At 40.9% G+C, this 66,534-nt stretch overlaps 1 protein-coding gene across 2 annotated transcripts; it reads right to left on the bottom strand.

Annotated features, from left to right (window-relative positions):
- Nucleotides 1–15,391: 15,391 nt before the first annotated feature.
- SKIL (SKI like proto-oncogene) lies at nt 15,392–54,978 on the bottom strand. 2 transcript variants are annotated; one of them, XM_055381447.2, is made up of 7 exons: nt 54,685–54,978; nt 51,002–52,736; nt 30,857–30,950; nt 27,429–27,661; nt 21,757–21,998; nt 20,962–21,186; nt 15,392–19,967 (listed from the first exon to the last, which is right to left on the bottom strand). In XM_055381447.2, the coding sequence occupies exons 2-7, from the start codon at nt 52,101–52,103 to the stop codon at nt 19,809–19,811; spliced, it is 2,055 nt and encodes a 684-aa protein (XP_055237422.1). In that variant the 5' UTR covers nt 52,104–52,736; nt 54,685–54,978; the 3' UTR covers nt 15,392–19,808. The 2 variants fall into 2 exon arrangements, with proteins under 2 accessions (XP_055237422.1, XP_055237423.1); XM_055381448.2 differs by lacking the exon at nt 54,685–54,978 and adding an exon at nt 53,789–54,089.
- Between the last annotated feature and the right edge of the window lie 11,556 nt (nt 54,979–66,534).

Raw genomic sequence — 66,534 nt, 5'->3', positions numbered from 1 at the left:
TGTCTCTACTAAAAATACAAAAAATAGCTCGGTGTGATGGTGGGTGCCTGTAATCCCAGCTACTTGGGAGGCTGAGGCACCAGAATCATTTGAATCCAGGAGGCAGAGGTTGCAGTGAGCTAAGATCATGCCACTGCACTCCACCCTGGGCAACAGAGTGAGACTCTGGCTCCCAATAATAATAATAATCATAAAGAACAGGTGTTTGTCGGCCAGGCGCAGTGGTTCACACCTGTAATCCCAGCACTTTGGGAGGCTGAGGCGGGCGAATCATGAGGTCAGGAGTTCAAGGCCCAGCCTGGCCAACATGGTGAAACCCTGTCTCTACTAAAAATACAAAAAAATAGCTGGGCGTAGTGGGGAGCGTCTGTAAACCCAGCTACTCAGGAAGCTGAGGCAGGAGAATCACTTGAATCCGGGAGGTGGAGGTTGCAGTGAGCTGAGATCGCACCACTGCATTCCAGCCCAGGTGACAGAGTAAAACTCTGCCTCAAAAAAAGAAAAAAAAAAAAAAAGAACAGGTGTTTGCATTTAGCTACCTAGGACATGGAAACACAGAGCAATTTGTTGACTTTTAAGTCTTTTACTGAAAACATGAATAATAAAATGATCAAAACAATCATGTGTCCTCTTATTATTCATTCAATATATAATAAAAAATCACCAATCATGTTATCAATGCTACACTGTTCCATAAAAAACTGTCTACAAGAGAAGCCTGTGTCTCAATGACACCAATTGTTTTCTTTTTGTTTCTTATGTAAATAAAGATTCTATTTTATTAAATTATCCTGAATGAGGACATTGTTGGGCACCAAGATCCAAAGCAGACAACAGAGTAGAGTAGTAAGGGGAATAGGGTGGAATCCTGGCTCCATCACTAATTAGTTGTGTGATCTCGAGCAGGCTGTTTAACTTTTTTGTTTAGTAACTGCATTTAATAACTAATATTCTATTTCCTCACCAGAAAAATTGTGTTAACAATGGTAACTAGCTGGGCACAGTAGCTCATGTCTGTAATCCCAGTGCTTTGGGAGGCTGAGACAGGAAGATTGCTTGATGCCAGGAGTTTCAGACCAGCCTCAGCAACCTGTCTCTACAAAAATAAAAATAGCTACTAATAGTCCTTGCTACTGAGGAGGCTAAGGCAGGAGGATCACTTGAGCACACAAGTTGGAGGTTACAACGTGCTGTGATTGCATCACTGCGCCCCATGCTGGACAACAGATGGAGACTCTGTCTCAAAACAAAAAACAACAGTTACTATTTCATAATAGCTGTTCGAATGTTAGAATTAAATGTGTTCCTAAATGTACAATTATTGGAGTAGTGTCTAATACATAGTAAGTACTCAATAACTATTGGCTTCTATACCAAAAAATAATCAGTTGGTTGTAAACCTGTTTGTTTTTTGTTTGTTTGTTTGTGACAGGGTCTCCTTCTGTAGCCCAGGCTGGAGTGCAGTGGGGGGCTATCACGGCTCACTGCAGCCTTGACGCTCCCTGCCCACCAAGCTCAAGCGATCCTCCCACCTCATCCTCTTGAGCAGCTATGGCCATATGTGCCCACCACCATGGCCAGCTAATTTTTTTTATCATTTGTAGAGACAGGGTCTTACTATGTGGTCTCGAACTCCTGGCTTCAACTGATCTGTAAACACAATCTTAACCTTCATATTACAGAGCAGTGAAACTCAAAATGTTTCAAAATCTGATAACATATGAATAAGAACTTGAAAGGAAAGAAAATGTGATCTCACCTACAAGTACAGCATATGGCCCTTTAAACAGCTAAAATAATTCTAGCCATCCCTTCTCTTCACTGTCAAGATTTAACAACTGCATACAATTCCTTTTTCATTCTGATGATGGTATTTTTGCAGAAATTAGCTTGGCCACTGGAGGGCTCTTGCAGTCTCTCATTAGTTCTAGACAAATGATTTGATAAAAATTAACTTTACTGACAGACAAAGGATGAAGTTTACAAAATACCAATAGCACTGCTGACATGCCCCATTTCAAAAACAATTTGCAATATATAGCAAAAGGATTTAAAATATGTACATTCTTTGATCCAGCTTCTAAAAATGTATCTAATAAACTAATTATATTCAATTGTTTTTATTTACATTTCAATTAACTGTTCAATTTAGAAGTAAATTATATGTTATAAAATATGAATCTTGGCCATACACTGTGGCTCATACCTGTAATTCCAGTACTTTGGGAGGCCGAGGCAGGCAGATCACTTGAGGCCAGGAGTTCAAGACCAGCCTAGGCAACATAGAGAAACCCTGTCTACTAAAAATACAAAAATTAGCTGGGCGTGGTATCGTGGGCCTGTAGCCTCAGATAGTCCAGAGACTGAGGCAGAGAATCACTTGAACCCGGGAGGCGGAGGTTGCAGTGAGCAGAGATCGCACCACTGCACTCCAGCCTGGGCAAGAGAGCAAGATCATGTCTCAAAAAAAATAAATAAAATAAAACATGAATTTGAAAATACAAATTGCTAAATGTAATTCCAAAATATCTGTACAGTTGGAGATTGGTTTTTAAAATATATATAAATATATTTGAAAAATATACACTGAAATGTTAACAACTTTTTTGGGCAGTGAGATTGAGAGTTCTTCCTCTCTTTTGTTCTTTAGGCATTTTCCAGTTCTCCATAATGAACATGAATTCTTTTGATCATGAGTAAAAAAAAGTTTTAAATTTTAAAATTTAAAATATTTTAAGTATTTTTAAATATTCAGTATTATATAAGGATCTATAAAGAGTACGGGCATACCTCAGAGATAATGTGGGTTCAGTTCCAGATCACCACAATAAAGCAAATATCACAGCAAAGCAAGTCATGCAAATTATTTGGCTTCCCAGTACATGCAAAAGTTATGTTGACGCTATACTGTAATCTATTAAGTGTAGAATAGCAGTAAGACTTTTAAAAACGTACATACCAGCCAGGCACGGTGGCTCATGCCTGTAATCCCAGCACTTTGGGAGGCCGAGGCAGGCCAATCACAATGTCAGGAGTTCAAGACCAGCCTGGCCAATATGGTGAACCTCTGTCTCTGCTAAAAATATGAAAATTAGCTGGGCGTGGTGGCACACGCCTGTAGTCCCAGCTGCTTAGGAGGCTGAGGCAGGAGAATTGCTTGAACTCGGGAGGTGGAGCTTGCAGCGAGCAGAGACCGTGACACTGCACTCCAGCCTGAGCGACAGAGCGAGACTCCATCTCAAAAAAAAAAGAAAAGAAAAGAAAGAGAAAGAAAAATGTATATTCCTTAATTTTAAAATACTTTATTGCTTAAAAAAATGCTAATAATGATATGAACCTTCAGCAAGTCAGAATCTTTTTGGTGGTGCAGGGTCTTGCCTCCATGTTGATGTCTGCTGACTGATAAGGGTGGTGGTTGCTGAAGGTTGAGGTGGCTGTGGCAATTTCTTTTTTTCTTTTCTTTTTTTTTTTTTTTTTTTGAGACGGAGTTACACTCTTGTTGCCCAGGCTGGAGTGCAGTGGCGCCATCTTGGCTCACCACAACCTCCGCCTCCTGGGTTCAAGCAATTCTCCTGCCTCAGCCTCCCAAGTAGCTGGGATTACAGGCATGCACCACCACGCATGGCTAATTTTGTATTTTTAGAGGAGAAGGGGTTTCTCCATGTTGGTCAGGCTGGTCTCAAACTCCCGACCTCAGGTGATTTGCCTGCCTTGGCCTCCCAAAGTGCTGGGATTACGGGCATGAGCCACTGCACCCAGCCGGCAATTTCTTAAAATAAGAAAACAATGCCTGTAATCCCAGCACTTTAGGAGGCCAAGGCAGGCTGATCACCTGAGGTCGGGAGTTCGAGACCAGCCTGGCCAACATGGCAAAACCCTGTCTCTACTAAAAATACAAGAATTAGCCAGCGTGGTGGTGGGTGCCTGTAATCCCAGCTACTCGGGAGGCTGAGGCAAGAGGGGAATCACTTAAGCCTGGGAGGTGGAGGTTGCAGTAAGCCAAGATTGTACCACTGCACTCCAACCTGGATGACAAAGTGAGACTCTATCTCAAAAAAAAAAAAAAAAAAAAAAAAAGATTTCTCTGTAGCATGCGGTGCTATTTGATAGCATTTTACCTACAGTAAAACTTCTTTCAATGATATTCCCAGCATCTTCACCAGGAGTATATTCCATCTCAAGAAACCACTTTCTTTGTTCATCCATAAGAGCAACTCTGCATCTGTCCAAATTTTATCCTGTGATTGCAGCAATTCAGTCACATCTAATTCTAGTTCTTTTACTATTTTCACCACATCTGTGGTGACTACCTCCACTAAGGTTTTGAATCCCTCAAAGTCATGCAGGAGGGTTGGACTCTACTTCTTAACTTGTAAGTTTTGATATTTTGACCTCCTCCCATGAATCATGGGTGATCTTAACGTCATCTAAAATGATGAATCCTTTCCAGAGGTTTTGTGTTTATTTTGCCCAGATCCAACAGATGAATCACTATCCAAAGCAGCTATAACCTTACAAAATCTTTTTCTTAAATAATAAAACTTGAGGCCGGGCGCGGTGGCTCATGCCTGTAATCCCAGCACTTTGGGAGGCCAAGGCAGGTGGATCACGAGGTCAGGTGTTCAAGACCAGCCTGACCAATATGGTGAAACCCTGTCTCCACTAAAAATACAAAAATTAGCTGGGCATGGTGGTACATGCCTATAATCCCAGATACCTGGGAGACTGAAGCAGAAGAATTGCTTGAATCTGGGAGGCATAGGTTGCAGTGAGCCGAGATCACGCCACTGCACTCCAGCCTGGGTGACAGAGCGAGATGCCACCTCAAAAAATAATAAAACTTGAAAATCAGAATGACTCCTTGATTCATGGACTTCAGAATGTATGTTGTGTAAGCAGGCATGAAAACAACATTAATCTCCTTGTACATCTCCATCAGAGCTCTTGGGTGACCAGATACATTGTCAATGAGTAGTGATATTTTGAAAGAAACATTGTTTTCTGAGCAGTAAGTCTCAACACTGGGCTTAAAATATTTTGTAAATCATGCTGTAAACAGATGTGCTGTTATCCAGGCTTTGTTGTAGCATTATAGAGCACAGGCAGAGTAGATTTAGCATAGTTCTCAAGGATCCCGGGACTTTCAGAATGGTAAATAAGCAATGACTTTAACATAAAGTCAGCAGCTACATTCGCCCCTAAAGGGAGTCAGGCTGTCTTCTGAAGCTTTGAAACCAGGCATGGACTTCTCTCTAGCAATAAAAGTCCTAGATGGCATCTTCTTCTTCAGATAAGATAAGGTTGTTTCATCTATATTGAAAATCGGTTGTTTGGTATAGTCAGCTTTATCAATGATCATAGCTGGATCTTCTGGATAACTTGCTGCAGTTTCTGCATAGGTACTTACTGTTTCACCTTGCACTTTTATATTATGGAGATGGATTCTTTCCTTAAACCTTTGTGTGTTCACTAGAGTTGTACTTTTAATTTCCTTCAAAAACTTTTCATTTGCATTCACAGCTTGGCTAACTGTTTGGCACAAGAGGCCCAGCTTTCAGCGTATCATGCCATGTTGCAACATTCCTTCCTCACTAAGCTTAACCATTTTTAAGTTTTTATTTAAAATAAGAGAGTTATATATTTTATCATTTTTTTTTAATTTTTTTATTTTTTGAGATGCAGTCTCACTCTGTCACCCAGGCTGGAGTGCAATGATGCAATCTCAGCTCACTGCAACCTCCACCTCCCAGGTTCAAATGATTCTCCTGCCTCAGCCTCCTAAGTAGCTGGGTTTACAGGCACGCGCCACCATACCCGGCTAATTTTTGTGCAAAATGGCAGTAGTAAGTCTTTACCTGTCAATAATTACCTTGAATGTAAAGGATTTAAATTCCTCAATCAAAAGGCCTAGGGTAGTAAGGTGGGCTAGCTGTGGTGGCTCATGTCTGTAATCCCAGCACTTTGGAAGGCAGAGGCAGGTGGATTGCTTGAGTTCAGGAGTTCAAGACCAGCCTGGCCAACATGGTGAAACCCAATTTTTACTAAAAATACATGCTAGGCACAGTGGCTCACGCCTGTAATCCCAGCACTTTGGGAGGCCAAGGCAGGCAGATGATTTGAGGTCAGGAGTTCTAGACCAGCCTAGCCAACATGGTGAAACCCCACCCCTGCTAAAAATGCAAAAATTAGCCAGGTGTGGTGGCGCATGCCTGTAGTCCCAGCTACTCAGGAGGCTGAGGCAGGAAAATTGCTTGAACCTGGGAGGCGGAGGTTGTACTGAGCCGAGATGGCACCACTGCACTCCAGCCTAGGCAACAGAGCAAGATTCCATCTCAAAAAAAAAAAAAATTAACTATCTTTTCTGACCACAATGGTATGGAACTAGAAATAAATAATAGGAGGAATTTTGGAAAATTCTCGAATATGTGGAAATTAAACAACATGCTCCTGAACAACTGACGGGTCCAAGAAGAAATTAAAAGGAAAATTTTTAAAAATCTTGAGACAAATGAAAACGGAAATAAAATATACCAAGACTTACAGAATACAGCAAAAGCTGTCCTGAAATGGAAGTATATAGCAATAAACTACTACATTAAAAGGAAAGATTCCCAAAAAATCAACCTAATGTTACACCTTAGGGAACTAGAAAAAGAAAAAACTAAGTCCAAAGTCAGTAGAAGAAGGGAAATAATAAAGATAAGACCAGAACTAAATGAAATAGAGACTAGAAAAACAATGCAAAATATCTGTGAAACTCAGAGTTCTTTTTTTAAAAAGATAAAATTGACAAAACCTTAGATGAAGAAAAGAGAGAAAGCTGAAATAAAATAAATAAAAGAGATATTACCATTGATATAACATAAACGCAAAGGATGATATAAGACTACTATGAGCAAGTATTGAGTAGTTAAGTAGTACCCAGCAAATTGTACAACCTAGAGGAAATGGATAAATTCCTAGACACAAGCAACCTACCAAGATGAAATAAGCAAGAAAATTTGACATACCAATAACAAGTAGAGACTGAATCTTTTAAAAAACAAACAAACAAAAAGTCTCCCACCAAAGAAAAGCCCAGGACCTGATGGCTTCACTGCTGAATTCTTCCCAATATCTAAAAAACTAATACAGGTCAGGCATGGTGGCTTATGTTTGAAATTCCAGCACTTTGGGAAGCTGAGATGGGAGGATTCCTTGAGGCCAGGAGTTTGAGACAAGCCAGGGAAACACAGCAAGACTTTGTCTCTACAAGAAAAATTTTAAAAATTAGACAGGTGTGGTGGCACATTTCTGTGCTCCCAGCTACTCAGGAGGCTGAAGTGGGAGAACTGCTTGAGCCCAGGAGTTTGAGGTTACAATGAGCCATGATTGTGCCATTATACACCAGCCTGGGCAACAGAGAAAAACCCTGTCTCAAAAAATAAAAAATAAAGAACTAATAAGGCCGGGCGGGGTGGCTCATGCCTGTAATCCCAACACTTTGGGAGGCCGAGGTGGGGGGATCACCTGAGGTCAGGAGTTCAAGACCAGCCTGGCCAACGTGGTGAAACCCCATCTCTACTAAAAATACAAAAATTAGCCAGTATGGTGGCAGGTGCTTGTAATTCCAGCTACTTGGGAGGCTGAGGCAGGAGAATTGCTTGAACCCAGGAGGTGGAGCTTGCAGTGAGCCGAGATCGTGCCACTGCACTCTAGCCTGGGCAACAGAGTAAAACTCTGTCTCAAAAAAAAAAAAAAAAAGAGAGAGAGAGAGAGAACTAATATCAGTTCTTCTCAAACTCTTCCAAAAAAAAAAATTAAAGAAGGAAAACTTCCACACTCATTGTATGAGACCAGCATTAGCCTCATTACCCTGATACCAAAAGCAGAGGACACTACAAGAAAAGAAAATCACAGGCCAATATCTCTAATGAATATTGATGTAAAAATCCTCAACAAGGCTGGGTGCAGTGACTCATGCCTGTAATCCCAGCACTTTGGAATGCCAAGGTGGGCAGATCACTTGAGGCCAGGAGTTCGAGACCAGCCTGGCCAACATGGTGAAACCCTGTCTCTACTAAAAATACTAAAATTAGCTGGGCACGGTGGCTCACGTCTGTAATCCCAGCACTTTGGGAGGCTGAGGCAGGTGGGTCACCTGAGGTCAGGAGTTCGAGACCAGGCTGGCCAACATGGCGAAACCCCATCTCCACTAAAAATACAAAAAAAAAATTATCTGGGTGTGGTGGCAGGCGCCTGTAATCCCAGCTACTTAGGAGGCTGAGACAGGAGAATTGCTTGAACCCGGAAAGCAGAGGTTGCAGTGAGCCAAGATCGCGCCATTGCACTCCAGCCTGGGCCACGGAGCAAGACTCTGTCTCAAAAAAAAAAAAAAATTAGCCGGGTGTGGTGATCCACCCCTATTATCCCAGCTCCTCGGGAGGCTGAGGCATAAGACTCGCTTGAACCTGGGAGGTAGAGCTTGCAGTGAGCTGAGATCATGCCACTACACTCCAGCCCAAGTGACAAAGTGAGACTCTGTCTAAAAAATAAATAAATAAATAAATAGATCCTCAACAAAATACTAGCAAACCAAATTCAACAACACATTGAAAGGATCATTCACCATGAATAAGTGGGATTTATCCCTGGGTTGTAAGGATGATTTGACATACACAAATCAATAAATGTGCTTTTGTCACATTAACAGAATGAAGGACAAAAAACATAATTATCTCAATAAATGCAAAAAAGACATTTGACAAAATTCAACATATTTTCATGATTAAAAAACTCTTAACAAATTAGGTATAGAAATAATGTAACTGAACAAAACAAAAGCCATATACAAGCCCATAGCTAACATACTCAATGAAAACTTGAAAGCTTTTCTTCTATGATCAGGAACAAGATAAGGATGCCCACTCTCACCACTTCTATTCAGCACGGTACTGGAAGTCCTAACCAGAGCAAATAGGCAAAAGAAAAAATAAAAGGCATTCAAACTGGAAAGGAAGAAATTAAATTATCCCTCTTTGCAGATGACATGATTATAAGTGTATATTCATAATCATATATATATATATCACTAAAGACGCCACCAAAAAACTGCTAGAATAAATAAATTTAGTAAAGCTGTAGGATATAAAGTCAACATACCAAAATCAGCAGCCTTTCTATAAACTAACAACAAACTATCCAAAAAAGAAATTAAGGAAACAATCTCATTTACAATAGCTATAAAATAAAATAACTTAGAAATAAACTTAACTAAGGAGGTGAAAGACCTGTACACTGAAAACTATAAAACATTAATGAAAGAAATCGAAAACACAATAAAATGAAAAATTATCCCACATTCATGGATTGGAAGAATTAGTATTGATAAAATGTCCATACTACTGAAAGTGATCTATAGATTCAATGCAATCCCTATCAAAATTCCAATTACATTTTCCACAGAAAAGGAAAAAGAGTCCTAAAATTTGTATGGAGCCACAAAAGATGCCAAATAGCCAAAGCAGAAAGATGCTGGAGGCATCACACTACCTGACTTCAAAATCTACTACAAAGCTATGGTAATCAAAACAGCATGATACTGGCACAAAAACAAACACATAGATCAATGAAAGAGAACAGAGAGCCTAGAAATAAATCCATGAATTTATGGTCAATAATTTTCAACAAAAATGTTAAGAACACACAATGGGGAAAGGATAGTCTCTTCAATAAATGGTGCTTGCACAACTGGATATCCACATGCAGAAGAATGAAATTAGACCTTTATCTCACACTAATACAAAAATCAACTCAAAATGGACTAAAGGCTTGAATATAAGACTTAAGCCATAAAACTACTAGAACTCATAATGGAAAACTCCAGGACATTGGTCTGGGCTATGCTTTTTTGGATATGAACACAAAAGCACAGGCAACAAAAGCAAAAATAGACAAGTGAGATTATATCAAATGAAAAAGCTTCTGAACAGTCGAGGAAACCATCCGCAAAGTAACAAGCAACCTAGACTGAAAGAAAATATTTGCAGACCATACATTTAATAAATGATTAATGTCCAAAATACTCAAGAAACTCAAACAACTCAATAGCAAGAAAACAAATAATTTAATTTTTATTTATTTATTGTTTTTTTCGAGACAGAGTCTAGCTCTGTCACCCAGGCTAGAGTGCAGTGGTACAGTCTCAGCTCACTGCAACCTCTGCCTCCCGGGTTCAAGCAATTCTCCTGCCTCAGTCTTCCAAGTAGCCGGGACTACAGGCACGCACAACCATGCCCAGCTAATTTTTGTATTTTTAGTACAGACAGAGTTTCACTATATTGGCGAGGCTGGTCTTGAACTCCTGACCTCAAGTAATATGCCCAGCTCAGCCTCCCAAAGTGTTGGGATTACAGGCATGAGCCACTGAGCTTGGCCTATTTATTTATTATTTAGTTTTTTGAGACAGAGTCTCACTCTCTTGCTCATGTTGGAGTGCAGTGGTGTGATCATGGTTTCACTATAGTGTCGACCTCCCTGGGCTCAGGTGAGGGACTCTTTAGTAACTAGGACTATAGGTGCTTGCCAACATGCCTGGGCAATTTTGTGCATTTGTATTTTTTGTAGAGATGGGGTTTCACCATGTTGTCCAGGCTGGTCTTGAACTCCTGGGCTCAGGCGACCTGCCCACTCAGCCTCCCAAAGTGCTGGGATGACAGCATGAGCCACCATGTCTGGCCCAAATAATCTGATTTTTAAATGGGCAAAGGATCTAAAGATATTTATTAATAGAAGACATACACACCTGTTAGAATGGCTATTATCAAAAAGACAAAAGGTAAGTGTTAGGATGTGGAAGAAAAAAAAACTTGCATACAGTTGGTAGAAATGTAAATTAGTACAGTCATTATGGCCAACAGTATAGAGAGTCTTCAAAAAATTAAAAATAGAACACCATGTGATACAGATATCCCACTACTGGGTATATACCAAAAAAAATGAAATCAGTGTGTCAAAGAGTTATCTGTACTCCCATTCATTACAGCACTGATTTGCAATAGCCAAGATATGGACTCAACCAAAGTGTCCATCAATGGATGAATGGATAAAAAATATGTGGTGGCTGGGCACAGTGGTTCATACCTGTAATCCTAGCACTTTGGGAGGTCAAGGCAGGAGGACTGCTTGAGCTCAGGAGTTCAAGACCAACCTGGCCAACATAGGGAGACCCTGTCCCTACAAAAAAATTAAAAAATTAGTTGGGCATGGTTGCACATGCCTGTGGTCACAGCTGCTCCGGAGGCTGAGGTGGGAGGATGACTGGGGCCCAGGAAGTCAAGGTTGTAGTGAGCCAGCAGACCAAGACCCTGTATCAAAGAGAGAAAGAAAGAAAGAGAGAGAGAGACAGAGAGAGAGAAAGAAAAAGAAAGAGAAAGAAAGAAAGAAAGAAAGAAAGAAAAAGAAAGAAAGAAAGAAAGAAAGAAAAAAAGAGAAAGAAAGAGAGGGAGAGGAAGGGAGGGAGGGAGGGAGGAAGAAGAGAAAGAAGGAAGGAAGAAAAGAAAGAAAGAGAAAGAAGGAAAGAAAGAGAGAGCAAAAGAAAGAAGAAAGAGAGAGAAAGAAAGAACAAGAGAAAGAGAGAAAAGAAAAAAGGAAGGGAAGGAGGAGGGGGGAGGAGGAAGAGGGAGGGAAGGGGGAGGGAAGGGAAGGGAAGGGAAGAAAAGGGAAAGGAATGGAAAGAGAAAATGGGGTATATGTAGCATATGTACAAAATGGAATGTTATTCATTCTTGACAAAAGACAACCTGTTATTTTTCAACAACACGGATGAACCTGGAGCATATTATGGGGTGTTGTTGTTTTTCTTTTTAGAGACAGAGTCTTGCTCTGTCGCCCAGGCTGGAGTGCAATGGTGCGATCTCGGCTGACTGCAACTTCCATGGAGGATGTTATGTTAAGTGAAATCAGCCAGGCACAAAAAGACAAATACCATGTGATCTCACTTATATGTGGACTGTAAAAAAGTCAATCTCACAGTAAACTGGTGGTTACCAGAGCCTAGAGAGATTGGGGAGATGTTGGTCGAATAACACAAAATCTTAGTTAGGAGGAATAAGTTCAAGGACCTATGTTACATCGTGGTGACTACAGTTAATAACAATATATTATATACTTGAAAATTACTGACAGTAGATTTTGTGTCCTTACCACAAAATAATAAGAATGGCAGGTAATGCATATGTTAAATAGCTTGATTTAGCCATTCCATGTGTATACACATATCAAAACATGATGTTGTACACCATAAATGTATACGATTTTAATTTACCAATTAAAAGTAAAAATAAGGGCTGGGCGCGGTGGCTAACACCTGTAATCCCAGCACTTCGGGAGGCCGAGGTGGGCAGATCACGTGGTCAGGAGATCGAGACCATCCTGGCTAACACAGTGAAACCCCGTCTCTACTAAAAGTACAAAACATTAGCCGGGCCTGGTGGCACGCGCCTGTAATCCCAGCTACTTGGGAGGCTGAAGCAGGAGAATCGCTTGAACCTGGGAGGCAGAGGTTGCAGTGAGCCGAGATCATGCCACTACACTCCAGCCTGGGTGACAGTGCGAGCCTCCGTCTCAAAAAAAAAAAAAAAAAAGTAAAAATAAGCCATCGGCAGAATGGATTTTTAATCATGATCTAATGGCGGGGCATGGTGGCTCATAACTGTAATCCCAGCACTTTTTTTTTTTTTTTTTTTTTTTGAGACAGGGTCTCACTCTGTCACCCAGGCTGGAGTGCAGTGGCGTACAACGTCTGCCTCCCGGGTTCAAGCGATTCTCCTGCCTCAACCTCCCGAGTAGCTGGATGGTGAGTACAGGCATGCACCACCACACCTAGCTAATTGTTTTTGTATTTTTAGTAGAAATGGGGTTTCACCATGTTAGCCAGGCTGGTCTCGAACTCCTGGCCTCAAGTGATCCACCCAACTCGGCCTCCCAAAGTGCTGAGATTACAGGCATGAGCCACTGTGCCTAGCCTAATTCCAGCACTTTGGGAGGCCGAGGTGGACAGATCACCTGAAGTGAGGAGTTCGAGACCAGTCTGGCCAACATAATGAAACCGTCTCTACTAAAAATACAAAAAAATAGCTGGGTGTGGTGGTGTGCGCCTGTAATCCCAGCTACTTGGGAGGCTGAGGCAGGAGAAATCGTGTGAACCCAGGAGATGGAGGTTGCAGTGAGCCAAGATTGCGCCATTGCACTCCAGCCTGGGTGACAGTGCGGGACTCCATCTCAAAAAATATATAAAAATAAAAAATAAGGGATTAATATCCAGAATATATAAAGAATCCCTACAACTCAACAATAACAACAACAATTTTTTAAATGGGCAAAGGACTTGAATAGTTCTCCAAAAATACACAATGCACATGGTGCTCAACATCATCAGTCACTAGAGAAATGCAAATGAAATAACACTTCACACCCAATAGGATGGCTAATACTGGTAAAATGGAAAATAACATGTGTTGGCAAGGGTGTAGAGAAACTGTAACCATCATGCATTCCTGGTGCGGATGAAAAATGAAGCAGTCCTGTGGAAAACGTATGTGGTTCTTCAAAAAGTTAAATATAGAATCACCATATGATCCAACAATTCTACTCCTAGGTATGCATCCAAAAGAAGAGAAAGCAGGGACTTAAGTAGACAACTGTAAACCAATGTTCATAGCAGCATTATTTGCAATAGCTAAAAGGTGCAAACAACAAAATTGTCAATCAACAGATGAACAGAATGTAGTATAAACATGCAATGGAGTACTATTCAGCCATACAAACAAGTGAAATTCTGAGACATGAAACAACACGGATGTATGTTGAAAACATCATGATCAATGAAACAAGCTAGACATAAAGGACAAGTATTTTTATTCCACTTACATACCTAGAATAGGCAAATTCATAGAGACGGAAAGTAGAAAAAAAGTTATCAGGGGCTGGGGGAGAAGATATGCATTAGGGAGTTACTGTTTAACAGGTACAGAGCTTCTGTTTGGGATAATGAAAAAATGCTGAAAACAATGGTGATAGTTGCCTAACATTGTGACTATGTCATTGAATTGTACACTTAAAAACGGCTAAAATAGTAAATTGTTGTGCATATCTCATCACAAAAAAAATTTAATTACAACTTAAAGGGTACTATAAATAGACTCTAAGATAGTCCCTAATGATCCCTGCCTCCCAGTATTCAAACCCTATGTAAACTTGTCCTGTAATAAAACAAGACAAAAGTGAGTGTGTGACATACAGTCTGGGTCATAAAAAAATTGTGGCATGACGTTTTCTTCTGGATCACTCATTTGGGGTAAACTAGTCATGTCATGAACAGCTCCATGGACAGGTCCACATAGTGAGCACCTTGTCAGCAACCATGTAAGTGAGCTCGGAGGCAAATCCTTCAGTTCAATGCAGCTTTCAGACTTCAACCCTGGGTAACATCCTAAGTGCAACCTTACAAGAGCTCCTGAGCCGAAACAGCAAGCTAAATGTTCCTGGATTTTTTTTTAATTGCCCTTATTGATAACACCATGATATAATGTATAAGTAGCTTGGGGTTTTTTATTTTTAGAGACAAGGTCTCACTCAGCTCACTCTTACCCCAGGCTGGAGTGCAGTGGTGTGATTATGTAACAGCTCACCACAGCCTCAAACTGCTACTCCTGGGTTCAAGCGATCCTCCCACCCCAGGCTCCCAAAGCACTGGGATTACAGGTAAGAGCCAGTGTGCTTGGCCATCTCCTGGATTTCTGACATTGATAAATTTTGGGGTAATTTGTTATGCAGTAGATAACTTATACCAGGGATTCAGTAAGGATGGTGAAAAAAAATGTTAAAGCTGAAGTCTAAAAATCATTAAAGAAAATAATCACATAATGCTGGTATTTTCATCACCTGAAATATTGCATAAAATTTCCTGTTCTACAGTAAAACACATTTTTCAAGTTAGTGTGTAACGAATAATGTACTTTTTTTTTTTTTTTTGAGACAGTTTTCGCTCGTCACCCAGGCTGAAGTGCAATGGCACGATCCCGGCTCACTGCAACCTCTGCTTCCTGGGTTCAAGCGATTCTCCTGCCTCAGCCTCCCAAGTAGCTGGGATTACAAGCATAAGTCACCACGCCCAGCTAATTTTGTATTTTTAGTAGAGACAGCGTTTTCACCATGCTAGCCAGGCTGATCTCAAACTCCTTCACCTCAGGTGATCTGCCCGCCTTGGCCTCCCAAAGTGCTGGGATTACAGGCATGAGCCACTGCGCCCAGCCTACGAATAATAGACTTTAAAGGAACAAAGAAGAAAATGTCAATCTTAGGGAACGAGAAAGTTAAACTCACACACAATACTGAAATAACTTGAATCAAATTTAATTGGCATTAAAAGTTTTTATTTAGTATTTGATCCACAATCTATACAAGTTATTTACAAGGCATGAAAATGGAAAACAGCACAAAATACAATTGAGGTATAAGCTCAGAGCACAGTATGTCATGTTTCAATAAATATAATTCAAAATTTGTAAACTAGGTGACCAGATACATGAGTCTTATTTTTAGTAAAACCATATAAAATATTTATTTCACGTGAGGTAGAGGACAGTTTTCTGTGTCATGTAATGCAACCAACCACAGCAACTTTAACTATAAAACTGTACATCATTGGCAAAATTTTAAATTTAATTATGGTCAATGTAGCCAATTATTTGTTTCAACAGCTGCAGAACAGATATTTCATTTACTGCCTTCACAGATTAGAAATTCAAAAGTAATTTAAGACTACTATGTTGGCTTAAAATTATCAGGATAAACAAATACTTCTAACAGGATAGTAAAAACAAGTAAAATTTTATTTCTCATAAACTAATTCCTCAAAAGATGTCCTACATTTAGCAACTGTTTTCTAGGACATGTTTACTAGAACTACTTTAAGTATGCTGTGCTTTCTTTTCAAGTGAGGTATCTATATTGAGGAAAAAAATCTTATAAATTCCTTTTACATTAAACTAATGTAATACACTATTTTGTTTTCTGGGCTTAATTTTTAAATTTTTTTTTTACATTTGATCACTTTCTAATTCAAAAATTGTAGCACTACATAGGACATTTAATTCTATTACTAAATAGGCTCCAAATTACATTATATAGTTTAGAAACCATTTCAATGAAAGGATTTACAAAAAAAAAAAAACTGTCCTTTTAAATGAAATGCAATATAAAATACTAATACGCTTTTCTTCCAAAGGTGGAAATGCTTAAGTACCCTATACTAGAAAAAAAAAAAATTAGGCTGTTTATTCAATTCCACAATGTATAATACAGCAGTTTTATGTCCCTTATTGCTGACAGCTTCGATAAAAACTATTAACAAGTAGTTCCAAGCACAGAAATAGATGTACAGTATGAGCACGATTTTTCTTTATATTAATTTTTAATGTCCTATCATGTGGATTAAATGCATAAAGGGCAAATAAAAATGAGGAATCTTCCCTAAGTAATCAAAACATATGTCTTATTGAGAAGAAAATTTTAGAAGCTGATTAAAATCCTTCAGCACTAGCTTTGCAATTAATTCTGGAGAAATACGTTGACACATCTTATAGTACTTGAGTTTCCTTATAACTTTACCTTCCTTCAAACAGAAGCTACCTATGTGCAAATAAACTGGTTGTTCTGTCAGGACTTCTAAAAGATATGGATAACCAGCAAATATATACTTTATTTCACCTACTTTAATAGCTGCTTTACAATTCGCTATGTACAAATGATTTTATATCTTAACTGGTAATATATTAAATATGTTATAAAATTAGTTCAAGAAGCATAAAACACCCTAACTCTCATGAACACAGAAATTCAAGCAAAAGAATATGCTTAAACAAAAACTAAAGCACACAGCAAACGTAAATTGTTGGTCAGATCTTTTCATAGTGTTATAAGTTACATTTGTGAAATTTAGGGTAGTTGAAGAGCTTCCTCAGTAACAGCAAGAGGTTTTACATTTATTACCTTTATAGAGTAGGTACACTTTTCTCATAAAGTTTAGCCTACAGAAACTATCACCACCCAAATTAAACATCACCCAAGCTAATATTCTTTCTTCCTTCTAAAGATGAGCTAGCAAAACTTTTTATAGGTTGTCCCTTTAATGCAGCTTTTTAAAGTAAACATTTTTACATTTTTTCTAAAAAGAATTATTTTTTGAAGTCTGAGGAAAAATCTGCTTGCCTAGTGAATTTGGCACACAAAAAGTAACAACAAATCAAACTTTAAGCTAGCAACCAACACACAAAATAAGCATGCAAAGAATAGGATAAGTTTTATATGGATAAGATATTTTAGCCAACTCCACTTATAAGGTATTACAAAATCTCTATATTGTTTTCAAGCTATGTGGTGCAGTTTAAAGTTACTTTTAACAATAATACGTATATTTACAATTGACTTAAAAAACTATTTTCAAGGAAGTTAGACAGAAACCTATGGCACACCAACGCATCTTCTGGAAAATGAAGACGATACAATGTCATGTGGCAAGTTTTCAATATATGAAGGACTAGAAAAAATATTTCTTTACTCAATTCTGAATTACAAGTTCATAATAATTTAATGGTCTTTAAGCACTGCTTAAAATTTTCCAATAACATATTTCAAAGATTAAGCAATTTATTTTAGAAGTTTTGGGTTAAACAAATTATCATTTTCTAGGTAACATAAAGCAGAAAGGTTCCAAGTAAATTAGAAATATAAATGAAATTATAGGTGTTTGAGTTTGTCTTCCAAAAAGCTGAGCTGTGACACAAATAATTCAAAATTAAAATAAAACTATATCATAAATATCTGATTTTTCCTTCTCCAGATCTAAATAGATTGTATTGGGAGAATATGTCACTTTAAATATTTGTTTCTAAAAATTAGCCGGGAGTGGTGGCGGGTGCCTGTAGTCCCAGCTACTCGGGAGGCTGAGGCAGGAGAATGGCGTGTACCCAGGAGGCAGAGCTTGCAGTGAGCCGAGATTGCGCCACTGAACTCCAGCCTGGGAGACAGCGAGACTCTGTCTCAAAAAAAAAAAAAAAAAAATTGTTTCTACATGTCATTTTAATATTTGTTCCTCCTTGAGAAGATTCCAAGACTCAACAAATTAAATTAGTCTTAATATAGCAAAATTTAAATGGAAAATAGAAAACACACATTTAGGTTATACTCAATTTAGTAAATAAATTACATTTGGGGAAGTACAAAATTCTTTTTGGATATGTACTATTAAGCAAAATATGAAAATAACTGGTTAAATGACAACCTAGTGATTCTTTCTACACCATTAGATTATCTACCTTCTATGCTGGAAATAGAATATAACCTTAACCCTAGCTAATTTATTTTAAAATAAATATAGCTCTCTGAAGTAATTTCATACATAGTATCTTATAAGAGAACATGAAGAACATTTATTATCCCATAAAATCCATGGGGTAATAATGTCAATTAATGATAGTTTCAGGAAACTTCCTTTAAAAACAGATCTAAGAATTTTACCTAATGTATTTTGAGCCAAGAATTAACAAATATGAAATTTGCCATTAGAGAATGACAGACTTTTCTGTGCAAAAAAAAAGTGCAGAAGATGTTGTCCCTCCCGAAACTATGGAATTCCTTTACCTTCTAAAACTTATCTAAAAATCTTTTAGTAGCAGGTAACTAAACTGTCCTATATGCACCTATCATGTACTATCAGTTGACTGTAAATTCCTGATTTTGATATTAAGTAGTAAATGAAAATGGTCCATTCGTGCAAATTTTGGTAAGACAACATTTAAACATACAGAAGTCCAAAATAACCTTCAAGGTGTTTAACATTTTACAACTTAAAGGAAAACAAGTCCATTATATAAATTTTAGTAAGACTCATAACTACATGTAAAAACTGTACAGGAGGATTATGGATTGTATAGAAACTGATACACAACAGTGGTATCAGTTTTTCTCAAGAACATTAATATTTTCACACCACTATTAACAACATGAACAAAAGTTCAGAAATTATCACATTTTATTTTTGAAAAGTTGCTGCTTAAAAAAAAATCTAACTATAACCACATTTAAACTGAATAACAAATTACAACTGCTGCTTCTGTTTAGCAGCAGCGCATAACAACACATTCTTCTTCCCCACTGTGCTCATGGGGTATGCTATAACCTCAGTAAAATTCCTCCTAGGGTACACATTAAGAAGAAGAGAACTGGTGGAAATTCATTCCACAATCTGAACAAAGTAAAAGTAAATTTGGTGTATGTTAATGAGTACACTATATCAACTTAGAAAAATTGTGTTAATGAGAAAAGGGGAGATTCAACTCCTTGAGTAGCTCTATATACTTAAAATATAAAGCCACCATTGTATCTAAAATTGAGTCTGAAATATGGATAACAAAACTGACCACAGCTATTTTCCATCACATATTGCAGCTTTTAAAAAGTACACAATTGTTAATTTTTGCATTAGAAATATAAGCAGATTACCTACTAGTTGAAACCATATAGTATTGTTACTAAGCTGATTTTTTTAAAAAAGTACAAAGAAACATACATTTTCATTCATTTGGAAAATGTAAAAATTTAAGTACTAATATATAATCTCTTCACTTTCTCTGATCTACAAATGGATAGAATGCCTAGTTATCGTCATGCAGATAAATTCTTCAGAATTCAATTACCAAAGCAAGCAACAAACAAACAAACAAACAAAAAAAACCTTGTCAGTAATACACAGATGAATCTAACAGTTTCTATTCTTTAGCAGTCTTTGATGATTTCAGAATTTGCAGCTTTAGCTCTTTTATCATCATCTCTAACTTCTGTCTTGCTTCCCGTTCCTGTCTGAGTTCATCCTGGAGTTCTTGCCTATCGGCCTCAGCATGGTCCAATCTCTGCCTCAGTTCTGCCAACTATGTGATTTAAAAGGTGCTATCAATTTTAATTGTTTTGTTTTTCCATTTAATCCTCATATCATAGAAAATATCTATTTTCAAATTACTTTTTACAAAACGAACTATTTCATGTATACTAAATCCATTAAGTATCTAATACTATTAATTTGACATCTGACAGGACACTAAATTTAAGAAAACGCAAAGGAACAAGAGGAAGGAATACATCCAGCATGTTCATGTTCATTATGCCCTATACTTTACTATACCGCTCATCACAGCCTGCTCATGTTAGTTATTTGTTCGTGTTCCTTAAATTGTGAGATTCTATTAACAAAAGAGAATTGCTTATTTTTGCTCCAGTGCTTTTGAACATAACAGGCAACAGTTCCTGTTTGTTAATTTGTAGATTTGAAAGCTCATATACTACATTAAAATAATATACAATATTCAGAGGGCTAGAGATTAGCAATTTAGGTAACTAAACTGCAGTAACCCGATAAAAATTTAAACTAATAAAAGCAACAAACATCAAAATAATCATCTTGGACAATACAGCATAAAGCTATGTTTAACAGAATTATCTATTTTGAAATCTAGCTTAGTAAACTGAGCTTGACAAAAAGTAATTCCTTTATTAGAGAAGTAACGGTGGCCGGGTGCAGTGGCTCATGCTTGTAATCCCAGCATTTTGGGAGGCTGAGGTGGGCAGATCACGAGGTCAGGAGTTCAAGACCAGACTGACCAACATGGTGAAACCCCGTCTCTACTAAAAAATACAAAATTTAGCTGGGCATAGTGTCGCACGCCTGTAATCCCAGCTACAATCAGGAGGCTGAGGCAGGAAAATTGCTTGAACCCGGGAGGCAGAGGTTGTGGGGAGCTGAGATTGTGCCACTGCACTCCAGCCTGGGTGACAGAGCAGTCTCTGTCTCAAAAAAAAAAAGAGAGAGAAGTAACAGTTTCCATTTCCATGCTGAAAGGGCACCATTATACAAACAGTAATTCTTACCTGTCCTGCATATTCAGCCTCTTTGTCTTTTTCTAAATTTGAGTCACAGGTACATTTTTGCTTCATTATCTGCTCCAATTTTTTCTCTAAGTCTTTCTGTTCAACATAAAATTCTTCCATTCTTTGAGCATGTTCATTCTGCAAAGATTCAAGCTCTTTCTGTAAATTCTGCTGTTCTTCAGTGAGTTCCTTCATAGATTTTGAACTACTCAACATTTTTACTTCCTGTAATGTAAAGAATCACAATACAATTTTTACTTTATTTTCACCATGTTAAAATTTTCAGTTCTGGAAAATGTAGCACAGAAAATACCTAAAATTCAGCTATCATTATCAGTTCTATATAGAGGTAATTATTTTAAAAAACTATTTTCTCAAAAAATTTTAAAGTATATTAAAATTGCTTATCAGCGTAAAACAATAATCTTAAGTACATTTGTAGCATCTCATCTTGACTTTTCTTACTAAGAATATACAGGGGGGCTGGGCGCGGTGGCTCACACCTGTAATCCCAGCACTTTGGGAGGCCAAGGCTGGTGGATCACAAGGTCAAAAGTTCGAGCCTGGCCAACATGGAGAAACCCCATCTCTACTAAGAATACAAAATTTAGCCAGGCATGGTGGCACGTGCCTGTAATGCTAGCTACTCGGAAGGCTAAGGCAGAAGAATTGCTTGAAACCTGTGAGGTGGAGGTTGCAGTGAGCTGAGACTGCGCCACCACTCCAGCCTGGGCGACAGAGCAATATACAAAAGTATCTTTTCATAATGGACTATCATTTAGATAACAATTTTACCATCTGAAGTTGTTGCTTCTTTTGCAAAATCAAGTTTAGTTTTTCCTGTTGTTTTAAATAAGTTCTCATTACTTCTTCCATGATTTTTCCCTTATCATCCTCACAAATGACATCTTTCACAAGAAGCGGAGATGAAGCGGCAGCAACAAGGCCAATTCCCACTTTGTTTATGTCTCTGACTAAGTTGCAAGTGGCAGACTCAGATTTCCTTTTACTTGTAGAATTATTTGAGATTGATGCATCTTGGAGAGAAAAAAATCAAGTAACAAAGTATGAATATCACTCCATTAAAAAAATCACTAGAACAATCCATAAATGTAATTTTTTAAACATTTCATTTATACATTAGACCAAAACAAATAAAATAGGAATAAATTTAACAAAAGCAGTGCAAGTATAATGAAAACTACAAAACATCACTAAAAGAAATTTAAGACCTAAATACGTGGAAAAACATCCCAAATTCATGGATTGGAAGACTTAATATTGTTAAGACAGTAATAGTCTCCAAATTGATCTACTTATTCAGTGCAATCCCTATCAAAATCCCCACTGGATTTTTTGCAGAAATTGAAAAGCAGATTCTAAAATCCATATGGAAATGCAACAAACCCAAAATAGGCAAAATAATCTTGAAAAAGAATAATGAAGTTGAAAGACTCACAATTCCCAATTTCAAAGCTTACTACAAAGCTACAGAAATCAAGACTGTGTGACATGACTTAAAGATAGACATACAGATCAGTAGAACAGAATTCACAGTCCAGAAATTTAAAAAACTCATACTTTATAAGGCAATTGTTGTTGACAAAGGTGTCAAAGCAATTCAGTCAGGAAAGAATAATCTTTTCTGGCCAGGCGCGGTGGCTCACGCCTGTAATCCCAGCACTTTGGGAGGCCAAGAAGGGCGGATCACGACGTCAGGAGATCGAGACCATCCTGGCTAACATGGTGAAACCCTGTCTCTACTAAAAAATACAAAAAATTTGCCAGGCATGGTGGCAGGTGCCTGTAGTCCCAGCTACTCGGGAGGCTGAGGCAGGAGAATGGCGTGAACCCGGGAGGCGGAGCTTGCAGTGAGCCGAGATAGCGCCACTGCACTCCAGCCTGGGCAACAGAGCGAGACTCCGTCTCAAAAAAAAAAAGGAAATAATCTTTTCAACATACGGACAATTATATCCACATGCAAAAGAATAAGGTTGGACCTTATGCTGTATACAAAAATTAACTCTAAACTGATCAAAGACCTAAATGTAAGAGCTACAACCCTTAAACATAAATTTCTTGGCTGGATGTGGTGGCTCACGCCTATAATCCCAGCACTTTGGGAGGCCGAGGCAGGTGGATTACCTGAGGTCAGGAGTTCACCACCAGCCTGACCAACATGGTAAAACTCTGTCTCTACTAAAAATACAAAAAAAATTAGCCAGGCATGGTGGCGCGCACCTGTAATCCCAGCTACTCAGGAGGATGAGACAGAAAAATTGGTTGAACCCGGGAGGCGGAGGTTGCAGTGAGCTGAGATGGCACCACTGTACTCCAGCCTGGGCAACAGAGTGAGACTCTGTCTCAAAAATAAATAAATAAATAAATAAATAAATAAATAAATATTTCTTGGAATTGGGATTAGGCAATAGTTTCTTAGATATGATACCTAAAACAAGAAAAAAATAGATAAATTGGATGTAATAAACATTTAAAACTTTTGTGCTTCAAAGAACACTAACACGGCCAAGCACGGTGGCTCACACCAGTAATCCCAACACTTTGGGAGGCTGAGGCAGGTGGATTGCTTAAGCTCACGAGTTTGAGACCAGCCTCAATATGGCAAAATCCCAACTCCACCAAAAATACAAAAATTAGCCGAGCATGGTGGTACATCCCTGTAGTCCCAGCTACTTGGGAGGCTGAGGTGAAAGGATGGATTAAGCCCAGGAGGTAGAGGTTGCAGTGAGCCGAGATGGGGTGATACAGCCAGACTTTGTCTCAGGAAAAAAAAAAGAACACTAACAAGAAAGTAAAAAGAAAACACTATGGTAAATCAAATATCTGATAAGGATCTAGTATCCAGAATATATAAAGAACTCTTACAACTCAATAGTAAAACAACAACCTAGCATTAAAATAGCCAAAAGACCTGAATACACATTTCTCCAAAGATATGCAATGTCCAAGAAAAACATGAAAAGATACTCAATATCATCATTCACTGAGAAATTGCAAATTAAAACCATGAAATACCACTTCACAACCACTAGGATGGCTATATTCAAAAGACAAACAATAACAAGTGTTGACAAAGATACGCAAAATTTGAAACTTCCAAGCTACCACAGGAATGTAAAATGGTGCAACTGCTTTCGAAAAGTTTGGCAGTTCCTCAAAACATTAAACATAACTACCACATGACCTAGCAATTTCACTCCTAAATATATACCAAAAAAAATGAAAATATAGTTCCACACTTAAACTTCTACACAAGTATTTATAGCAGCATTATTCTTAATTGCCAAAAAGTAGACCCAATGCAAATGTCCACCAACTGACGAAGGAATAAACAAAATGTGGTATATTCACATAATGGAATCTTATCAGGCCATAAAAAGAAGTACTGGTACATGCAACAACACGGACTGTGAAAACATTATCTTTCATGAAAGAAGCATAAGCTTCTTGACCAGACATGAAAAGCCACATATTGTACAATTCCTTTTATATGAAATGTCCAGAGTAAGCAAATCCATAAAGATAGAAAATAGATTAGTGGTTGCCAGAGGCTTCGAGAAAGGGAGAATCAGGGAGTGACTCCTAATGGCTTATAGGGTTAATTTTTGGAGTGATGAAAACATTATGGGCCGAGGCAGGTGGATCACCTAAGGTCAGGAGTTCAAGATCAGCCTGACTAACATGGCGAAAACCCTGTCTCTTACTAATAACACAAAAAAATTAGCCAGGTGTGGTGACACACGCCTGTAATCCCAGCTACTCAGGAAGCTGAGGCAGGAGAATCGCTTGAACCCGGGAGGCAGAGCTTGCAGTGAGCCGAAATCACCCCACTGCACTCTAGCCTGGGCGACGAGTGAAACTCCATCTTAAAAAAAAAGAAAGAAAAGAAAACATTATGGAACTAAATTAGCTGTGATGGTTGCACAACTTTGTGAATGTATTAAAAACCACTGAATTGTAGGCTTTAAAAGGGTAAATTTTATGGTATATAAATTATCTCAATAATTTTTTAGAAGTCATTAGAATTAATTTAAGAAATAAAATACAATGTAAATATGGCATAATAGTCATTACTAATTTTTGTTTACCATATTTAAATCTGAAGAAAACTGAGTTTTAAAAATCTCAAAATTGGCCAGGCATGGTGGCTCACATCTGTAATCCCAATGCTTTAGGAGGCCAAGGCAGGAGGATCACTTGAGGCTAAGAGCTTAATGCCAGCCTGGGCAATACAGTGAAACCCTGTCTCTACAAAAAAATGAAAAAATGAGGCAGGCGCAGTGACACATGCCTGTAGTCCTAGCTACTAGGGAGGCTGAGGTGCAAGGACTATGAGCCTAACAATTTGAAGCTGCGGTGAGCTATGAATGCATCACTGTACTCCACCAGCCTAGAGCAACAGAGTGAGACTCTGTCTCTAAAAAAGAAAAACGAAACAAAAAACCCTCAAAATAAACGTATAGAAAACCCCTGGCCGGGCGCCATGGCTCACGCCTGTAATCCCAGCACTTTGGGAGGCCAAGGCAGGCGGATCACCTGAGGTCTGGAGTTCGAGACCAGACTGACCAACATGGAAAAACCCCGTGTCTACTAAAAATACAAAATTAGCTGGGCGTGGTGGTGCATGCCTGTAATCCCAGCTACTCAGGAGGCTGAGGCAGGAGAATCACTTGAACCTGGGAGGCGGAGATTGCAGTGAGCCGAGATCACACCATTGCACTCTAGCCTGGGCAACAAATACGAAACTCTGTCTCCAAAAAAACAAACAAACAAAGAAAAAAACAGAAAACCCCCACCCAAGAATCAGCCAGGCGTGGTGGCTCACGCCTGGAATCCCAGCACTTTGGTTGGGAGGCCGAGGCAGGTGGATCACCTGAGGTCAGGAGTTCAAGACCAGCCTGACCAACGTGGAGAAAACCCATCTCTACTAAAAATACAAAATTAGCGGGGTGTGGTGGCGCATGCCTGTAATCCCAGCTACTCAGGAGGCTGAGGCAGGAGAATCTGGGAGGCGGAGGTTGCAGTGAGCTGAGATCTCACCATTTTACTCCAGCCTGGGCAACAAGAGTGAAACTCCTCAAAAAAAAAAAAAAAGAAAGAAAAAAGAAAGAAAAGAAAACCCCCAAGAATCTCAATTCTCTATAAAAACTTAAATAAATAGAGGACCCTCCAACTGTTCCAATGCAGCTAAAGTAACTGTCACACTGCCTAATCACTAAGCAAAAGCTGTGCTGCTATATGGATGGTAACACAGGCAATATCTGCAGACATGTCTCATTTAATCCACAGTATTTTAAAAGGCACGGTAAGTAACCAGCTATTTTTCTTTTAAATGACCAGTCAATATTCCACATTTATGCTATATGCCTGGCCCCCAGAGCTTTCAATCCTTGCTTTATTCCATAACTAAGCTTCCTTGAGTTCTATACCTAACTACTCTTACTTACATAATACTTCTTATTATTAAATGGTGTCTCAGTTCATGGCAAATCAGAAAGAAAAATAAAGGTTGGGTGCAGTGGCTCACACCTGTAATCCCAACACTTTGAGAGGCCAAGGCAGGAGGATCACTTGAGCCCAGGAGTTCGAGACCAGCTTGAGCAACATACCAAGACCATCTCTACAAAAAAAAAAAAAATTTTTTTTTTTTATTAGCCAGGCACAGTGGTGTGCGCCTCTGGTCCCAGCTACTAGGGAGGGTGAGGTGGGAGGATCACTTGAGCCAAAAGGTTGAGGCTGCAGTGACCACGATCTCACCACTGCACTTCAGCCTAGGCGATAAAGACTCTGTCACAAAAAAACAAAAAAAAAGGAGGAAAGAAAAACAAGGATCTCCTGAAGACTGACAGCAAATAAAAGGTAAGAAAGGGGCCGGGCGCGGTGGCTCACGCCTGTAATCCCCGCACTTTGGGAGGCCGAGGCGGGCGGATCACGAGGTCAGGAGATCGAGACCATCCTGGCTAACATGGTGAAACCCCGTCTCTACTAAAAATACAAAAAATTAGCCGGGCGTCGTGGCGGGCGCCTGTAGTCCCAGCTACTCAGGAGGCTGAGGCAGGAGAATGGCGTGAACCTGGGAGGCAGAGCTTGCAGTGAGCTGAGATGGCGCCACTGCACTCCAGCCTGGGCGACAGAGCCAGACTCCGTCTCAAAAAAAAAAAAAAAAAAAAAAAAGGTAAGAAAGGAAAAAAATTCAGACAAAAATAACTTGCAGTCTGAGGCCAGGTAGCCTGTATCTATCTCAGTCTCCTGAGCTATCACCACGCTAGAAAAGTATAGCAACTGAGATTGAAATAAATCACCCAGAGTTTTGAAGGGTAGCATTTTTAAAGGTAAAAGCTCCAACTATCTGAAAATTTAGCTTAAACAAAAAGCCTGTTTGAAAATGCTGAATAAATGTGTTCATTAGATATTTAATTTTAGAAAGATAATCTCTGAATACTTACCTAAACGGCTACATAATTCTCTACTTGTTTTTAAATCCATTTTCTCCTGTTCCTCAAGTGAGACATCTGGATAAGACACTGTTTTTTGAAGTTTACCACTACTGTGAGCCTTCTCTGACTGTCTTGATATGGACTTACTTGCCTCTGTCTTTGTGAGCTCTTTAGACTGGGATACAGCAGAAGTAAGCGACACATTTGGGGCAACCACTTTATCACACATGTATAAGTAGTAGCTGAAAACAAGTAAAAGCAAAACAAGACATATATTACATATTACGATTAAGTAAAAATCAAATATGTAACTTGCATTTCTGTGGTTAAACTTTTTTTTTTTTTAACCAAAACAGACAATATTACAACTCAGAAAATAAAGGTCACAGTAAAGAATTCTTAGGAAAAAAATCAACACTTTAGGCATTACAAACATAATTATAAGAGATTTTTTGTTAGTTTGCAAGTAACCCAGGCTGGAGCGTAGTGGTATGATCATGGCTCACTGTAACCTCTAACTCCTGGGTTCAAGCAATCTTCCTGCCTCAGCATCCCAGGTAGCTGGGACCACACATACCCGTTTTTTTTTTAGAGATAGGGTCTTGCTATGCTGCCAAGTTGGTCTTGAACTCCTGGGCTCAAGTGATACCCTCCCACCTCCAACTCCCAAAGTACTAGGATTACAGGCATAAGCAACCATAACCAGCTTGCAAGTAATTTCGGGGTTTTTTTTGGCAAGTAATTTCTAAGCACTAAAAAGATACACAGAAGGAAAATCACAGGCTCTTCTCCTTCCCTCAAAACCACCTGAGAATTAAAAGCATTAAGGACTTTATACAGCTGTGTAACAACTCTGAGCAGGTAAGTTTTACTCCAGAAAAAGAATAATCTATAACTACTTTGGAGGACTTTATCTTGCCCACCACCCTTCCAAAGCAGGGAATCTTGGCTCTTTGCTTTGGTGAGGCTGCTTCAGTGGCAGACTGCAAGGCTATGTCCTGACTCACAGGAGGCTCAATGAGGAGCTCCCAGGGCTCTTCTTATATACCTCAGAGAGAGAGCTCTGAATGTCACCCAGCTACTGAGCAGTTCTTGTATCAAACCCCACTGAGCAATCTTCTTGAAATACTTCACTACTTCCTACTCATTTGATAAAATGGCAATAATAAATTATGCAAAACTAAGATAGAAGAGATTACCAATTTTGACCAAAACTCACATAAAATTGCCCAGTAGACTCATCTGAGAAGCTCATGGGACAAATTTCAGCTAGATATTTAAGTACCATATTTGTAACTATATTCTGAGTAACACTTAGCAAAAAGATGTAACCATTTAAGACCTGACACTCTATCCCCTGAACTCCAGACAATCTCCTCTTACATTTCATTTTCTTTGTACAAGACATCTATATTGTTCCCCTTTGTTAATAACACACATTTTTGAGCCAAAATCTCAGTTTTCTGACAGGACAAGAAAATTGACAGGTTTAATAGTGCTCAAAAGACTTACTGCAAATACAACAGGTAAAGTAGTGATTGTACAAATGTAAATAAGACTCAGTCTCCTTATCACCATACTTGGAGGGAATACAGATTTACACTAGTAGAAAAAAATCTAGGACTTAACAACAAAAAACTTACAATCTAGGGTGAACATTTATTGAAACAGTAAAACTCTGATTTTGAGAAGTATGGTTATTAAGAATGCTCTTAGTTTCAAAAGAATTTCTTTTTAAAATATCAAAGTTGCAGGCCGGGTGCAGTGACTCATACCTGTAATCCCAGCACTTTGGGAGGCTGATGGCAGGTGGATCACTTGAGGTCAGGAGTTCGAGACCAGCCTGGCCAACATGGTGAAACCTCGTCTCTTCTAAAAATACAAAAATTAGCTGGGCGTAGCGGCGGGTGCCTGTAATCCCAGCTACTCAGGAGGCTGAGGCAGGAGAAATGCTTGAACCCGGGAGGCGGAGGTTGCAGTGAGCCGAGATCGTACCATTGCACTCCAGCCTGGGCAACAGAGCGAGACTCCGTCTCAAAAAAAAAAAAAAAAAAAAAATTGAAGTTGCGGCTAGGGGCGGTGGCTCACGCCTGTAATCCTAGCAGCACTTTGGGAGGCCAAGGCTGGCAGATCACCTGAGGTCAGGAGTTCAAAACCAGCCTGGCCAACATGGTGAAACCCCGTCTCTAATAAAAATACAAAAAAATTAGCCAGGAGTGGCAGCTGGCGCTCAGGCTCAGCTACAGGATGCCATGGCAAGAGAACTGCTTGAACCTGGGAGGCAGAGGTTGCAGTGAGCCAAGATCCTGCCACTGCATTCCAGTCTGGGTAACACAGTGAGACTTTGTCTCAAAAAAAAAAAAAATCAAAGTTGCACACCAAACTCTTGAAGAGTTGGTTTACCTCTTGAAGAAAAGTAAGAAATTAAAGGAGAACTTCCATTTTTTACTTGAGGGCAAAAAGAAAATGACCTATTTCTAGAAAACACATAGAAACACATAGTAAAGGTTATTTCAAATATTCAGTGCAATTTACAATTCATTTCATTTCAGATTCTTTCTTTGAAATTTTTTCTAATAAGAGTAACTAAATACAATTCACCTACCATTTCCCTATAATGATAAATAGAAACAAAAAATACATTAAATACCAATGTACTTATTTAAAAATAATTTTGAATTTTCTTTTTTTCTTTTTTTTTGAGACAGTTTCGCTCTGTCGCCTAGGCTGGAGTGCAATGGCGCGATCTCAGCTCACTGCAAGCTCCGCCTCCCAGGTTCAAGCAATTCTCCTGCCTCAGCCTCCCGAGTAGCTGGGACTACAGGTGCCCGCCACCAGGCCCGGCTAATTTTTTTGCATTTTTAGTAGAGACAGGGTTTCACTGTGTTAGCCAGAATGGTCTCGATCTCCTGACCTCATGATCCACCACCTCGGCCTCCCAAAGTGCTGGGATTACAGGCGTGAGCCACCGCGCCCAGCCTAATTTTGAATTTTCAAAGATAATCTATGATTAACAAGAAAGCCTGAAAATAAAGAAATAAATTCCTGGTCAGTCACAGTGGCTCACACCTGTAATCCCAGCACTTTGGGAGGCTGAGGCAGGCAGATCACTTGAGGTCAGGAGCTCGAGACCAGCCTGGCCAACATTGGAAACCCCGTCTATACTAAAACTACAAAAATTAGGAGGGCGTGGTGGTGTGAGCCTGTAGTCCCCGCTACTCGGGAGGCTGAGGCAGGAGAATCACTTGAACCCGTGAGGCGGAGGTTGCAATGAGACGAGATCGCACCACTGCACTCCAGCCTGGGTAACAGAGCAAGACTCTGCCTCAAAAAAAAATAAATAAATAATTAAATTCCCATGTCCTAGAATAGCGCATGACATATAGTTGTTGAATGAAGAAATGAATGAACAAACGAACAAATAAATACCAACTCACCTGGGGTGTAAAAATGAATGTGTCTGAGAAACATGGTCACCTTCCTGCTTTATAACAGGATACCATGACTGTAATTCCATTCCTGATGGTGCATCTGCCTGCAGAAAAACATGGAAGGGAAACATTTATTGAAGTAAAACTGTGAAGGTTAATTTTATGTGTCAACCTGACTGGGCCACTGGGTAAAGACAACTAACATTATTTAAGAGTCATCATGCCACGCACAGTGGTTCACACCTGTATTCCCAGCGCTTTGGGAGGCAGAGTGGGGAAGATTCCTTAAGCCCTGGAGTCAGCCTGGGCAACATAGGAAGACCAAGTCTTTTAAAAAAAAAAAAAAATTAGCCAGTTGCAGTGGTGTACATCTGTGGTCCCAGCTACTTGTGAGACTGAGGTGGGGGAATCCCTTGAGCCCAAGAAGTTGAGGCTTGCAGTGAACCATGATTGAACCATGATTGCACCATTGCACTCTATCCTGGGCAAGAGTGAGACCCTGTCTCAAGAGTCATCTTCCAATAAGGCAGTCTTCCCTTGAAGAAGCCTGATTAATCACCTGAAACTCAGAGACACCCACATGAACTATCCCATCACAAGAACAGTTTCAGTATGCATGCTAACATGGAGTACCAGAAATGACTGCATCAAATTTCATACTTACGAAATCTATTTTATTTATTTATTTTGTTTTTTTTTTTGAGATGGAGTCTCGCTCTGTCACCCAGGCTGGAGTGCAGTGGCGCGATCTTGGCTCACTGCAACCTCCACCTCCCGGGTTCAAGCGATTCTCTGCTTTAGTATCCTGAGTAGCTGGGATTACAGGCACCCACCACCACACCCAGCTAATTTTTTGTATTCTTAGTAGAGATTGGGTTTTGCCATGTTGGCCAGGCTGATCTCAAACTCCTGACCTCAGGTGATCGCTGCTCCTCAGTCTCCCAAAGTGCAGGGATTACAGGCATGAGCCACTGAGCCTGGCCAGAAATCCATTTTAAATAATAGAACTCTGTAAAGGTACAGCACTGGAAAATTGATTCTTATTCCTGTACTACAATCGGCTAGACTATACCCCATCCCTACAGTATTTGTTAGCATATTAGCTAGATACCATTCTACAGCAATACTTTGCCAAATTAAATCCAAAACCACATAGTTTGCTAACACTTGTCATTAAACTATATTTCCTAATAAACATAAAAAGCATTTTTTAATATTTAAAGATGAGCTATAACTAAAAATAAAGAAAAATAAGGAGAAAGGTAACTGGCAACTTAATGAACATCTACCGGCTGAGAACTTTATACATCATTCTTAATTCTAACAAATATCCCCCATTAAATAGGTATCATTACCATTTTACAGATGAGAAAACAACTCACGTTCAGAAATTGAAGAGGGGCTCGGTTCAGTGGCTCACACCTGTAATCCCAGCACTGTGGGAGGCCAAGGTGGGTGGATCACCTGAGGTCAGGAGTTCGAGACCAGCATGGCCAACGTGGCAAAACCCCATCTCTATTAAAAATGCAAAACTTAACCAGGCATGGTGGTGCGCTCCTGTAATCCCAGCTACTCGGGAGGCTGAGACAGGAGAATCACTTGAACCCAGGAGATGGAGGTTGCAGTGAGCCAAGATCATGCCACTGCACTCCAGCCTGGGCAACAGAGCAAGAATCATCTCAAAAAACAAAACAAAACAAAAAAAGAAATTGAAGAGAAAAAAAGAATAAATGATCTGTGGTTACTAACTTCTCCCTTATTTTGGTTTGCTTTATTTACACTTTGTCCTCCCTTCATCCCCCACATATTTCCTATTATACGAAATTACCTTGCTCTTGTGGGAAAAGGATACTTAAAAGAGGGGGGCAAGACTCACTGGTAAGGGAAAGGGGAAAGAAGGAAAGGAGAGCTGAAAGGTGGCATGGTTAAGGTGAGCAACAAAAATAGGAAGTTAACAGACAAACCCAGGAAACTGAGGGAGAATGCGATTAGGAACGAGTTAAACAAAGAATAAGACAAAAAAGAGAGCTGGATATTTCTCTAAACCCTACCTTTGAGAGGTTCCATGGCCAGGCGCAGTGGCTCATGCCTGTAATCCTAGCATTTTGGGAGGCCGAGGAGGGTGGATCACCTGAGGTCAGGAGCAAGAGACCAGCCTGGCCAACACATTGAAACCCAGTCTCTACTAAAAATACAAAAATTAGCTGGGCGTGGCGGTACACACTTGTAATCCCAGCTACTCGGGAGGCTGAGGCAGGAGAATCACTTGAACCCAGGAGGCGGAGGCTGCAGTAAGCCGAGATTGCACCACCGTACTCCAGCCTGGGCAACTGAGCCAGAATCCATCTCAAGATAAAAAAAAAAAAAAAAAAAGAAGCTCCAATTCCGGTCGGGTGCGGCAGCTCACGCCTGTAACTTTGGGAGGCTGAGGGAGGTGGATCACCTGAAGTCAGGAGTTTGAGACCAGCCTGGCCAACATGGAGAAACGCCGTTTCTACAAAAATTAGCTGGACATGGTGGTGAGTGCCTGTAATCCCAGCTACTTGGGTGGCCGAGGCAGGAGAATCACTTGAATCCAGGAGGCAGAGGTTGCAGTGAGCCGAGTTCGTGCCACTGCACTCCAACCTGGGTGACAGAGCAAGACTTTGTCTCCAAAAAAAAAAAAAAGAGAGAGTCCAATTCCCAATTCCTTCTGTATGGGGAATGACAACTTCATTCAATAATGAATAAAACCACATATAGTGGAGAGCCACTAAACACCAACAAATTAGGAAAAGTAGGAAAGCTGTTTTGCCTGATGTCCCAATATTCCAGTTTGGAACCAAGAAACTAAGGACTGCAAACAGATCTCTGGATGTTAAGCAGTAGTGATTAAAACAAAATCAACTCTAAACTGTCCAAACTCTGGTTTGATTACTGAGATCCTACTAATGGAGGAAATCAATGAGAATGAAGAAACCTGGGAGAGACCTGACAAGTAACCCACTGCCCTCAACAAAACAGGCTGAAAACAGAAAGGAAACAGCTCTTAGAATATGTATCTTAAAATCCGATCAGTCAGGAGATGATTTAGGGCCAATTAAAAGACAAAAATAGGCAGGACGCGGTGGCTCATGCCTGTAATCCCAGCACTTTGGGAGGCCAAGGCGGGCAAATCACGAGGTCAGGAGTTCAAGGCCAGCCTGGCCAATATAGTGAAACCCTGTCTTACTAAAAATACAAAAATTAGCCGGGTGTGGTGGCACGCACCTGTAATCCTAGCTACTCAGGAGGCTGAGGCAGGAGAATCGCTTGAACCTGGGAGGTGGAGATTGCAGTGAGCCGAGACGGCGCCATTGCACTCCAGCCTGGGTGACAGAGCAAGGCTCTGTCTCAAAAATAAAAAAAGAAAAAAATATGTATGTGGGAGATCTTTATTTTTGTTAAGAATTAGGCCAGGCACAGTGGCTCACGCCTGTAATCCCAGCACTTTGGGAGGCCAAGGCGGGTGGATCACGAGATCAGGAGTTCAAAACCAGCCTGGCCAAGATGGTGAAACCCCGTCTCTACTAAAAATACAAAAAAAAAAAAAAAATTAGTCGGGTGCGGCAGCAGGCGCCTGTAATCCCAGCTACTCAGGAGGCTGAGGCAGGAGAATCGCTTGAACTCAGAGGGCAGAGGTTGCAGTGAGCCAAGATCGTGCCACTGCACTCCAGCCTGGGTGACAGAGTGAGACTGTCTCAAAAAAACAAAAAAAGAATTATTGAGCAATGAATTTGAAAGACTAGTAAGACCTCAAAATTATAGGAAAAAGATTAATATTTTTAAAAGATTTAAGAGTTGAATATTCAGTGAAGGTCTCTACATGATATGTAAATGTGGAATTAAAAAAAAAAAAAGGCCTGGGCACAGTGGCTCATGCCTATAATCCCAGCACTTTGGGAGGACAGGAGAATAAACTGAAACAGGGGAACAGAGGTTGCAGTGAGCTGAGATCGCTCCACTGCACTCCAGCCTGGGCAACAAAGTGCAACTCCATCTCAAAAAAAAAAAGGAAAACAGAAAAAGAAACATCACATTTTGAAATAATATTCAGAATCTGGGAAAATTCCACTGCTTATTTATAAAATAAACCAATCACTTATTTACATAGTTTCTCAGCCTATAGCTTAGTTATAGCAGTAAGAAAGGGAACTGACTTCTGGCAACAGAAATACTAAATGATAGATGCTAAGTGACAGCTGACAGCCTAAGGAGAGAGGAAAATTACAAGATGCAAACACAGAAACTGCTTCAAAAAGCAAGACAATCTGAGTAAAGGCTTTAGCATAGACCGGGGCAAATAATTTAATATATCTCAATTGTCCCCTACCCCAATTCAACAAAGTATGGTAATCAACGTTTAAGAATCTTGAGTTGGCCAGGCGCAAGGGCTCACATCTGTGATATTACCTAGCACTTTGGGAGGCCAGAGTGGGCAGACTGCTTCAGCTCAGGAGTTTGAGACTGGCCTGGGCAACAAGGCAAAACCTCATCTCTAATAATAATACAAAAATAAGCCAGGCAAGGTGGTGTGTGCCTGTAGTCCCAGCTATTTGGGAGGCTAAGGCAGGAGGATCACTTGAGCCCAGGAAACAGAGGTTGCAGTGAGCTGAGATTGCTCCATGGCACTCCAGCCTGGGTGACAGAGCCAGACCCTGTCTCGTTTAAAAAAAAAAAAAAGTCTTGAGTCAACGTGACATAGCTAAATTATGTTCTGTATACCACTTAGATTCAAAACTTTTTCAGACATTTTACAATTCATGAAAACAGTTTTTTTAAAAAAACACAATGCTTTTAAAAAGTAGCTTAATGGGTAGAACATTTTGCACCCCAGCTCTACATGACCAAAGAGGTGTTAATGAATGAGGATAAGTTCATTCTAACAAATCAGTAAAATTTAAGATCAGTTTGAGGGCAGGAACAGTGGCTCACACCTGTAATCCCAGCACTCTGGGAGGCCGAGGTGGGTGGATCATTTGAGGTCAGGAGTTCGAAACCAGCCTGACCAAATGGTGAAACCCCATCTCTAATAAGTACAAAAAAAATTAGCTGGGCATGGTGGCGCATCCCTGTAATCCCAGCTACTCGGGAGGCTGAGGCAGGAGAATCACTTGAACCCAGGAGGTGGAGGATGCAGTGAGCTGAGATTGCGCCACGGCACTCCAGCCTGGGCAAGAGAGTGAAACTCTGTCTCAAAAAAAAAAAAAAAAAAAGGAAAATCAGCTTGAATTAAATGAGAATTTCTTTTCTAGACATCATTTGTTAAAAAACAAAGAAAGCTCCTCTTTAAGTAAGTGTTATATCTGAAACAATTCTAGATGTACTGCCCAAGAAATCAATTGTTTCCAGATTTTTTAAATTAAAACTACTAAAATTGGCCCTACCCAGTGGCTCACACCTATAGCCCCGGAATTTTAGGAGGCCAAGGCACAAGGACTGCTTGAGTCCAGCAGTTCGAAACCAGCCTGGACAACATAGAGAGACCCCCATCTCTACAAAAAACATTGTTTTTAATTGGCCAGCCGTGGTGACGCATGCCTGTAGTCTCAGCTACTCAGGGGACTGAGGTGGGAGAATCAGTTGAAGCTGGCAGGTTTGAGGTTGCTGTGAGCTATGATCCTGCCACTGCACTGCAGCCTAGGCAACAGTGTGGGGCTTGTCTCAAAAAAAGAAAAAGAAAAAAATATAAAATTACTAAAATTGATTTATATATTTCAAAGTTTTTCCTATAATGAATACTGGAATCTCAACTCTTCAGAATATCAAGGAAATTCTAAATTTGCTCAAAGACCTTGACTTGAAATCTGACTCAATTTTGATCAAGTTCATTTCAAAACCCTACAGTTTGATCTATAAGAGTAAGTTTTATCTTTACTCATGAGCCAAACCTAGCATCTATTTATTTCTGTGTCTCTAAACTTCAGGTGCCACCTTAAATAACTGCTAGCACATTCCTTTATTTTTAAACAGTCATCCCTCTTAGTTCCTATTCTTTATTTTATTTCCTAGTCTTGACCAACCCAGTAAGAGTCAGACTAGAGCTTCTAAGGAATCTTAAAGATCACCTAGCATAGCCCCCTAGCCAATGTATGAATTCCCTATTTAAAATCCCTGTTAAGTGGCTACGCGGCCTCTGCTTAAACAGCAGCTTGAGGTCAAGAACCAGCCTTACCTTTGTATTTTTAATACCTAGCACTATATGCCTAGCATGTAGTAGGGACTCAATAGATATTTGTTGAATGAATTCTGAATGACAGTGCAGCTCATTAATTCCCAAGGTAGCCTTTTACAAGGTTATTCTGCTACCACAAAACTCTTGGTCTCTTTCACATTTGATATCCCTCTACTCCATGAAGCACCAAGGAAGCCCAACAGTTTCTAAGGCTGCATTTTATCAGAGATATAAATTAAACAATACAAATGATGGGGACAAGCACAACACTAACCACGATAAAATGTTGCAAGCTAATTTTACCTAATATGCTGTGGTAAGCCATAAACACATTTATAACAAATTATCCTAACTGTATGTTAAAAACAATTAAGAAAAGCACAATGTTTATGATACAACAAAACATTCAGAGGCATGCCAGATTTTCTCATCTATTCTGCATTTGTGTCAACATACAAATTAGGTTTTCAAAAAAAGAACAATATAATTAAATGGTTCAGCAGTAATGCTACTAATCAGGAATAAAAATTAGATACCAAATTATGAGTATCTACTGCCTGGTATCTTACCTTTCAACATAGGAATCATTTATTTTTATGTGTATTTAAATTTTAAAATACAATACATTACATAACTTGCCAAAGAAGTGGATCATTTAGTAGCTTAAGTTAGAACCTTAACATTTCAAAATGCTCTTATCACCCACTTTCCCCATCATTATTTACCCCAAAATGAACAGATAGCATCCTCATTTCAAACACATAAGCAAAATTTCAGACACATAAATTTCATTCCAAAGGTTCTTTCTCTTAGGTCATAAAACGCCAAATGTCTATGAATGTGCAATTTAAACAATTCCAAAACATACAGTAAAAAAAACATAAAACAAGTAAAAACTAAGAAACATTTTATGAAAGTTTCTCTAAATTTCTGCACCTTCCTATGCTTATTCTGTATACATGACCCTTTGATAATCAGATTTCCTAATGAAGAACCACTCTATTTTAGTGATACGATGCTAATCAGTCTCATAATGAAAAATAATTTAGAGAGCTTGATTTCATTTACAAAAAACTTCTTGTCACTACTTTCTAAATACAAAAGCTATTCCACCTGCTCACCATTATTCATACAAATATTCGAATTTGTACCAAAAAAAAACCCTTTAAAATTCTTACACATTTTTTTTTCCCTTGAGACAGGGTCTTGCTCTGGGGTACAGTGGTATAATTATAGCTCACTGCATCCTCCAACTCCTGGGCTCAAGGGATCCTCGTGCCTCAGCCTCCAGAGTAGTTAGGACTATTGGCCCATGCCACCAAGCCTGACTAATTTTTTTTTAATTTTTTTTGTAGAGACAGAGGTTGCACTATGTTGCCCAAGCTGGAACTTATTTTCAATACTAAATCTTGCTTTTAGGTGGCACTCTAATTTTTAATTACAGCATCAGATTACTATTTTGATCTTTAATTAAGTCCTAATGACAAACATTAATGAACTAAAGAAACCAAGATAATGCCTCAAAACACTAGTGGGAATTCCAAAATTCCAACAAAAATCAGAATTAAGCCTTTTTACAAATATATGAGCCGGAAGGCCAGGCACAGTGACTCACACCTGTAATCCCAGCACTTTGGGAGGCCAAGGCGGGAGGATCACCTGAGGTCAGGAGTTCGAGACCAGCCCGGCAAACATGGTGAAACCCTGTCTCTACTAAAAATATAAAATTAGCTGGGCATAAAGGCTGGACGCGGTGGCTCACGCCTGTAATCCCAGCTACTTAGGAGGCTGAGGCAGAAGAATCGCTTGAACCCAGGAGGTGGAGGATGTAGTGAGCCGAGATCACACCACTGTACTCCAGCCTGGGCGACATAGCAAGACTTTCTAAAAAATAAAAATAAATAAAAAAAATTAGCCGGGCCTGGTGGTGCACGCCTGTAGTCCCAGCTACCGGGGGGGCTGCGACAAGAGAATCGCTTGAACCTGGGATGTGGAGGTTGTCGAGGTTGCTGTGAGCCGAGATCACGCCACTGAACTCCAGCCTGGGCGACAGAGTGAGACTCCGTCTCATCAAAAAAAAAAAAAAAAAAGTGAAAATTATTTCTAAAAACAGAATTTTTAAAGTGCTATAAGTGATAAAGATTAATTTTTAAATTTGTGTTCATAAGACAGAAGCAGTAGTGTAGGTTGGTAAATTTAATAGTCTATCTCCCTAATGGCATATTTACACAAGAAATAAAATATAATGCATATGAAATGCACATTACTTTGTTCTGACCCCAAATAAATCATTAGCAACCTTACTAAACATATGACTGGATACACAGGAAGTGAATATATCTCATCAGGGTCTTTTTGCTGTGTATAATACTAAGACATTCAAGTGGTCAATAAATGATTTCAGAAGTATAAAGACACCCTACCAGATAGCTGCCAACAACTCTTACTGAAAGAAATAGAATCCCTCAGGTTTCCTTAATACTTCCAACATGTTGTGAGTAAATGTTTCAACAACTGAAACAGAACAGTGTTACAAGGTAGCAAATAGCTACTTAGAGATTTCAAGGCTTAGTCTTGGGCCTCACTTCTCTGTAATCAATAGAATTGATCAAATTAATGCAAAACTGGGACAGTATGATCTAAGCATCTGCACTAACTGATCAAAAACAGATCGTCAGGAGTCACAGCAATGGCAGCTGTTTCCACAGGCTGAAAGATCATACCACCTACCTCACAAAGCCAATTTTAGGTTTGAGATATTTAAAAATGCTCACAGAAAATGCAAAGGCTCGAGTTCTTGTAATAATTTTGCAACTATTATTTTGAGTCCTTAATGGAAACAAAGCCATGCAAAGTTGGTAATATAACATCCCCTTTACAACTTGAAGAAAAATACACTGATAAAAATCCTGTTAATCCTGTGACATTTTATACTGAAGGTCTGTGATGCCCAATAAACTTAATACTGCAACTACATGGAAATCTCAGTGCCATACACATTATTTTCCACTGAAATATTTGTCAAAATTTTTAATCTGTATAATTCTAAGGCTTTACTTTTCTATCTCATTTTAGCATATATGCTTAACAATTTACAGTCCTGGATTATTCTGGCCTTCAAATAATGTAAACTGGCAATATCAAAACAGAGATTGATTAATCTTACTATGTGCAATGTCCTCTATTTTCCATTTTATTCTACTTCAGGTTTTTATGTTTTTTAATGCTGGTGACCCACTAAATTGATTTCATGACCCTCCTGGCGGTTTTCAATTGAGGTTCTCAGGAGAATTTAAAATGCCCCAAGGCATCCATTGTATGTAATGAATTACCTTCTCTCCAGTGCATTTAGAATGGTACCAGTACCATCACTTGGAGAAATGACAAAACCAGCACTCAACTCATTTTCTGTAGTGCTTAAATCTCCCCTTACAGAACCCTGCTTGAGATGGCTACATGAATGACAAATTGCAATTAGAAAAACACTGCTCTAAATGAACTGTCTTAAAATTGGTCCCAAAGTATTATTCCAGTAACTACTCCTTTTGTTTTTCTTTTTCTTTTTTTGAGAAGAGTCTCACTCTGTTGCCCAGGCTGAAGTGCAGTAGCACGATCTCCGCTCATTGCAACCTCTGACTCCTGGGTTCAAGCAATTCTCCTGCCTCAGCCTCCCAAGTAGCTCTAATTACAGGCGTGTGCCACCATGCCCAGCTATTTTTTTTATTATTATTTTTAGTAGAGATGGGGTTTCACCATGTTGGCCAGGCTGGTCTCGAACTCCTGGCCTCAAATCATCTGTCTGCCTCGGCCTCCCAAAGTGCTGGGATTACAGGCGTTAGCCACCGCACCAGGCCTACTACTCCTTTATTAATACTTATGCACTCTAGAAATGCTTTTTGCACAAACACAGTTACAATTACATACGCAAATGAATAAATTCCAGAGGCAGTTATCACATGGTGCAATTATGAGGAAATTGTGTTTTCTTCTTTGTACTTTTTTAGTATTTACTACAATGGGCCTATATTGTTTTCATAATCACACAAAAAAATTTAACATAGACTATAAAAAGCATAAAAGTCTTAAATCATCTTTATTAAGTTTTGTTTTGTCTTGTTTTTTTGAGAAAAACAGGGTCTTGCTCTGTTGCCCAAGCTTGGAGTGCAGTGGTGCCATCACAGCTCACTGCGGTCTCAACCTCCCCAACTCAAGCGATACTCCCATCTCAGCCCCACAAGTAGTTGGGACTACAGGCATGCCCCACCAAGCCCAGCTAATTGTTTTTTTTAATCTTTTGTAAAGACAGGGTCAAACTATGTTACCCAAACTTTTAGTAAGTTTCTTAAGCTTTTTAATTCCTTGTTCCCATAAAAAATGCAAAATATGCACTTTTAATGCCATTTGAAATCTCAAAATAAATTCAACATCACAAATAAAAACGAAATGCTGGTTTGTTTTAAAACTAAACCTGTTTCCCTCTTCGAGAATCACTGGTAACTTTATAGGGCCACTTAGACTTCACTGTTATCCAAACCTTTATTAGGCATCTACCACATTCTAGATTCGAAGACTGTAAGATATAAGAAGACTGTAAGACTATAAGATGAACTCCTGCTCTGGGGGGGGCTTCTCTCTCTCTCTCTCTCTCTATATATATACACATATATATGTATATATAGAAATATTACATATTTCTATGATCCACTCTTAAGTCTAGAAGTCATGAAATCAAAAGGACTCAAACTAATTTTATATCTTTCCTATTCATTCTTTCTGCCTAATATAATGAGTTAGTGATTGAAGCAAACCACATTTTATTTTATTTTATTTTATTTTTTTGAGACGGAGTCTCGCTCTGTCTCCCAGGCTGGAGTGCAGTGGCGCGATCTCGGCTCACTGCAAGCTCCGCCTCCCGGGTTTATGCCATTCTTCTGCCTCAGCCTCCCGAGTAGCTGGGACTACAGGCGCCTGCCACCGCGCCCGGCTAATTTTTTGTATTTTTAGTAAAGACGGGGTTTCACCATGTTAGCCAGGATGGTCTCGATCTCCTGACCTCATGATCCGCCCATCTCAGCCTCCCAAAAGTGCTGGGATTACAGGCGTGAGCCACCGCGTGCAGCCGGAAGCAAATCACATCTTACAAGATGCATTGTTTATATATTCTTTTGCTTTCTAGAGTCTAATAAAATCCTTATTTTATGTAATATGAATCCCAGTAGAATAAAATTCTATATGTGAACAAAATACAGATTCAAGCTATTACCAAAGCTATTCTCAAACAAGTTCTACCCCTTTACTAGGAACAAACTGAATTCTGGCTCGACAATCACTTTCCACTCCCAGAATTCTAAAAGGATTAAAATTAGCCCAATTCGCTGGGTGCAGTGGCTCACGCCTGCACTTTGGGAGGCTGAGACAGGCAGATCACCTGAGGTACGGAGTTCGAGATCAGCCTGACCAATATGGTGAAACCACATCTCTACAAAAAATACAAAAATTAGCCAGCTGTGGTGGCACATGACTGTAATTCCAGCTACTAGGGAGGCTGAGGCATGAGAATCAACCCAGGAGGCGGAGGTTGCAGTGAGCCGAGATTGCCTTATTGCACTCCAGCCTGAGCTACAAGAGCAAAACTCCTTATCAAAAAAAAAATTAGCCCAATTCTTGATTACTTCTTTGGTTTCCCAGTGGCATAAATGGTAACATATGCACTGCTACGAGAAAACTACTGGCTGACTATGATGATCCAGGCCTACTCTGAAAACACGGTGATCTCTTTTTTGTTTTTCTTCTTTAAAGTTTCTAAGTTTTTTCCCATTTCTCAAACAAAAAGGATAAATTTCTAACTTTCAAAAATCATATGCTAACAATTCTATTTTTTAATAATAAAAATAAAGAGACACTATTTCCTAAACCACAGGGGGCATTATTTGCAAAGCCACTCTAGAGATTTCAAAAAAAAAAAAAAAACAAAATGCCAGGGATAGGGAGGGTCCACATACCCTGTTATTAACAGAATGAGCTCCAAAAACTTGATTACTCTGAAGTTATTATAAAAGTCGTTTTGTAAAAAATGAGAAAGACACTAAACAAAACCTTATCCAATCTAAGCAGGTCTGTATTGGTCTCCATCATTCAAAACCCCAATGTGGTATCAACCGAATAAATGGAATGGGCACTATCTCCAATCAATGTATCTTTTTGGGTAACAAGTCTAAAATAAGGAAATAATTCAGAAAATGCTTCTATAATAAAAAAACTGTTTCACACTTTCTTCTTGCACACTTCATTTTAGTAAGCAAATATCCAACTACTGTAATTACTGTGTAAAAAAAACTATAAATGAGATATATTTGAACCCAATATTCAGTTATCTTGTTTGTCTCAGAAATATAATTCTAGATAAGAAAATGTTTGAGGAAAGGAGGACTCCTCAACTACATAATATTTCAATAGTAGTTTGAAATACCATCCTACATTTCTGCAGTAAAGGCTCTTAACTTCCAAAATGCTCATTCTCTTGTTTGATGAATTATATTAACAGTTTATGTGCAAACTGTATCTGTTTAAAGGTTAAGCCATCTTTAAAAGAAAATCCAAATATTCTAAAATATAGTTTAGTGTTATTTTTCAAAAATCTATTCAGTTAAAAAAAGAAAAATTTAATTGAGTGCCTTTGACATGCCAGGCTTTGAACTCGGTTCCAAAAAAATAGAAAAAATACTCTGTAAACTAGTGGGAACAGTTACTAATTTTAGAAAGTTAGACAAAAGTATTCATAATGGTCCCTCATATGAGCACAAATACTTCATCTGACTCTCAACTTATCCCCATTTGATCAAAAATTTTGCTAACTGCAAAATGTAATCTGTATCACTGGGGTAGCAAATCACCATCAAATCCACCACAATTATTACTAGATCACATTCTGTCCCAACACAACTCTTTGTAGTTGCCCATTCTACTGTTCCTTATCTCATTTAGGTTTATACTGACAAATACGCTGCCTAATACAAGTATAATTAAAAGCTTGCAAGAGGGAGAAATATTTTGTACTATTATTACTCCAAAGATCTCTACAGAAATGAAGAAGTGAAACGAAAATGCAAAATTAAACTCTCAAACGGCTAATACGCTTTCAGGGAAAAAAATTTTTTTAAGTTGCTATCTTTAGGTCATCTGTTTGTATCATAAGTAATCTATAGAGATTCTTCCCCGCTAAGTAGATTAAAAACTAAAATATTTTACTTACCTAAGAGTAGTCCAGTCTAAATGTTAAACGTTTAAATTTTAGCCAGGCATGGTGGCTCACGCCTGTAATCCCAGCACTTTGGGAGGCTGAGGCTGGTGGATTGCCTGAGATCAGGAGTTCGAGACCAGCCTGGCCAACATAGTGAAACCCCCATCTCTACTAAAAATACAAAAAATTAGCTGGGTGTGGTGGCAGGCACCTGTAATCCCAGCTGCTAGGGAGACTGAGGCAGGAGAATTGCTTGAACCTGGGAGGTGGAGGTTGCAGTGAGCCAAGATTGCGCCATTGCACTCCAGCCTGGGCAACAAGAGCGAAACTCCGTCTCAATAAAAAAAAAAAAAGGGCACATATAGTTCTTAACTTAGTAAAGTGGAGACTGTCAGCCACATGCTACAATAGGGAAGAATTGGCCAGGCGCAGTGGCTCACGCCTGTAATCCTAGCACTTTGGGAGGATGACGAGGTCAGGAGATCGAGACCATCCTGGCTAACATGGTGAAACCCCGTCTCTACTACAAAAATTGAAAAAATTAGCCAGGCGTGGTGATGGGTACCTGTAGTCCCAGCTACTCAGGGGGCTGAGGCAGGAGAATGGCGTGAACCTGGGAGGTGGAGCTTGCAGTGAGCTGAGATCGCGCCACTGCACTCCAGCCTGGGTGACAGAGCAAGACTCCGTCTCAAAAAAAACAAACAAAAAAAAAAGTGAAGAATCACCTACAACAAATGACCATTTCCAATATGTTTGAAAATAATCTTAAGTAAACATTACTCTTCAAATTTTATTTACAAATGATTAATTTGCCTGTTGATCTTTTTTTATACAAACGTAATATTCAACAAAATTAGAATTAGATCAAATTTATTTTAATTTTCTATTTTTGTTTACATAAATTTGATCTACTTCTGATTTTGCTGAATATCCACTGAAGATGTGAAAAAGAATCAGGAATGTGATGTTTGCAAGTATTTATACAGTTTAAAGTACAATAATGATTATTCCAATAAAAAACACAAAAAGCTCGAATCAGGTAAGTAGCTTGACAACATTCTGTAGAACAACATAGGCAGATCTAAAATCAAGTGTGTGTGTGTGTGTGTGTGTGTGCGTGTGTGTATTTTTTTTTTTTTTTTGAGACAGAGTTTCACTCTGTCACCCAGGCTGAAGGGCAGTGGTGTGAACTCGGCTCACTGAAACCTCCACCTCCTGGGTTCAAGCTATTCTCCTGCCTCAGCCTCCCAAGTAGCTGGGATTACAGGCGTGTGCCACCATGCCCTGCTAACTTTTGTATTTTCAGTAGAGATGGCGTTTCACCATATTGGCCAGGCTGGTCTCGAACCCCTGACCTCAGGTGATCCACCCACCTCAGCCTCCCAAAGTGCTGGGATTACAGGCGTGAGCCACCGCGCCTGGCCTAAAATCAAGTATATTTCTTATGGCGACTTGAGTAAGAAAGAGTTATTAGCTATATTTAATTAAGTTGTCTCATTTCAAATTATTTATAATTTAATTACAAGATATTACAATTAACATATATTAAAATGTATTAATATATTACATATTTTATAATTGTAAAATAATTAAGTTGTTTCATTTCAAACAACTTACTGAGTTTCAGGACTCTTTTTAATCCAAAAGCAATACTTTGATTACATAAACTATATACGCAAGTCAAATCATGTCAGTATTCACACCAAACATCAGGTCCTTTACATAACACGTTAATATATTTAGTACAGTCTTAAAAAAAAAAAAAAAAAAGGCCAGGGGCAATGGCTCATGCCTGTAATCCCAGCACTTTGGGAGGCCGAGGCAGGTGGATCATCTGAGGTCAGGAGTTCAAGATCAGCCTGGCCAGGATGGTGAAACCCCGTCTCGACTAAAAATAAAAAAATTAGCTGGGTATGGTGGCAGGGGCCTGTAATTGCAGCTACTTGGGAGGCTGAGGCAGGAGAATCGCTTGAATCCAGGAGGCGGAGGTTGCAGTGAGCCAAGATCGCACCATTGCACTCCAGCCCGGGCGACAAGAGCGAAACTCCATCTCAAAAAAAAAAAAAAAAAAAAAAAAAGCCTAGTTTGACTTTTTAAAATGAGCTCCCTCTGGGTCAATTTGGCTTGTTTGGCAACCAACTCAATGACTCACAGAAGAAAATAAAAACTGTTCCTCAGTCAAGGACTATGTTATTCTCAGTTAAATACCTTAGTATTTAAATTTATATGCAGGTTAAAACAGAGTTTGAGAACCATCATAGAGGCTGAATATCCCTTATCAGAAATGCTTGGGACCAAAAATATTTTGAATTTCTGAGTTTTTCAGATTCTGGAATATGTGCACGATATGGCAGCTGAGCATCCCAAATCCAAAAATCAAAATCTGAAATACTCCAATGAGCATTTCCTGTGAGTACCATGTCAGCATTCAAAAAGTTTTGGCCTTTAGAGCATTTCAGATTTTGGATTTGGGATGCTCAACCTGTACTAAGGTAAATTGATAAGAAAAGTTAATGTTTCTCAAAATTCAGTTTCTGCTACTAACATGTGCTTCAGGGGCAAATAGTGAAAAATTACTAAACTTGGAGTTAGAAGACCTGTATTCAACTCCTGATTCTGGTTATACAACCAGGAGCATGTGACTCATCTAAGAGGTGGAAATATTGTCATTCACCTTCCTCACAGACCCTAAAAAATAACGGTACTTCATAATGTTCTGAGTACGTTTTTAAAACGTGAAGTGGTAAGCATAATAAAACAACCACTCAAGTACGTATTAAATTTGAACCAAAGAAAAGAATCTTTCTTAAAGTATGGGTGTTTGAAATTTTCTTAAATTCCTTTAAATTTCTCAAATTCACATAAAATTACAAGCAATATCAAAATACACCACAAACACTAATTCAAATACTGCAAAATATAACACAGCAAAAAGATCAGAAAAAAATCTCACGCCTTCCTAAAATCAAAAATGTATTCAAATCAGTGAATTCTGGGACAAAAAGGGATTACATCCCAGATGAAGGATGGTTTCAGTGTTAACCAAACCTCAGCACATTGTTTCAGTTAAGTAAATTAATCCATCATCTTTTTTTTTTTAAACCTTTATCATGGTTCTCACATAAACCATGTTTATGTTTTTCACATAAACACAGAGCAAGAATATTAGGAAAAGTAGTTTATCCAAAATACACTTATGTCAGACTAATAATTAGACTGGGGCGGGCCAGGCGCCATGGCTCATGCCTGTAATCCCAGCAATTGAGAGGATGAGGAGGTCGGATCACCTCAGGTCGGGAGTTAAGACCAGCCGGCTAGGCTGTAAAATCCCATCTCTACTAAAAATACAAAAAACTAGCTAGGCATGGTGGTGGGCACCTGTAACCCCGGCTACTTGGGAGGCTGAGACAGGAGAATCAGTTGAATCTGGGAGGTGGAGGTTACAGTGAACCAAGATCGCGCCATTGTACTCCAGCCTGGGCAATAAGAGCGAAACTCCGTCTCAAAAAAAAAAAAAAAAAGACTGGAGCAACAACATCTGGCAAATGTGGCCTCCAACAGACATGTAAGAGTAGACCACCGCTGGGCATGGTGGCTCACGCCTGTAATCCTAGCATTTTGGGAGGCAGAGACAGGCGCATTGCCTGAGCTCAGGAGTTCGAGGCCAGCCTGGGCAACATGGTGAAACCCCCTCTCTACTAAAATACAAAAGAAATTAGCTGGGCGTGGCAGTGGGCACCTGTAGTCCCAGCTACTCGGAAGACTGAGGCAGGAGAATTGCTTGAACCCAGGAGGCAGAGGTTGCAGTGAGCCGAGATCGTGCCACTGCACTCCAGCCTCGGCGACAGAGCAAGACTTGTAAAAAAAAAAGTACAGCACCTAATTAGCTTGGGGGCAAGATATCACAAATATCAAAAGGGGCATTCCACATTTTGAAATATAATCTCTGAGCACAAACTTCAGCACGGGACAAGTCCAACTGTAAGCAAGTTCTACACTGAGCACTGGCTTGAAGTCAATCCTGATTTAAAATTAGTTAATAGGCCGAGAGCAGTGGCTCACGCCTGTAATCCCAGCACTTTGAGAAGCCAAGGCGGGTGGATCACCTGAGGTCAGGAGTTTGAGACCAGCCTAGCCAACATGGCGAAACCAGTCTCTGCTAAAAATAACAAAAATTAAAGGGTGTGGTGGCTGATGCCCGTAATCCCAATGACTCAGGAGGCTGAGGCAGGAGAATCACTTGAACCCAGGAGGCGGAGGCTGCAGTCAGCCAAGATCACGCCACTGCACTCCAGCCTGGGCAACAAGAGCGAAACTCTGTCTCAAAAAAAAAAAAATCAGTTAATAACTACACCTGAAGAATATAAACTTATCTAGCAGCCACTGACAAGAAATTTCAAAGTGCTGGTCTTCTGGAAGCAGCAAGCAGCAAACTACCATAAATGAGTCTAAAATTATTATCTTCATTAGACTTAACCAATGTCTTAAACTACACTGTTAACTAAATTTCCCTCAAAACCTTAAAGGCACCAGAATAAAGCGCAGGATCCCAAGTCTTAAGGACTAGTCCAAGATCTAACTTTGCTGTGAATAAACCTTCAGTCAGTCATTTAATATGCTTGATTCATTTCTTCTGTAAAACAGAAAAGGGCAAGGATATTTCAAGGAATCAAAACTAATAGTGGAAAAATTCAAAGTTCCTAAATGAAACACAGCCAACCTCTTGTTAAGAATTAAATAAAATTGCCGGGCGCGGTGGCTCACGCCTGTAATCCCAGCACTTTGGGAGGCCGAGGCGGGTGGATCACGAGGTCAGGAGATCGAGACCATCCTGGCTAACACGGTGAAACCCCGTCTCTACTAAAAATACTAAAAAAATTAGCCGGGCGTGGTGGCGGGCGCCTGTAGTCCCAGCTACTCGGGAGGCTGAGGCAGGAGAATGGCGTGAACCCAGGAGGCGGAGCTTGCAGTGAGCCGAGATCGCGCCACTGCACTCCAGCCTGGGCGACAGAGCGAGACTCCGCCTCAAAAAAAAAAAAAAAAAAAAAAAAAAAAAAAGAATTAAATAAAATTATATATGTAAAACTGCTCAAGAATAATGTTTGCCACATTTTAAACACTTAGCGTTAGGAACTGTTATTATACATTAATTTTAGTCAAATAGGAAAAAATATAAAACAACCCGATCAACAAACTAAATATTTAATAATCCCAATCTTGTCCATTACCTAGGCATTCAAAACCTTGGAATGAAAATAATAGTTTAGCCTACTAGATAATGCAGCAGGAAAAATAAAATTATGATACCTTGGCTGATACGTGGTTGTTTTTTTTTTTTTTGAAATGGAGTCTTACTCTGACGCCCAGGATGGACTGTGGTGGCGTGATCTCGGCTTACGGCAACCTCCGCTTCCCAGGTTCAAGCGATTCTCCTGGCTCAGCCTCCCAAGTAGCTGGGACTACAAACACACACCACCATGCCTGGCTAATTTTTGTACTTTCACTAGAGATGGGGTTTTACCATGTTGGCCAGGCTGGTCTCAAACTCCTGACCTGAAGTGACCTGCCCACCTGGGCCTCCGAAAGTGCTGGGATTGTGAGCCATTGCTCCCACCTGTTGATAGGTTGTTTCTTTTGTTTTGTTTTTTGATGGGAGTTTCCCTCTTGACGCCTACACTGGAGCGCAATGGCACAATCTCGGCTCACTACAACCTCCGCCTCCGGGGTTCAAGCGATTCTCCTGCCTCAGCTCCTGAGTAGCTGAGATTACAAGTGTGCGACACCACAACCGTCTAATTTTTGTATTTTTAGTAGAGATGGGATTTCACCATGTTGGCCAGGCTGGTCTCAAAATTCTGACCTCAGATGATCCACCTACTTCAGCCCCCCAAAGTGCTGGGATTACAGGTGTGAGCCACTGAGCCCGGCAGGTTTTTATATTAATATTTTATTAGTTTAAAATAACTTTTCCTTACTCTAGCTGTCATTTTTTTTGTTATTCCTTTCAAATCACAAATTCTTCAGATACATGTCTTTTCCATTTGTTTCAAATATTGAGCAAGCCTGAATATCCAAACATAGAAACATCAGAAATCATAGGTGTATCTCTGAAAAATGCTGTTTTGAGCCCACAGGAATTGTGGTCATTGTACCATTTGCAAATGGAGATAACACCAAAGCGCAAATTATCGAGTCCTAGAAAAACAACAGATGTAGTGGTCAAGAAGCAGGATGTGTGCAAAAGAGGATAAGAAAAAGAAGCCCTGGCTGGACACAGGGGCTCAAGGATGTAATCCCAGCCCTTTGGGAGGCCAAGGTGGGCAGATCACGAGGTCAGGAGTTCAAGACCAGCCTGGCCAACATGCTGAAACCTGGCCTCTACTAAAAGCACAAAAAAAAAAAAAAGAAGCCCTAACTCCTCCACTCCCTGGCTACATAATTTTGGGAAAGTCATTTTCTCTCTCTGAGCTTCATTCACTTTATTTATCTATAAAACGGAATAATAGTCTTACTTCTCTCACAGGATGTTTGGAAAGTCAAATGAGGAAACATACTGCAAAGCACTTTATGGCCTAAAAACTGCAATACAAATATATCAATCGGTATTTTGTTGTTGTTGCATGAGCAATGTTCAACATACAGGTTAAGTTACACACTAAACATAGAATTTTCATTTCAAAGTAAACCATTACCATTATTAAAAATTGATACAAAAAACTTGCCTTGGATTGATTTCTCTTTCCACTTCTCATGCTAAACTTCTCCTTCATTTCTTCTAAAATTATCTTCAGTTTCTTTTCTTCAGGTGTTCCTAAGTATTTTTGGTTCACATGAAGATAGCAATGCCATTTAGCTGATTCAAAGCCCCAGTGGCAAGTTCTTTTGTCAGGTGATCTGTGAGAATGCATCACAAACGTCTGGGGTGCAAACATTCCACAACACTCCAGACATTGAATACATGGAGCATCAGGCTGAACATAAAACTGGGGTGCAAATAGACCCTGACATTTGCCTAGGCATTCATGTTCCACTTCAAAGGCACTGCCAGTTTCCTTTAACTGGGCCAATGAGTTTTTAGCAGGAAGTACGCTACCATTTTGAGGAAAAGTTCGTGGCCGCAATAAAGCATTACATAATCTTTGTGCATCAGTTAATGTAATCAGCCCACAGGATGGGGCATTGAATGGAAGTATGCCCAGTACCTTTAAGATATGAAGCTGGTCTGAAGTACACCTTGAACAATATATGTACAATTCATCACACACTGCATTTATTTGCTGGAGTGTAAATTCTCGGAGAACAGAATTTAAGACTTGGGGCAAACAGAGTCTCTTTTCTCCTCCAACTTGAAAACAAGAAATAGATTCCCCTTCCAACACAGTTTGAGTGAGTTCTGTGGAGCTATCTGAAGGGATGAGCAATGGGCCAGGAAGAACCTGAGGTGATGGAAGAGGCAGAAATACAGTAGGCGACATGCTTTCTTGGGAATGCCGAGCAGAAAATGCTGCTGGTCCACCCAGCGAGCTCTGACTACTTAAATGGAATTGCGCCAATGTGTGTTTCAAACTGGGATTTAAATGCAAAGTTTCAGGAACAGAAGTACAGGTTCGCTTGACATGCTCTCCATCAGTTTCCACTGGTGCTTCTCCATAGTCATCCAAGTGTTCCTTCTTAACTGTTGGCACCTTGTTTATCGTTTTTCCATTTGCATGAATGTCTGTTATCATTTTTTTCGCTGGGGGGCTGCCATCATCTCCCATCCCATTCAGTTTTTTAGTTGAGCCCTGAACCAAGGAGAAATTTGTCTGGAGGTTTTCCATGCTACACTCTTCTGTTAAATAATTAAGTCTGAGATTAGCATTTCTATTTAGTTGCTTATTTGAAAAGAGGAAAGTAATGAACGGATACAAATGCTTACCGTAACTTACTCTCAAACTTTACAAAGCGAGATCCCCTCAAATTAATAAATTTTGCGACTTAGTTTTGGTTCTCCTTATAATCTGGTATAATTTCACTACAAATCCTATAAAATTGTTCGTTTTGCCTCTAATAATAAAGAAAAGCGGCACACCTCTGAGAATGCCTTTGTTTTCTTGAATTCTTCAGATATACATATTAAAATAAAGTTACCAATTTCTCAATTAAAGATGTCCAGGGTCAATGCAATGGTCTGGTTTGTTTTAAGCAAAACACATTAAAAGTTTACGCCATTCCTTGTGCCATAAAATCTAGACTCAAACACAAGTCAAAACGATGCAACCAAATTTAATCTTTACCACCAAGGAAACCAAAAAGGAGGGCAGAGGGAGTATTTCCTCTAAAAATGATGGTCTGCTGGTCTGTGCTGAAAACTGAAGACGTGTGTAAATCCTCACACCAGTAAGAACAGCCTCCGACTTAAAAAATTGCCCAGTTATCTTCAAGGATTATAGTTCATTCTTCTTTTAATTAATCTGGAAGAAGAGAAGGGGGGTTGGGGAAGAGTTACATTTGAATTTGCTCCAGAGGCCAAAGGGCCAATTTGAAACCAGTTTCCTTTATTTATTTTTTTTTTCTTTTTTTTTTTACAGAGTCTCGCTCTGTCGCCCAGGCTGAAGTGCAGCGATCTTGGCATACTACAACCTCCGCCTCCCGGGTTCAAGCAATTTTCCTGTCTCAGCCTCCGGAGTAGCTGGGACTACAGGCGCAAGCCACGACACCCGGCTAATTTTTTTGTATTTTTAGTAGAAACGGGGTTTCACCATATTAGTCAGGCTGGTCCTGAACTCCTGACCTCAGGTGATCTGCCCGCCCGGGCCTCCCAAAGTGCTGGAATTACAGGCGTGAGCCACCGCACCCGGCCGAAATCAGTTTCTTAATCTTAAACTGAGTTCAGTTTACCAAGGTGAAGCTTGAGTGATTTCTTCAAATCTAACACCAGTTTACTAGAAGAACATTCATTTAAATAGGAAAGCAATTTGGAGTTGCGTAAAGCGAGCAATAATATAACATAAAAGGCCTTTCGAGTTCAGAATATGAAGACTCTTAAGCAGATCGTTTCAATTAGTACCAGGGGCTTTCTCAGCTATGCCATTTTAAGGGAGAAAAAAAATCCATTACTTCATCTCCTATTTAAAAACAAAAAAACAGTTTCATCCAAAAAAATCAGATAGGAGTTAACATATCTACCATATGCAACTAAGTTACAATTTTTAGTGGATTAATTCAGCTAGTCCGTGTACACTATTTTTCTGGAATGACTGCAGGCAAAAATTAACTTTCTCTTAAAAAAAGGTTAGCGGTTTTACTTAATGGAAGCCAAAAGCTATAGACTCCACGCCTGGGAATCTCCATCCTTCAACAAGACTAATCCGGGACAAAAAGCACAAGGCAGACAAACCTCACAAAGAATGCAAATGGAGGAAGAGAGGAAAAGAAGACTCTTTTTCCACTTCCTTCTTGAGACAAAACCCAAAAGAAATCCAATAAATAGAAATTTTTGCTTCCCAAACTCTCAGCACTTTACCTTAAAACAGACCCAAAGGATTAAGGACCAATGCCACCAACCATCGTACAGACTTTCGTCCACCACAGGAACACACCTCACTCAACACAGGCCAAGGAAGAGAGCAAGAGGCATGACCTAGAATGGGGGAGCCCCTAAAACCCTGAAGTCCTCCGCCCACTCAAAGCCACCCACCTATCTCTAACCCGGAGAGAGGGAGAACAAGGGACACGGGAAGCCTGGGGGTGGGTGTGCAAGGGGGTGGAGGGAAGTAAAGGGAGGAGTCCCCCCACCCCCACCCGCGAGCCTGGGATAACCCCAAGTGCCCTCCCAACACCGCCCCCCCGCGGGGGCCGCGGGAAGGACTGTGGAAATCCCCCCCCCCCCGCCGCGCACCCTCTCCCTGGGAAGTTCTCGGGTGTCACCTCAGCGCCCCTAATGCTGCACCTCCCCCCGCCAGCCCCGGGCCAGAACGAAGAGGACACCAGGGCAGTTCAGGCGCCGAGCGCGGATCCCTGCGCCGCCGGGGGCTGACGGACAGGGTCGAGACCAGGGCATCCCCGCGGAGCTTTGCTGGACTGGGGGAGGGGGACGGTGACGGGCGTCCAGGTCTCCGGGGTGTCCGGGGTCCCCGCGGCTCCCGTCAAGTACAGCGCCCTGCCCTGCCGGCGCCCACCGCCTGGGGCCAACGAAGCGTGATCAGCCGTGGAACACCCGCCTAGCGACCCCCTCTGGCCCCGACCCCACCCGGGACCCGCGCATCCAAACCCCCTACTCGGGCCTCGGTGCCCGGGTAAGGTCGACGAGCTTTGTGAATTCCCCACCGCCCCTGTCGCCGCCGTCGGGCTCCCAGGAGGGTGAGCGCCTCTGGCCTCCCGCCGCCTCCGCCGCGTCCCCGCCGTGAGCCGGAGCCGCACCTGTGCCCGCCGCCGCCGTCGCCGCTCGCCCGCTCCCTTCGGCTGTGCCGGCGCCGCTCCGAACCCCACACACATCGCTACACACAGCCCTCTGACGTCACCGAGTCCTCGGCCCGCCCACGTCACTGCGGAGACACACGGCTTCCCGCAGACGCCGCCGCCGTCTCCGGCCGCCCGGGGGAGAGCGAGGGCGGCGGGGAGGGGGAGGGGAAGGGAACGGAGCCAGCGGCGGCGCTGCGCGCGCGGGCCCGCCGGCCTCGCCGCCGCCGCCACTTCGCGGCTCCTGGCCCCCTCGGGGACGCGCGTGCCGTCTGGCCTATTGTGGCTCCTCAGAGCGCCCCCCTGGCCCCGTCGTCTCGCGCGCGTGCCCCTCCCCCCAGGCGCGCGCCCGGCGCTTCTGGCCCCGCGCGCCGTCTGGGAAGCTGGCGCGCGGCGCTGTCTGCGGTGCGCCCGGCGCAGACAGGATGTTCCCTCCCCACCCCACCCTCACCGCCGCCCTCCCTCCTTCCTTCCTCTAGTCGCCCAGCCGGCTGTCTGGGGCCACCGCCCCGCCCCCGCCCCCGCCCCACCCGCCGCTCTATGGTGATGGGCCAGACGCGGGGGCGCCCTGGCCGCGCGGTGCACTGTGCGCGACCCCAGCAGCCGGCAGGGCGGAGAGAGTGCCCGCCCGGCAGAGCGCCGCCGCCCGAGGTCAGGCACGGGCGACCCTCCCCCTGCGGGGCCGCAGCTGGGCCGCCCCGCCCCGGAGGCAGCCGGGCGGCGGCCGCCCTGCAGGACCCCCGGGGCCGGCTCTGCTCCCCGCCCCCGCGGGACCTCCCTCCTGGGCTGCCCCTCGCCCCCGCGGGGCCTCCTGCCCGAGGGCCGCCCAGCCAGCTGCCGGCGCTCCGCCCCGCCCCGGCGGCCCCGGCCTCGCCCGGGCGGCCTCCACCCAGACGCCTTCCCTTGGCTGACCTCCATCCGCCATCGGGCCGGGCGGGAGGGGTGGCCAAAGTTCCGGCAAAACCGAGAGCAAACATTTCTGTCCCTACTCCCCAGCCTCCTGCCTCCACCCCACCAGGCTGCTCTCTCGGTTCCAGAAGGGAGCTATAAATTAAAGGTTTTTACAGTGTTTACTGAGGGTGTTTTTGTGTGTGTGTGTGTTTTTTGAAGAGGGACGAGACGAGGTAGGGAAGATAGGACTCAAGAGCTTTCCGGCTGTGACCCTCTGAGGCGTGTAGGGTGGTCTTCCTGGTTCCCAGGGTAGCCGATTAGCATATTGAACTCTGCAGAGCTGCTCCGTCACATTTCGAAACACCGAGAAAATCCCCTTTTCTCCACCCCACCACAAGATCAGGAACTGAAATAGTCCACCGAGTAGCAGTGCACAAAATTCAGGAGACTCGAGCTTTGTCCCTTTTTTTCCCCCCATTTTCGTCCAATTTCTTCTAGTTTTACTGCTTCGGGTTGTTCCTGTGGGGGCCCACATTTGCAGTCGGCCGGCTGGAAATACTCTTGTGCTCGTACTTTTTATTATTATTATTTTTTTTTTTCCTCACAACAGGCCTCCGAAAGGCTCACAAGCCTCTCAATCCCCACCACTCCCCGCACCCCCACCCAAGTTCCCTTCCTTAGGCCCCCACCGCCGAGCTCCCAGGTCGTGCCCCCTCTCCACCCCGCCCCCCAACCTTTTCTTCCTTCTTGACTGCCTCCTTTCCTGAACATGAATAATTCCACAGCACTTCCCATCTGTTATTGCCATAGAGACAGAAGCGTGGCAAAGATAATGATGTTCTGTGCAGAGCCAGTGGGGGAAAAACAGCATCTGCGAGTCTAGGAGGATAGATTTTCTAACTGTGAGAATATTCAGAAGGCCTAGCTGAAGATCTGATGTGAAGACTGGACAGTCCTGGAACTTGGCACCAGGTCAACTCTCAGCACCTGGCTCCTGTGTCTAGCCAGAAGTAAAAATTTTTAGAAACCAACATGACTGGTTAATAAAAAAGTAATTCCAAAACTGCAATTATTAATAAATGTTTAGTAGTCATTTTATCAGCCATAAGAATAATTACTTGCTAGCATGTCCAAGGACGAAGATAAATTGGACAGTAAATAGACTTTTGAGAAATCGAACACATTAATCCGCCTCCCCGTTCTGTTGATTTGCATTCCTCAGAAATCTGTTTTTGAGAGATCTTTCATGCCTGTGATTTTATGTGCAATGGTTTGACAAATAGTGACCGGCAAATATGACTAGAACCAATCAAATTTGAGGGCATTTATTTTTCCCTTATTGGTCAAAGTACAAAACGCATCAAATTAAAATCATTTTGTCCTTGAATTCCCAAACCTCAAAGGTACGCGTTTGAAAGCAAGTGAAACTGAACGGGGTCCATTTATACATAGATCTGAGGCAGATGGGGAGGCTCCAAGGAAGGCACATTTTTGCAGGCCTACTTAAGGATTTTCAGAAGTTATCAGTAAAATTGATTGATTGTATCATACGACATTGAAAACAAATGATAATGGTTCTTTATTCCAAATACAGAATTGCACAGACACAGAAAATGCAGGCCTTAGAAAAAATAAGCACTGCCAGGTAATGAATTTTGTAATTCCACAGGCTCATGGTCTTCATCAGTGTCGAAAAGTCAATTAAAGGATTGGTCAACAAATAGTTATTAGGTGGATTTTGCATGACCTCCCACCTCACCTTCTTGGCTGCCAGCAGGAGTTGAGCAAGACCACCATGAGAGTGTGCTTGTCTGCGCATGAGAATTTCAAATGATTGGGGGTGGGGACTGCCTATTGTTTCATCTTCTTCCATTAAATAGTACAGATAGAAGATCCAAATTAACTGGTACTAGGTAGTCTAGAATGTCTTCTTCATTAATTATGGCTGTCTGATAACAGAGACCAAGAATGGAGAGCTTACAAACTCGAAGGCCAGCTCTGTTCTGTGACCTGATAAATAGTTTGAGGCAAATGCTTTTCTTTTGTCTCCATTTACTGATCTGTTGATAATGACCCACTAATATTAATTACAAAGAAGATGGAAATGAGAAAGGATAGGGTAAGATGCAAAAATTCAACATAAATTATTTTTATTTTTATGAAGGAGGGGGAAGAAATTCAAATGTTAATTGAGCATGCAAACACTGGCTTGTGTTTGCATTTACACCTTCTGCTCTTTTCCAAAGAAAAGAAACCAGTTATGGTCTCTGATGGTCCTTCTGCCAAAGTCCTCCTTCCTTGAGCCTCGATTTAAAAAAATGTGTTTAAAAGGTTTTGTTTGTTTGTTTGTTTGTTTAGCAGCAAGTCAAATGCTAGGAGGTCCTTCAGTTTCACAAAAGAATGTCAACCATTTCCTTTTCCATCTTATTTTTTTCCTGTAGCTTTTCGTTAATTTCTTTTTTTCGGAATTATGATCTTTAACTTTTTTTTTTTTTCTTTTGAGATGAAGTCTGGCTCTCTCACCCAGTCTGAAGTGCAGTGGTGCTAGCTCCCAAGTGGCTGGAACTACAGGCGCGCACCACCACGTCTGGCTCATTTTTTGTATTTTTGTAGAGAGGGGGTTTCACCATGTTGGCCAGGCTGGTCTCAAACTCCAGACCTCAGGTGATCTGCCCGACTTGGCCTCCCAAAGTGCTGGGTTTACAAGCGTGAGCCACAGTGCCCGGTCTGATCTTTAACTTCTTCACAGCACTTTAATCATTTTCCTACCTGTCCTCTTCCCTTTACACTTTATTCCTCCATACTTGTTTTGTGTTACTGTTACTGCCAGTGCACAGTATCTTTCCCTCGTTGAGTAGGGTTTCTCCTCTGGACTGCTTTCTCCTCTTATCTGCCAAGTCAGTACTGGATCTACAAGGTCCCTATTTCTACTTTTATACCTTATAGTAAGGTATAAAATAGGATGAAAACCACATGCTTAAAAACTATTAACCTCATCTCCCTGAGTAGTGTCACGCAGCACTTCCTTTTATTTTTTTCCAGCTTTTTTTCCTTTCTTTTCTTTTTTAAATAAGATAGGGTCTAGCTGTGTTGCCCAGGCTGGAATACAGTGGCTGTTCATAGATGTGATCATAGCATACTGCAGCCTTGAACTCCTGTACTCAAGCAATCCTCCCACTTCAGCCTCCTGAGTAGCTCGGACTATAGGTGCATGCCACCATGCCTAGCTGTTTTTTCAGGCTTTAACTTAGGCTCCATGGAACTGGAAGGAAAGAGAAAAAAACAAAAAGGGGTAGCCAGATATGGTGAAATAGAGAAAGATCATGTTAGAAATGTTTGAATTTTCAATATTTAAATTGCAAAAAATTCTAAAATCAATGTAATAGTCACATTAAGTGTATTTCATTATCAATTCTAGGAATTTCATAAGTGTTTAGAAAGTTAAGCAGTTTAATTTATTGCAAATCAGAAACTTTTTTCTCTGACGTTCTCCTGGAAAAAAAAAATGGGAAGAACTATTATCTTGGCAACAGCTCTATGATATTGCCGAGCTATGATTTGCAAACCATAAATTGAGAGATGCTGAATTAGTAGTGCTAGACTCTATGTAGCTCAAAGTGCTTCACTTATTCTTATGAGATACATACAAGAAATCCCCTTTTTTAACAAAAGGGAAGTTGAGACAGTTTAGGTCGCCTGCTAAACCACATTGCTCATCGGTGATAGAACAGGCATTGAAACCAAATGGACTTGACCCACATCCACGGTGTTCCATTCGTTTTCTCAGTCTTCTTGTGCACATTCAAATAAGCTATAAGGACTGCTTCAAATTATTCAAAAAGAGCAAATATTAAAACTCACAGGTTGGGTACATTTATCACAACCCACAATAATACTTATCCTTACTATGAGCAATGCTCTCTGATCATTCAATTTTATTCTGTTTCTTTGTATTTAAGTCCACTACTAATGCATTGTAATCTGCAGTTTAAGAAACAATGAATTAAATAACAATAATCAATGTTAACATTTATATAGTGTTTACTATTGCTAGGTTCTGTTCTAAGCACTTTACATATAATAATTCATTTAATCTTAATAACAACCATGTGAGGTAATGGCTATTATTGCCCCATTTTACAGATGAGGAAAAGCACAGAGTTATGCCCAAGATCACACAGCTAGATAAATCCTTTGCTTAGATTGTGAGAAAGGCTGTCCTTGATTTTTAAATCTGAGTTCTATGTAGGATCAATATGGACGTAAAAAAAAAATAGGATATCAAAGTTTATGTCGTATGATTTGTGGGTCACTAAAGATTCTAACTCCTTCACTGCAATATGACATAGTGTTTGAAATCCCTAGAATAGCTGGGCGCAGTGGCTCATCCCTGTAATCCCAGCACTTTGGGAGGCCAAGGTGGGCAGATCATGAGGTCAAGAGATTGAGACCATCCTGGCCAACATGGAAAACCCAGTCTCTACTAAAAATACAAAAATTAGCTGGGAGTGGTGGCGTGCGCCTGTAGTCCCAGCTACTCAGGAGGCTGAGGCAAGAGAAGCACTTGAACCTGAGAAGCGGAGGTTTCAAAGAGCCAAGATCACACCAATGCACTGCAGCCTGGTGACAGAGTGACATTCCATCTCATAAAACAAACGAACAAACAAACAAAAAACTGAAAATGTGTTACTTGGAAGGGAGTAAGCATTATTATTATTATTATTATTATTAATCTCTAAACCTTATAACAGTGCTTCAAGGTAGGCAATATTATCCCCACTTATCAGATGGGAAAATTGATATTTTGAGTTTATCTGGAATCTTTGCTGGAGTTTGCTGTCAATATCAGATTAATTACTTATACTATAGAGTCCTATTTTGATGGAACACAACATAAAGCAACTTTGATTAGCGGAGGGTGTAGAAATCTTCAGAATGGGGCCGGGTGCAGTGGCTCATGCCCATAATCCCAACATTTTGGGAGGCCAAAGTGGGTGGACCATTTGAGGTCAGGAGTTCGAGACCGGCCTGGCCAACATGGTGAAATCCCATCTCTACTAAAACACAAAAATTAGCCAGGCATGGTGGTGCATGCCTGTAATCCCAGCTACTTGGGAGGCTGAGGCAGGAGAATCACTTGAACCCAGGAGGCAAAGGCTGCAGTGAGCCAAGATCATGCCACTGCACTCCAGCCTGGGTGACAGAGAAAGACTCCATCTCAAAAAAATAAAAAATTAAGTAAAATAAAATAAAGAGATGATTGGGGTGTATTCATGGTATAGCTCAGGAGAGGGAAAGCTCAGGGGAAGGACTAAAGTAGGTAATTGGGAGCCACCAAATGGTAGAATGAGAATTGTAGTGGCCTCCCTGGGGTTGCCTGCCCAGCCCCCATTTCTTTTCCTGGCTTCTGCCCACCCTCCTGGACTACAAGGCCATAACAGCAGGGCTTCATGCAGCTATGATTGACCTTGCCCCCAGTCACAGACAGCTGGACCAGGAATAGACACCTGAGCCAAGTGAGGCCAATGATCACCTCCCAGAAGTGTTTGGAATGAGCACTGAAAGAGTCTAGTCTCAGCTTGGCTGGTGTACTGAATGGAGGAAACATAATCTCAGGAGCTATTGGCAGTCATACTTGCTTATTGTGGAGTAGAAAAGAAGTGTAAGCCAGTCTGCAGAGAGAAACTAAAATGAGGCAGATGCAAGAGAGGAGTAGATAGAGTGTTGATAAGACTCAAGTTTTAGATTCCAGTTTGTCTCAGAGGCTGAGCTGTGTTTCTGTCCTTGGATGCTCTTGCAACCTTTAAATGAATCCTCTTTTTTGGCTTAAGCTAGCCATCATGGGTTTCTGTTACTTGCAGCCAAAAGATCCCTAACTAGGCCGAGCACAGTGGCTCACGCCTGTAATCCCAGCATTTTGGGAGGCCGAGGTGGGCAGATTACTTGAGGTCAGCAGTTCAAGACCAGCCTGGCCAATATGATGAAACCCTGTCTCTACTAAAAACATAAAGCATAAAACATAAACAAAACGTAAAAAATGCCTCAGCCTCCCTAGTGGCTGAGATTACAGGCGTGTGCAACCACGCCTGGCTAATTTTTGTATTTTTAGTAAACCAACTTTACGATTTGCTTCCTGTCACAGAAGTAACTCTCTATTTTCAATGGCTAGAGGGCTGTGCTGTCCGATATGGTAACCACTAGCCACAGGTGGCTACTTAAATTTAATTAATTAAAATAAATATTTAAAAATTCAGTTTCTTAGGGTTTTTTCTTTTTCTTTTCTTTTTTCTCTTTTTTATTTGTTTGTTTTTTGAGACAGGGTCTCACTCTGTCACCCAGGCTGGAGTGCAGTGGCGAGATCTTGGCTAACTGCAACCTCCGCCTCCCAGATTCAAGGAATTCTCCTGCCTCAGCCTCCTGAGTAGCTGGGACTATAGGTGCATGCCACCATGCCCAGCTAATTTTTGGTAATTTTTCACCATGTTGGTCAGGCTTGTCTCAAACTCCTGACCTCAAGTGATCCATCCGCCTCTGCCTTCCAAAGCGCTGGGATTACAAGCGTGAGCAAGGTGAAAATCAAAAGAAAACTGGAAGTGAGTACTGCAGAAACACTAGGGGACAACTGTGAAGTACCTGAACCAGTAATTGCAATCTATGTCCCTACCTCCCATTCTATGCAATAACTTGAGGAAAAAAAGGATATTAAGTTGGCTGTCTGAGAATTACCTGTAAAACAAACAAAAAGAAAGAAACAAAAATGGGAAGGAAAGAAAGAGGAAAGGAAGCAGACAGAGGCAAAGTCACTTTAAAGAGAGAAAATGATTCTCTGTTCAGAGTAAAATTTGACTGGATGCATTAACAAATCAAAATAAATGTATCCTTCAAAAGGCATAATTGGTCAGCAGGGTTACAAAATTATCTCAGTTGTGGAAATTAAAGAATCAGCCTCAATGTATTCAGAAAGTAAATCAGGTGTTTACCTTCCCTTATTCTGAATTTTTTTTTTTTTTTTTTTTGAGATGGAGTTTCGCTCTTGTTGCCCAGGCTGGAGCGCAATGACACGGTCTCAGCTCCCCGCAACCTCCACCTCCTGGGTGCAAGCAATTCTCCTGCCTCAGCCTCCCGAGTAGCTGGGATTACAGGGATGCACCACCATGCCTGGCTAATTTTGTATTTTTTTAGTAGAGATGGTTTTTCTCCATGTTGGTCAGGCTGGTCTCAAACTCCTGACGTCAGGTGATCCACCCACCTCAGCCTCCCAAAGTACTGGCATTACAGGTGTGAGCCACTGCACCCGGCTGATTTTTTACCCATGAAATAAGCTTGCGATTATAATGGGGCTTCTCAAACCATTTGCACCTGGAGTTCTGTGCCAGTGTAAATGCTCCAGTTCCTTTTCTAACTGTAAACACATGTATGGCATGTTGGTTGTGTGCTTCCAATGCTGTACGTTTAGTTAAGATGAGTCTGCTCATCACAGACCAGATCAATCTTGTTTGTTGACAAAATCGGGTATCTGAACCTTCAAGGCAAAGAGCCAGTTCTAATTAACCCAGATAACCTTGGTCTGGCCAGGTCTCTGGCAGACAGCAAGATGACCTCCCTACCAATTCCCTGACCTGTTCCAGGAACATATCTTCAAAATATTATTTTCTAAGTAGGATCAGGAGAAACTGTGGAGATCCTTAATGGATTCTGCCATGGCCTAATAAGGACAGAGAACCAGAGGGGTTAGATACGGAAGACTATGAGACAGATGGGTTAATCTAAAGGATGATAGCAGGAAAATGAGAGGGCCAGCAGCATTCTTACCTAGGAAGTACTGGGCACTTCAGAATTGAATATCCCCATAAGAAAGTTGTTTGATGAGACCCAGAACTGACTTACTGAAATGAAGAGTAGCACAACCAGTGTTTTTAAATAGGAAACTTTTCATCTTGACTTCTCCTTTTTTTTTTTTTTTTTTTTTTTTTTGAGACAGAGTCTTGCTCTATCGTTCAGGCTGGAGTGCAGTGGCGCGATCTCGGCTTACTGCAACCTCCAACTCCCAGATTCAAGAGATTCTCCCACCTCAGCCTCCCAAGTAGCTGGGACTACAGGCACATGCCATCACGCCAGGCTAGTTTTTTGTATTTTTAGTAGAGACGGGGTTTCACCATGTTAGCCAGGATGGCCTCAATCTCCTGACCTAGTGATCTGCCCACCTCAGCCTTCCAAAGTGCTAGGATTACAGGCGTAAGCCACCGTGCCCAGCCTCATGTTGACTTCTTACTACCCAAAAAGTACCCATCAAAGCACCACAGCAATTTTTCTGAAAGTGGGATTTGCCAAGTGCCTGCACCAGAATCATCTAAGGAGCCTGTTAAAAATATGGGCTCTTGGGCCCTAGAACTACCAAATTAGAATATTGGGGATCCGAATGCAGGAATCTTCCTCCTTTAACCCTTTTTTTTTTTTTTTTTTGAGACAGAGTTTCACTCCATCACACAGGCTGTAATGCAATGGCTCGATCTTGGCTCACTGCAACCTCCACCTCCTAGGTACTAGCAATTCTTCTGCCTCAGCCTCCCAAGTAGCTGGAATTGTAGATGCGTACCACCATGCCTGGCTAATTTTTGTATTTTTAGTAGAGACGGAGTTTCACCATGTCGGCCAAGCTGGTCTTGAACTCCTGACTTCAGGGTGACCCACCCACCTCCGCCTCCCAAAGTGCTGGGATTACAGGCCTGAGCCACTGTGCCCGGCCTTCTTCCTTTGATCTCTATTAAGCAAGCTCCCAAGTGCTTCTCTGTCCTCTCAAGTTTAAGATGCTCTATACCAAGTGAAGGGAAGTATACAGAAAAAGTAGAGGGAACAGTTCCCCTACCCAAAGGGTGACCAAGGGACAATGGTGGCAGCAGGGTCACTCAGATTGGCCACTCAGGCAGGCAGGACAAAAGTGTAATGCAGACTTTCCTAAGAGAAGGAACAGGCCCGACTGTCCAAGATAGGCCCGCTGCTTCACCACCTTGAAAGTAGTTTTTTAAATGCTCTTTAGCAAAATTGGCATAATTAAGTAAAAGGAGCACTCTGGAATTCTCTCTCTGTTTCTCTCTCTCTCTCTCTCTCTCTCTCTCTCTCTCTCTCTCGGCAACATGGCAAGACCCCATCTCTACTAAAAATAAAAAAAAAATAGCCTAGCATAGTGCTGCACGCCTGTGGTCCCAGCTACTCAGAGGCTGAGGTGGGAGGATTGCCTGAGCCTGGGAGACAGAGGTTGCAATGGTCCAAGATGGCACCACTGCACTCCAGCCTGGGTGACAGAGCAAGACCCTATCTCAAAAAAAAAAAAGAAAAGAAGAAAAAGAAAAAAATGTCAGGCCGGGCACCGTGGCTCACGCCTGTAATCCCAGCACTTTGGGAGGCCGAGGCGAACAGATCATGAGGTCAGGAGATCGAAACACAGTGAAACCCGGTCTCTACTAAAAATACAAAAAATTAGCCGGGCGTGGTGGCGGGTGCCTGTAGTCCCAGCTACTGGGGAGGCTGAGGCAGGAGAATCGCTTGAATCCGGGAGGTGGAGGTTGCAGTGAGCCGAGATCATGCCACTGCACTCCAGCCTGGGTGACACAGTGAGACTCCGTCTCAAAAAAAAAAAAAAAAAATTTCAAATCCTTTGACTCAACAATTATTCCAAGAAATGTATCCTAACAAAGAGAGTGGAAAAAATGCTAAAAGATATATAACAAATATGTGCATCAACGGCATTTACCATAACAAAAAATTAGAAACTTTCTAATTTGAATTATTTCAATCATGATGCATGCAACTCCTCCATCCTCTTCTAACAGAAACCATCTCGCTCACTTACTCTGGCCTTAGGGTATTCTCTGAGCAAAGGATGGTTGCTGAATGAGTCAGGAGCAGGGACCAGAACCATGGTCTAACCAAAAACCTAGACTTAGCCTGACCCAAAAAGCCCAGCCCGGAGGGTTAATACTGATTAATTAGGCCAATTAGACTTTCTCTTTTTATAATTTAACAGGAAAAGATGGAGTTAGTTAGCCAAGTGGAATTTATGCATTTTCCCTTATAAATGAGTTATATATTAAGTTATATATTAAAACCTCAGGCAGTAAAATGATTATTTGCAAATATGCCTAATGTATTAAAGTTATTTTCCAGAAAAAAAATGTTAACAACACTGTTGTTTTATTCATTAATGTTTCAACCACTTCCCAGTTAAATTAGTTACGGTAGGTGGTCAACATATTCTTTCAATTGACAGCAGGGGAAATAAGTGTTGATACTATTCTCACGAAGTTAACTGTCCTGGATTTAAAGCTCACTAGAATTGGCCTCTGTGGGAAATAAATATTGGCTCTGTTGCCAAAATCAGAGACTGGATTACTAATGAATAGGTTTCTTTTGCACAGGTAATATAGATTTTAAAGAAACCACATGGTCTCATTAAAGGTTAATGTAAATGTGAAATTACTACCCTGAAGTTCCATCAACCACTTTGTCAATTTTTAAATAAATCAGTTTCTCAAATAAAGCTCTATATAATATCTTTATTTAATGATTATTATTTTTTATTTATTTATTTTTGAGGAATTTCACTCTTGTTGCCCAGGCTGGATGCAATGGCGCCATCTCGGCTCACCGCAACCTCCGCCTCCTGGGTTCAAGCGATTCTCTTGCCTCAGCTTCCCGAGTAGCTGGGATTACAGGCATGCGCCACTACGCCCAAATAATTTTGTATTTTTAGTAGAGATGGGGTTTCTCTATGTTGATCGGGCTGGTCTTGAACTCCAGACCTCAGATGATCTGCCCGCCTCAGCCTCCCAAAGTGCTGGGATTGCAGGTGTGAGCCACCACGCCCGGTCTATAATATTTTTTAAATGTGCTTTAGTCAGCTTCTCCTGAATGGACAAAGGC

The sequence above is a fragment of the Gorilla gorilla genome, chromosome 2 (genome assembly GCF_029281585.2).
Source record: "Gorilla gorilla gorilla isolate KB3781 chromosome 2, NHGRI_mGorGor1-v2.1_pri, whole genome shotgun sequence".
Lineage (NCBI taxonomy): Eukaryota > Metazoa > Chordata > Mammalia > Primates > Hominidae > Gorilla > Gorilla gorilla.
The sequence above is the reverse complement of the archived record's forward strand: the minus strand, read 5'-3'. Positions and strand labels throughout refer to the sequence as shown.

Excerpts from the sequence above, each read along its gene's own strand:
- SKIL (XM_055381447.2), bottom strand. The coding sequence starts at position 52,103 with ATGGAAAACCTCCAGACAAATTTCTCCTTGGTTCAGGGCTCAACTAAA. Across the intron at positions 27,662-30,856 it reads CATTCATTTTTACACCCCAG|CTACTACTTATACATGTGTG; the intron begins GTGAGTTGGTAT and ends ACTTGTTTTCAG. Across the intron at positions 19,968-20,961 it reads AGGCTGAATATGCAGGACAG|TTGGCAGAACTGAGGCAGAG; the intron begins GTAAGAATTACT and ends TAAATCACATAG.